The sequence below is a fragment of the Silene latifolia genome, chromosome 9 (genome assembly GCF_048544455.1).
Source record: "Silene latifolia isolate original U9 population chromosome 9, ASM4854445v1, whole genome shotgun sequence".
In the NCBI taxonomy this organism is placed as follows: domain Eukaryota; kingdom Viridiplantae; phylum Streptophyta; class Magnoliopsida; order Caryophyllales; family Caryophyllaceae; genus Silene; species Silene latifolia.
This window is the reverse complement of record NC_133534.1, coordinates 102520984-102593072: the sequence shown is the minus strand read 5'-3', so window position 1 is coordinate 102593072 and position 72089 is coordinate 102520984. Positions and strand designations below refer to the sequence as shown.

Genomic DNA, 72089 nt, shown 5'->3' with positions numbered 1-72089 from the left:
ATGTTTTAGCATTATAGGCTAATTTAAGTCACTATTTAGTGAATTTTTACTCAAAAATCTATAAATCATGCATAAGAAGTTCAATTCGTCTAAGCTTTTTACACACACTGATTAAAAATGCATGTGACAACATATAAAATTTTCATGACCACATTCGAAATTTAACTCATATTAACCTGATAAACCCTTTAAATTCAATTTAAGCTTATAAAATATATATTTCATGCAAAATAACTTATTTATTCACGAGATTTAACATGCCATCAGTAGATAATATATGTACATATCCAAAAACCACTGAAAAATTCGAAGTTTAGCTATTTTTCGTCCAAAAATAACATTTTTCTCTTAAAAATCACATTTTAATGCCAATAATATATAAAATGAACAATAAAAATCCATAAATCGTCCCATATGACTTAAAATCCATTTAGGACCAGAAACTTTTAACATGCAAAATTATTTCATGATTTATCTTCATAAATCCTAAATAACAAGTTTTATTTGTTAACAAATTAACTCGGAAAAACTAACCCAATTTTGCATGCAACAACCGTGTTGCTCTGATACCACTTGTTGGGATTCATCAATCTCAAAGTTTAGATATTGAATATGTGATAAATTAATTTAGTCATAAAATTAATTCTAGATCTTATGCATGCAAAACAAATACAAGAGTAAGGAGAAAAACGGTTCCTTACTTTGGATATTTCCGATATTTGGGCACTAGTAAGTTTACCTACCTTACTTAGTTCTTGAGCTTTCCAAATGGATGAACAAGATTCAATAGTAGAATCTTCTCCTCAAGGATTGTACCAAGGAAATCCTTCTTAATACAAATATTAATTTAGTTACTAGAAATTAATATTTGTTCCCTTTAAATTACTAATATTATGTATATACTACTTCTAGTATTGTTGAATAATATTAGAGAATTATGTGAGAGTTTATAATCTTGTTCCACAACAAAACTAGAGAGATAAGCTAATTCAAGTAGTAAATTGTTGGAAATGAATTAGTGTCAAGTAAGAAGAGAAAACCCTTCTCTTCTCTAGGGTGGCCGGATAGCTGAAGAGGGGAAGAGTGCCCAATAGTTTTTTTTGTTGCTCTTCAGAAGATTAGTAGGTACGCAACCATATAATTAGTAGGTAATCATCATGTTACGCACTAATAAAACTAATTAAAACACAAATAACCCTCTCCCCTTATACTTACACGACACACTTGTGTAATATGGATCCATTTTAACTTTGTCAATTTATTAATTTGTATTGTGTGATAAATTGGACATGTTACTAGACATGTCATTTAAATAATACATTTTTAACAAATTAAAAATCATTATATAAACAAAATAAATCACATACAAAAATTAACTAGTAATTCACAATTACCATTACTTAAAATGGGTCATATAATCATAAATCACAACTACTTGTATTTATAATAACCAATTCATTCTTATTTTAAAAGTTTCATAAACAACAAATAATCCTTAAGTAATAAAACCATTTAATTACTTAACACGAATCTTATTTAATCAAATTACAATAAGATACGTATTATCACTCACAAAATCATTTGTTCAATTTTAAGGAATTAATTAACTTGTATCATCATACAGTTAATTAATTAATCAATTAAGAATGTTTCCCTAGAGGTATGACCTTAAGGGATCAACTGATCACCACCGTCACATGACAGTAACGTCAACCTCTAGTCAGCCAATCATTACCAATTACTGTGGATCAGTTGACAATAAAATGTTACATTCCCTTATGTATTCTTAATATGAGATTTAAACATGTTGTCGAGGACACATACTCCAACATGATGGTCTTTACTGAAAGTGTGTACCACAATGGGAAGTTCAGGGAGTTTTAGAAGGTTGCCACTCATCCCCTTATGGAGGACATCATGGAGCAAGAAGAACGGTTGCCAAAGTCCTACAATCGGGCTTCTATTGGCCTACCATGTTTGAAGATGTTAGACAATTCATCCTCCATTGTGCTCCTTGCCAAAGGATCGGGAACATATCTTGGAGAAATGAGATGCCACAACGAGGTATATTGGAGGTTGAAATCTTTGATGTATGGGGAATTGATTGCCAAGGTCTCTTTGCATCATCTGAGGGCAACAAGTTCATTCTAGTTGCCGTTGATTAAGTGTCAAAGTGGTTAGAAGCAATTGGTACTCCAACCGACGATGCAAAGACGTTGACCAAGCTCTTAAAGAAATTGATCTTCCCAAGGTTTGCAGTCCCTAGAGCTATTATTACCAATGGTGGAACACACTTCCATGAAAAGAAACATGCATCTCTCTTGACAAAATATGGTGTTCAACATAGAACAGGCTTGGGATATCATCCTCAAACAAGCGGTCAAGTTGAAGTTTCCAATTGAGAGGTCAAACAAATTCTTGAGAAAGTTGTTAACAAGACTCATAAGGATTGGAGCATGAAACTGTTGGAGTAAGTGTTCCCGACAATAATGCGATCACAATTGTCGATCATATTGATCACATATTTAAATCTCATATCAAGAATACGAAAGGGATGATACATTAAATATATAGTCAATTGGTCCACACATATCGGTAATGATTGGCTGGCTAGATTTTGACATTACTGTCGTGCGACGGTGGTGATCAGTTGATCCCTTAAGGTCACACCTAAAGGACGATTCCCTTAATTGAAAAAGGTTAATTAATTGTATGTCGATACAGATTAATTAATTCCTTAAAATTGAACAAATTATCATCATAAGAGAGAAAATGACATCTTATTATAATGTGATTAAATAAGATTTTATTTAATAATTTAAGAAGTTATATTACTAAAATTAATCGGTGTTTGCAAAACACGAGAGATGAGAATGATAAGTTAGTTATAATTACAAGATGTTGTGAATTATACTAACTAATAATTAAATGACCATTTTATGTGAAAGTAATTTTGAATTACTAGTCAATTTGTTAAATGTGATTTATTTAATTTGTAAATGATATTTAATTTGTTAAATATGCATTTTAAATTAAAACATGACATAAGACATGTCACATGTCACATGACATACAATTGTGCAATTGACAAAAATAAAATGGACTCCATTTTACAACATATCAATCGAAATATTGATGGGCATTTTAGAACTTTTGTCTTATTCATTTGTCTATGACACTTGATAGTGACATGACTATGGACAAAGGCTTACACAATTTGTCTTGTGAAGACAAAAATGGAAAAAGAAAATGGGGTCCTATAGCCCTCTAACCCACCGGTTTTTGAGAGAAAATGGAGAGATTTTCTCAATTTTTTTCATTCTTCTCATGTTGTATGATAAACAATAAACTTCTCTCTCTCTTGCACTTCATAAAATCAAGTTTTATGAATCAAATTTGTTCAAATCAATCACTAATAATACTAGTAGTAGTATATGAGTATTAGTAACCGATTTTAAGGTAAACCACATTTCAAATATCTAGTATATATTATTTTGTGGGATTTTGGGATAGTCTTGGGTGCTACTTATTGGAGGGCTTCTATTTTGAAGTCATGAATGTTCATCCATTATTGGAAAGCTCAATAACTAACAAGAAGGAGATCTTGTTGGTGCCCATAAATGACCGAAATTTAGATGGTGAGAAATCGATTTTCTTATCTCTTCTTATTTAGTTTGCATGCATAAGATCAACAATTTATTTCATGTCTAAATAAATTTTAACAATATGAATATGTTAAATTAATGAGATTAATAATTACTAACAAGCCGTATCAGAGCGCCTTAGGTTGTTTGCATGCAAATCGGTTATAGTTTTTCCGAGTTATACGATTAACAAATAAAACTTATAAATTTGTGTTTATTATGATATATCTCGAAATCAATTATGCATGTTAAAGTTTCTGGTCCTAAAATGTATTTAGGATATTTTGGTTAATTTATGGATTTTTTTATTGTTCAATTTATATAATAATGGCATTAAAATGTCATTTTATGATAAAAATGTCATTTTTTGACTAAAATTAGCTAAACTTTGTTTTTTCCAGTGGTTTTTGGATATGTTTTCACATATATTATATTTTGATGACCTGTAATTGTTCATAATTTTATGAGTTCTTATGCTCGAAATATGGATTTTTCAAGATAAAATCGAATTTAAATGGAAAAATAGGTTAATATGAGTTATATTTCGAATCTGGTCATAGAAATTTAGTATGTTGTCACATGAAATTTAAAAAACGTGTGTATAATAATTGGCTATAATGAAGTATTTATGCATGATTTATGAATTTTTGATGAAAAATCACATAAATAGTGACTTTAATTAGTATAAATTGCTAAAACATACTTCATGACTAAGGAAAAATGTCACATGTTGCATTTTATCATTTATTTCAGATCTAAAATTGAAAACTTGATAAAAATAATTTTTCTCATATTTTTTATGGTAATAATTGATAAATTGGAAAAACCGCAACATTATTTTTCTCGATAAATTTCGAAATTTTTATCCTAAGTTTTGAACATTATGAGTGTCACGGTATTTTTCCAGAATGTTCATGAGTTTAAATTTCAAATTTCAAATTTATTTGAAATTTTTATGATTTATTTGAAGTTTATGTCATAATATTGTAATTTTGAGTCCATTTATGAACAATATTAAGAAATATAAGTTAATTATTGTCAAGTATTAATGGTTTCTAATTTTGAGTCCTAAGATGGTTAGGATAATTAATTTTACATAAATATGATTTTATGTAATTATTGTGATTTTAAAGGGTAAAATCACGCAAATCCGTAAAAACCGATTAATATACGATATTGGCTCCTTAAAGGCGATTTAGCATAAAATTGGGCATGTTCATACATATTATAATGCTGCATTTTATTTATGATTGTCATATTTTAATTTTATGTAATTATTGAATTATGTAATTTTACTTAGTATGGCCTTAGTTTTAATTGATATTACCTGAAATGTATGGGAATATCGATTCGGTTGTAATTTATTGTGATCTCGTATCAACGTTTTTTAATTTAATATATTTTTTTTTATTTTAATTACAAATGTATAATAGGAAATTATGTAATTTGTTATGTAATTTATTTATTCCGGAGTTCCTTGAAGACGGTGTCACTCGAGAAGGCGCTCCATTAAAGACGGTGTTGCCTTGATATGCGTGCCAAGACCGAAGTTCTAGGGACAAAAGGAGTTGGTTTCCAAATTTGTAATATTTAAATTAGATTTACTATTTTAGGAAGGCCATACGAGGATTTTTATTATGCTTTGCATTTTATTTATATGTTGCATGCATCGCTAAATCGCCATAACTAAAACATGCATTATCATTTTAATCGATTTTATCGACCGTGTCAATTATAATTATCATAGTTCACCGCTTTAGTTCACTTAAAACGTGATAGATAATAAATTGACATGACCTCTCGCTAAAAATAAACAATTGAGACTTAGCCTTACCAAAAAGTAGAAACCATGAAAACCTATTTCGTGAGGGAGTGCACTCGGCTTTACCGGGGTACAAACCTTGTTACGTAGGGGAAGTGGGTGATAAATGTCTACCCACCGAATTTATAAAGATGAGGGTTGTTTTCGGCTTTACCGATGCCCAAGTTGATGTAAATTTGGATCATGGACACATTTATTCGAAATTTGGGTTGAACTCAACGAAAGTATTCTCGACGGTTGCCGGATGTGTTTCAGGCTAAAGATAAATACTAATGTAATTTTATCGACCAAGAGTTCTAAAAGTAGAATCGATTAAAGTGTTAATCCACCGAGTTATATTGATAAGGGTTGTATTCGGCTTTACTGATGCCTAAGTTAATATGAATTTGGGTCTTGGAATCATTTATCATAGTTGGGTAGAGGTCACTATGTAAATGCTTTACTTGTTATTTACAAGTATTAATAAAACGATAAATGTTAAGTTTTCAACTATTCCGTTATCATATTATTCTATTTCTTTACCACAATTCATATACGTTATCATTTCGATTTTTAATTCAAATCTCCATTAAAACATCCTAACTAAAGACAAATATGAATTTTCTTCTAAAACCTCGAATTATCTATTGTAAGGATCTCTTGTGAAGAGTATAGATGGAAGTTATTTGTGATCAAAAGGGTTTTTGATTCTTGACTAACATATCTACTTACAATTTTTCTCATATGCTTAATTAAGTTAAGTTCTTTGAAACGTTAAATCATTTTGGTAACTAGATTTGTTGGAAATCAAAATTGACCAAAATACCGCAACCACTTCAATGAAAGTTTTAAGACTAAATGAACGAATGAAGAGTAGTCTTCATGAAATTAAATTTTGCTTCTCTAAGCAAAGACTCATTGAAATGAGTGGGAGCATTCTCTTAAACCATTAAGAAAAGGATAAGGTTCTAAGAAGTAAAATTAGAATGGAATTGATACAAGGTAATGTTAAAAGTGACATTATTGAGAATAGCAATACTAAACCTATCAGTCCCGACCGATAAAGTTTCCATTGTCTTAATTGTTGGACACCAGAAAGGAAACTACCCCAAATTATTGAAGAATCAACAAGTTAGTTGTGGACATCTAATGGGACCTTCTTCTTTAAATGTTTATTCAATTAACATAAGTTTTGCTAGTACCATTTCGTCAATATTAGAAACCGATGGTGGTTTTCATCATTGTATGCGATACATAGGATGATTAGAATATGACGACTAGCAACAATGATGTCGAGAGATAGAGTCATTGTGTAATCAATCTAGTTTTGGGTTTATAGTTGTACTTAATTGTGACTATTAAGTGCATAAACTCCAGATAAGAATATAAACGTGTTAAGATACAAAAGAGGTTTCACTTTTGTGACCCTATACACCACGATTTGATGTATGGCTAGCCCATTATCAAGGTGAATATATTCTAAACCAAACTAGAATGATACATCATGTAGATGATGCAAGACTCAAATTGGTATCCCAAGAGTAAAACTTAAATTCTGGAATAATGAACGCAAAGAGTTATCGAGTACTCTTGAAACCATTAGATTGTTAATCTTATGGTATATGCATATCTTGTATTCAAAGCAAGATATCTCGTGCCTTTTGGTTGAAATGGAGATCGAGGTTGTAAATCATTGATCCAAAATAGTTTGATCATTTTCTTATACCAATGATTTAAGTTGACGCTATTGTGTTCACTTAATAAGGTAAATAGAGAAATCTTTGAAGAAGTTCAAAGAGTTCTAGGAATCATGATTTAGTCATGATGGGATTATCAAAGTGAAGACTTTGATATAAGCCAAAGGAAATGTGATATAGTATCACAAGTTAATCTCTCTTAACACACATTATGGGATAATGTGTGTTTGGATAAAGAAATCAAACGCTATTCGATATGGTTTGGACTTCAATCAAGTGATCCTTTTGGGGATTTTATCATTTTGTCTAAATTATTTTTCCACTAAATCTAAAACGAATCATATGAGATATGAAATGGTAGGGTGCCATGTTTGTAAGTTTTAAAAAAGAAACAAATGCTAATTTTTCCTTATTATAATCACGAGTACAACGGGTTTGTGGCTCGTGAAGCTGTCTTTCTAAAATACAAGTTTATTTCTAGAAGACAGAGTGGGAGAAATTATTCAAGAGCCACAAAGAATGTTATGTCGCAAGCAACTGGTCTTTCTTGGCTACCTGAGAATTTTTGTGTAAGGCGTTGTTTCTTCAAACCTAGGAGGTTAAAGTCGTCACTTGTTGAAGATGATGAATTCATGTTACTTTTAAGACAGTAAAGAGCTTATAACTTACAAAGAAATTGTTTGATTCAGGTTGATTACTTCTGGAAAGTAATGAACATATGACTTACATGAGAGTGTTTATGTCACAACTCAATACAAGGCTTAGAGCCATGAAAATCCGAAATAAATTCCAAATGAATTGTTAGATATCAAAGCTTGATTGGTTGCAAAGGGTTTTGAACTAGTTAAAATGCTTAATTCTATTTGGATCTTCTTAGGGATTGTGTTTCATTATGATGATATACATATAGCAAGTGAATCTAAAACTGACTTCTTCAATTAGAAGGAATGTATTCAATACATGTCATGAGTTTTATAGATTCTTACAATCCTAAGATAATGTGCAACTTAAGAGATTGTCTTAAGTAGGACATCAATGAGTTGGAATAAATGTTTTGATCATGTTATAAAACTTTTCTCGATAAGTCGAGAAGTTGTGTTTATACATAGAATTTAGTGGGAGTTACGGAAATTTTAATTAGTCTTATATGTGGATGACATATTGATCATTGGGAATGATTTAAGACTTGGAGATATATATATATATATAATACATCTTTAATATCCAGATTTATGGAGATAAATCCACATGATAATTAGCGTCAAATAAGAGTTCTTATGTTGATAAGATTCATGACTAGTTCAATCGAGTTGAACATATTTGATTGATTCCATTTGCTTCCGCTGCCGAATCAATTAAATAGGAAATGATGTATAACACTTCATATACTTTAAGTATGATGAATTGTTTCAAATCGAATTTAAGTAATAGTTACCAAGTAAGCCATAAAGATTACCCTTAAGTGCTTGCAGAAGCATTAAGGATGTAATGCAAAGTGTTTTTGATGCAATTTTGTGTAACAGTGTTACATAAGTGACAATTGACAATTGAGATTGCGCATGGTTTCTGACAAAACCATAATCAAAACATATTAGGACGGTTAAGATACCATTGTGGCTATGTTATTTAAGAAATAGATTTTCTAGAATCGTTCTAGGCAATAAAGAACAATGAGAAATATTTACGATGGAAATTGAGTACACTTGCAATCATGAGATGTGCAAAAAGATGAGTCCCGCACACTGTGAAAATAATGGGAGCTATTCTAAGGCTAGAGGACCTATGTCTTGATTGGATCTCGACACGTACTCAGAAAGTTTTGTAATGCAAATGTATACATTACGAAAGGTATACAAGTATGTAGTAAGGTTGAGTAAGGTACAAGAAGTTGATAAAACCTACTAACCAAAGCCTTTTCATAGGCTTAACATGATGAGTCATGTCATTTCAATTGGATTGAGATTAATAACTACATAAAAGATCAAATTAAATTATAGAATATGAAATAGTAATTAGGTATTGACTATTCATATGTGATAATCACATTTGTCGTTCGAGTTTTTAAACTGAAAAAACTCATTTTATACTTTGTTATATCCAAACGGGTTGTAGAGACAACATTGAACCCCGTTAAAGTGATCCCGGATTAACATGGTATTCACCCATAGTCACTTGTATGAGGTGACGTCTCGAAGTGACTAGAGTGTGATGCGATTGATGGCAAGTTCAAGTGCCATAGAGTCATGTGAGATGACTAGTTGATCACATATGCAGACTGTTAGGAACACTTTGCCGGGCAGTGACCGCTTATAGAGTTCTGGCAAATTTATATAGCCTGGTCGTGGCGAGAGCTACTATAGTATTCTAATGAGTCGATTCTTTTGACTAAAGACTGTTCGCCTAAGATGGCACAGTTTCAGATTAGCTTTGATTTATGTTACTACGACCTTCGTAAATGGGGTCAAATGGGCATATTTTGGGTTATGATGGTTGTGGCTAGTCGAAGGGAATAGTGCGATAGGAATTGTCCACCCCCTTATCAGGGTTAAAACAATCTCTCAGGGCGACTCGAGGAGTAATGAACTGGAAATGCGTGGCCACACTCGGAAGGTATCTATGGTAGATATCTCCGGTCAATCAGTTATTCTCCAGATCGAGGAAACCACTCTCGATATGATCACTTGCAAGTACGACCCGAAAGACACCTTGCATTGAGTGGGAGATAGTATTAGGACAAGAGAATTGGTGATGCACACTTGTCGAGGAGAAGTGGGAGATTGTTGGAGTAAGTGTCTCCGACAATAATGCGATCACAATTGTCGATCATATTGATCACATATTTAAATTTCATATCAAGAATACGAAAGGGATGATGCATTAAATATATAGTCAACTGGTCCACACATATCGGTAATGATTGGCTGGCTAGAGTTTGACATTACTGTCGTGCGACGGTGGTGATCAGTTGATCCCTTGAGGTCACACCTAAAGGACGATTCCCTTAATTGAAAAAGGTTAATTAATTGTATGTCGATACAGATTAATTAATTCCTTAAAATTGAAAAAATTATCATCATAAGAGAGAAAATGACATCTTATTATAATGTGGTTAAATAAGATTTTATTTAGTAATTTAAGAAGTTATATTACTAAAATTAATCGGTGTTTGCGAAACACGCGAGATGAGAATGATAAGTTAGTTATAATTACAAGATGTTGTGAATTATACTAACTAATAATTAAATGACCATTTTATGTGAAAGTAATTTTGAATTACTAGTTAATTTGTTAAATGTTATTTATTTAATTTGTAAATGATATTTAATTTGTTAAATATGCATTTTAAATTAAAACATGACATAAGACTTGTCACATGTCACATGACATACAATTGTGCAATTGACAATAATAAAATGGACTCCATTTTACAACATATCAACCGAAATATTGATGGACATTTTAGAAGTTTTGTCTTATTCATTTGTCTATGACACTTGATAGTGACATGACTATGGACAAAAGACTTACACAATTTGTCTTGTGAAGACAAAAAAGGAAAAAGAAAATGGGGTCGTATAGCCCTCTAACCCACCGGTTATTGAGAGAAAAAATGGAGAGATTTTCTCAATTTTTTTCATTCTTCTCATGTTTTATGATAAACAATAAACTTCTCTCTCTTGTTCTTCATAAAATTAAGTTTTATGAATCAAATTTGTTCAAATCAATCACTAATAATACTAGTAGTTGTATATGAGTATTAGTAACCGATTTTAAGGTAAACCACATTACAAATATCTAGTACATATTATTTTGTGGGATTTTGGGATAGTCTTGGGTGCTACTTATTGGAGGGCTTCTATTTTAAAGTCATGAATGTTCATCCATTATTGGAAAGCTCAAGAACTAACAAGAAGGAGATCTTGTTGGTGCCCATAAATGACCGAAATTTAGATGGTGAGAAATCGATTTTCTTATCTCTTCTTATTTAGTTTGCATGCATAAGAACAACAATTTATTTTATGACTAAATAAATTTGAACATATATGAATATGTTAAATTAATGAGATTAATAATTACTAACAGAAACTTGATGACACTCTTTGGGCTATTAGGACGGCCTATAAGACACCTCTAGGAGCTTCACCTTACAAGTTAGTCTATGGAAAGGTTTGTCACTTGCCAATTGAGTTGGAATACAAGGCCTTTTGGGCAATCAAAGCTCTTAATCTTGATATCAAGCTAAGTGGAGAGAAGAGGATCTTGCAAAAGGAAGAGTTGGAAGAATTTCGACTTCACTCATATGAAAATGCAAAGATCTACAAAGAACGCACCAAATTGCTTCATGACAAGAGAATCAAGCAAAAAGCATTGCACCAAAGAGACAAAGTCCTTCTATTTAAATCTCGTTATCGGCTCTTCCCCGGAAAGTTGAATTAACGATGGACGGGTCCCTTTGTTATCACAAATTTTTGGAAGTATGGAGACTTTGAGATAATGTCCGAAGATGGAAATCGATTCAAAGTCAATGGTCAACGGATCAAGCCGTATTATAAAGGAATTTTTGTAGGAGAGGTTGAGGCCATACGCCTGAAGCCTCTCCCACCATGATTAAAGCATTGAAATGGAGGAGAGTTTGGTGGAGTCCTCCCTAAACCACCACTTGTAAATATACTAACTTACTTTCTTGTACTTAACTTAACTTCATTGCATTGCATTTTAATTCCTTACTTTTAGCATAATTTTTGACATGAGAGCAAGTGAGGGAGGGTTACTAATCGAATTTGATGTGTGAAGGATATAAAGTTCAAGTGTGGGGAAGCTACGCCTAGGCTAAGGGAGCCTATAGCATTCAATTGAGTGCTAGGAAACTAGAAGGAGGAAGCCATAGAAGAGCTAAAAGGAGGAGCCCCACGAGTTGGCCTCAACTCGTGGGAGTTAGAGCCAAAAAAGATTGAAAGAATTTAAGCTGAAGCAGAAACCGAGCGTCCTGGAACTGGCTCGGGAGTCCCAAGTACTCAGGTCGGGTGAACCGTCAATAGAGACGCTCATCCCCCTCTGATTGTCAAGAAGAAATTTTAAAATGTAATAAGACTCAGGCGTCCTGAAAAATGAACCGGGCGTACCGATGATCAGGACGGGCGGACCGACTTGGGGACGCTCGTCCCCCTCTGATTCTATAAAAAATTCCTGAAGCATAGGACGCCCGGCTCCCTCAACGAACCGCGCGTCTCCCTCCTGTGCTACTCTTTTATTGCTTACAAACTTTCTTTCTTTTCCTAATTTCCACCACACATATCAAGACACATCAACTTCTCTCACTTAGTCAACCCAAATCTCCCTCACAAATACATAAAATTACCCCACGTCATCTCCAAACAAACAAATCAACCTCTCTAAACTTGAGCTCACCCAAATCTAGGGTTTTCCACAAATCAAGGAAATCTAATTTAGAAGGTTTGATTCCACTTTTAAACAATCACAATAAAAGTTCTCAACTCAAATCAAAATGAAAACATAAAGAAGGTTCATGACAAAGGAGCAAAGAAGAACAAGGATCATTGGGAGTTCTTCTACCTCATATCTCAACACAAGAAGAAGGGAAAATGAGGAAATTATTGATCTTTCAAGATTGATCAGTTCTCCTACATCGAGTTTGTTAATGATGCACAAAGAGTCATCTTCCACCGACTATTGGGTAAGAACATCCTTCTCACTAACTTCGTTTGTCATGATACATTAAGAAAGCTAGGGATTTATCATCAAACCGAAGATTTGTTCGACTTGTTCGGACTCTCTACCATGTTTCATATGCATGAACTTACATATAAATCACTTGCACTTGAATTCTTAAGCTTCTTAAAAAATTTCACGCTCAACAACACGATATCCATTGAATTTCGGTTAGAAAATGTCACTCAGATGATGACATTAGTTGAATTCATGGAAGTATCGGGCTTAGATGAGTTGACCTTTCGGTCATCCATGCCTAGAAACTATAGTGTGAAACCTCTTTGGAGAGCCCTGACGGGCCGTGATATGACAAGAATTAAAGATTGTTCGGCTTCCTATATCTAAAACCCAATTATAAGACTCACATACCGTTTTCTCACGAGCATCCTACTTGCTCGACGTGACCCCGCCATTGTTAATGTGACACCCCTATATACCAAGGAGCCTTAACAAGACTTTCCCTAGCATATTAGGGCGTCACCATCTCGGTTGTCCGAGGATAGTAATAATCAAATGTCGATAAAAGAACAATTAAGTTACATTATAGTGATAAACAAAATTAAGATACATACATACATACATATATATATATATATATATATATATATATATATATATATATATATATATATATAAAAAGGTACAACTCAAACTACTGCCAGCTATGTGGACTACTTTTGTCGTGATTCGTGAAAGACTCATCCCGCCAAGCACCCACCTAACATCCAGATCACAACCTACTAAGACTGACAGCTCACCATAAGGGATCACGGCACACACAACATAAATAAACAACAAGACAAACCACACAAGGTCAGTAACTTAAGAAACACACCAATAACCACAGATACAACACAAGCACAACAGAACATATACACATCATATCTCCTCCAACCAATCTTCGTCACCGACTTTCCACTGGACCAGCCCTGCTAGTGGGGGACCACAGCCGTACAAACAATGCAATCATCTATCACTACCGCTACAAACCTACCTGGAAACAACAACAACAACAACAACAACAATGATTATGATGACGATGACATACCTACACATAGCAATCCGGCGTCAATACCGCTACCCGACTCAATCAACCCATCCCCATGGCATAAGCATCCTCAAGGACCTCAAAGGAAGGAACTATGTTGAAGGGAAGAAGAATAGACGACATCTAGGTTTAGGGAAGAGAGGCGGAAATGATTTGAGGGTTCACAAAACATGATTTATAATTTCCCACTGCAAACCCGCTACTTTATCGAGTGAGCCCTACTCGATCGAGCTCCTAAGCTACTCGATCGAGTAGTCTCCGCTAAATCGAGTAACACCCAAACTAAAGTTCACACCGTCACCAGTCAACGCTCGTCAGATTTCCGAAGGTCAAGATATAGGTCTAAGGTCAGTCAACGGGTCCCTAAAAGGGCGGGTATTACAGTTAATGAGCTTGATCTTACCTTCATGGAATCATACTTGCAAATTCAAGGTAAAAGTGGCTACCATTTTAATGCTCCTTTGGTATTAGTTGAAATATGGGCATGTTTTCGAAACGGATGTGACAATGGGATGAACCATATTGTGAACGGATGCTTAAAAACAAGAATTGAAAAGTGGTTCAACCCGAACTTCAACAATGATAACTCATATGTCCATCTTCCGGGCAACACTATGCTCAATGAAAGGCTTATCTTCCAACAACATCATTGGATAGCCTACGAAGGATATGAAAGGAAAATAAAATGGTTGACAAAGGGAAGCGCCCCATTAACCCTTCCGATGGAATGTTTGACAAGGATTTCACCCAGAAGAGGGCCCCATTCCCTACAATCTTCCTACCTAGTGCTCGGAAATACAAGACAAGAAGACCAAACCCCACCCCCTACTCAACAACAACAAGAGCATGAGCAAAAGAATGAAGGGGAAAGGATCACTATTCCTCCATACCCCTTCCCTTACCTACAACCACCCTAACTTGTTCATTCTCCTCAAGGATGACTTTGCTATGGGTCTACTTCAAGCAATGCACCGACAACAATATGATGATAGGGTGGATGCCTACTATGCTCTCTATTCTAGTTTCCATCAAATGGCCCGCCAAGGGCGGATTAATGAAGAAGGAACACTTCCCATATGGTCTCAATTTGACATACTCTTCACGAATTCGGCCCATAGGAATAATGGAGAAAGTGGCAATGGTGATGGAATGGAGAAAATCTCAAATGATGGTGACACGGTGGAAGTGAATAGTGAAGGGGATGAGTTTATGGACTTCTATGAAAGTGATGAGTCAAAGGTGAATTGGAGTGATGAGCTTGGAGGATATGATGACGATAAGTGAAGAGTTCTTTGGCTTGGCAAAGAGGGCAAGAGGCATCCACCATGGCTTATGTGAGCTTTTTCTTCCTCTCTCATCTCATTGTCAAAAAAATTTGTTTACATATTAATTTAGTTTCAATAATTGTTGTTGTTTTGGCTTTTGCCTAGTGAGTGTTCTAGTAACACCAAAGAATTTCTTCCACCTTAGCCTCATCATGGTGATGCCAAATTTTACTCCTACAAGAAAAATCCAAAACGACAATTTGCATGAGCATGCATGGTCTTGTGGCCAAACTTCCTTCAGAACCTTAACCAGTTTGGGGAAGTTTGATCACAAGCATCCCGAGTTAATATAAATTAGCTCTCCGAACAATAGAAACCATGCATCATTTATAATAGTTTAGCTTGCATCATTTTGTAATATATTCCATGTCGTATGCATTTAGTGTAGAATCTTGCATTTCGTTTAATATAATGCATTTGCACTTGCACAATTTCCCATCAATTTGTCCATTGAGGACAATGTCCACACTAGCGTAGGGATGGGGAATTCGAACATTCTAATACCTAACCATCCAACATTAATACCTAACCATCCAACATCTAACTTGTTTCAAAAAATGATAAAAATTTGTAAAATTTAAAAATCCAAAAACATGTTCTTTCCTTTGTAGTGTAGAATTGTATACTTTTGTATATATTTGTTTGTATGTCACTCTTACCAAATTGGGTCGACTGCGTCATATTCAAGGCATGAAGGAAATAGAAGACCGCATGGTATGATCTTTCCAAATCTCCTTTCTCCTTCTATATGTTAATGACAATGTGGCTATATTTTATAGATGCGGTATAAATCTTTGTGTTGCTAGGAGTTTGCATTTAGTTTAGATGGCATAGTAGTTGATAGAAGCATATGCATTAGAGTTGTATATATGAATAGTTGCATCATGTCATGTAGTTTGCATTGGTAGAAAATTTTGTGAAAATATCTATTTGGGAAGCTTGACAAGTGTATATAATACCCTTGTAGATAATTTTTCTCCTTGAGACTTTGTTTGCTAGAATACCCTCAAGACACCCTTGGATGTGTCATACTAGTATCCTTTGACCCATGGACTAAGGCCTAGTGAAGAGTGCCATGTTGTGTAATGAACTCCTTGTCTACCGGTGGTCGGTCGCTTTCTTAGCCTAGATTTCGGTTACTTGTCGTTAGGAGTACCTAGACCAAAACAATATTTATAATATTCACAAATAACTCTACTATTAGTAAAGAGGTAAGTAAAGGTTTGATCCCAAGGGACGGGTATTGATGTAGGATTTTCGATTGCAAGTAGTGGTGTCTAGGGGTGTCACAATTTGGGTTGAGATAAGAAGATCACTAAACTAATTAACAATAAAAGTAAACAAGCAAGATGATTAAAATGAGATGTAAAAAATTGATTAAAAGCACTAGGGTGTCATGGGTTCATAGGGGATTCATGGAAATTGATCATACAAACATATTCTCAAATTATAAGCAAGCAATTATTATTGTGATAGGATCGAGTTGGTTTATATCTTACAATCCTAGGAAGGTTTGGGCCCCGGAGCCGAATCGATTAGATTGTACAACACCTACAAGTCGACTTAATCCTCCTTACTCAACTATATGCATGGTCTAATGAGACTCGAGTTGGTTTATGTCTTACAAGTCTCATTAAAAAGGTAAGTGATGGGTAAAAAATGCAAGGATTCATAGGCTCGCATTTCCCCAAACATAACATGTGCATAAGTTGAGATCACAACAAGCAAGCAAATAAATTATGTGAACATATTAGATTAAGCATGAATCATCCCCCATGTTGGTTTCCCCTAATTCCCCATTAACCCTAGTTAAGGGAACTACTCACTCATTATCAAGTTTAACATGTTAACAAGGTTGTCAATCATATCAACAAAGCAAAACATGATGAATAAGTAAAGATGATTAACAATAATTAAAAAGGGATTAAGTGAATTATACCTAATGATGATTCCAAAATAATAAGCAACGAATAATAGAAGTACTTGATGGATGATTGGAAGGTTGTCAATCCTCCAAATAAACCCAAATAATCTTCAATTACCCAAAATAAAGGATGAACAATAGAGAAATTAAGGAAATGAGATTTGTATTAATACTTGATTAAAAGTTGATTACAAGATTAAAGAGAGATTAGAATAATATAGTGTTGGAATATGTGTCCTCCGACAATAATGCGATCACAACTGTTGATCATGATGATCACATGTTTAAATCTCATTTTAAGAATACATGTGGGATGTAATATTTTACAGTCAACTGGTCCACACATATCGGTAATGATTGGCTGACTAGAATTTGACATTACTGTCGTGCGACGGTGGTGATCAGTTGATCCCCTTAGGTCATACCTAAAGGGTAACACTCTTAATTGATTATTTAATTAATCGTATGTCGATACGGGTTAATTAAATTACTTAAAATTGACGGACGATTTTGGAAGTAATATTTACGTGTCTCATTGAAATTTGATTAGATAAGATACGGTCTAAGTGATCGAATTGTTTTATTGCTTAGATGAAATTATTGTTTACGGAAACAATTGAAACTGAATGAATAATTTATTATAAATACCAGACGTTGTGATTTATAATTGGTAAATCGTTTTTGGTGCAAGTAATTACGAATTACTAAGTCGATTTTGTACATGACGTATTTTGATTAATACGTTGATTTTTTAATATGTTAAAAATACATAACATTGTGACATGTCATGTAACATGTAACATATGACAAATTGACAAATGACAAAATATAAAATGGACCACCCATTTTATGAAAGTGCCGAAAATAAGGAGGGAGTATTAGGTTTAAATTATGTTAATTATGTTTAGTGGAAAGCATAATCATAAGACCTAATACATAGCCATGCACACCTAGTTGCTTTTGTGAAGAGCATCTTGGTCATGCATTGGCCCTAGCCTCTTCCCCATAACCGGTTTTCTAAGGCCATAATTAGAGAGTTTTTCTCTCTAATTTTTTATTCACAATTTCACACAATATTTCTAGAGTAAGAAATAAAATTTCCTCTAAACATCTTATGAGAAATTAGAGTGATAATAACTTCCAGAATTCCTTCTCTATACCGAAATAATAGAGACCAATATAAATATTTTGGGTCAATTTTTAGTAAGATTTATATTGTTCTAGTTAAATAATATTTATCTTTTAAGGGGTTATCTTGGATATTCATCTTTGGGAGAGATTCTAAGCTTGAATCTTTGTTCATCCATATGAGTAAAGCTCAAGAACAAGTAAGAAGGAGATCTTACTTGTGCCCTTTGATCCGAAATTTATAGTAAGGAAAACGATTTCTTCACTTATCTATTTTAGTTTGCATGCATAAGATTTGTATTTAATTTTATGACTAAATTAATTGTAACATATATGAATATGTTGTATAATGAGATTAATAATTTCCAACAAGCGGTATCATGAGCCTTAGGTTGTTTGCATGCAAATCGGTTATTGTTTTTCCGAGTTATACGATTAACATATAAAACTTATAAATTTGTGCTTATTATGGTATATCACGAAATTTATTATGCATGTTAAATTTTCTGGTCCTAAAATGTTTTTAGGATATTTTGGTTTATTTATGGATTTTATTGTTCATTTTTATTAATATTGGCATTAAAATGTGATTTTTATGATTAAAATGTCATATTTGGACTAAAAATAGCTAAACTTGGATTTTTCCAGTGCTTTTTGGATATGTTTTCACATATTTTATATACGGATGGCCTGTAAAGTTTCATAATTTTATGAGTTCTTATGCTCGAAATATGGATTTTTCATGATAAAATCGAATTTAAATGGAAAAATAGGTTAATATGAGTAATATTTCGAATCTGGTCTTAGAAATTTAGTATGTTGTCACATGCAATTTTACAAGATGTGTGTAAAATATTTTGCTATAATGAAGTCTTTATGCATGATTTATGATTTTTTGATGAAAAATCACATAAATAGTGACTTTAATTAGTAAAAATGCTAAAACATACTTCATGACTAAGGAAATATGTCACATATTGCATTTTATCATATATTTCAGTTCTAAAAGTGAAAAGTTGATAAAAATATTTTTTCTCATATTTTTATGGCAATAATTGATAAATCTGATAAAGCGTAACATTGTTTTCCTCGATAAATTTCGAAATTTTTAACCTAATTTTTTGAACATTATGAGTGTCATGATATTTTTCCAGAATGTTCATGAGTTTAAATTTCAAATTTTGAAATTATTTGAAATTTTTATGATTTAATTTGAAGTTTATGACATTTGTTTTGTATTTTAAGTCCATTTATGAACAATATTAAGAAATCTGGGTTAATTATTATCAAATGTTAGTGGAGACTAATTTTGAGTCCTAAGATCGTTAGGGTAATTAACTTATACATAAATATGAATTTATGTAATTATTGTGATTTTAAAAGGTTGAATACCGCAAATCCGTAAAAATCGATAAATATACGATATTGGCTCCTTAAAGGCGATTTAGCATAAAATTGGGCATGTTCATACATATTATAATGCTGCATTTTACTTATGATTGTAATATTTTAATTTTATGTAATTTTTGAATTATGTAGTTTTACTTAGTATGGCCGTTGTTTAAATTGATATTACCCAAAATGTATGGGAATATCGATTCGGTTGTAATTTATTGTGATCTCGTATCACCGTTTTGTAATTTAATAGATTTATTTTTATTTTAATTACAAATGTATAATAGGAAATTATGTAATTTGTTATGTAATTTATTTATTCCGGAGTTCCTTGAAGACGGTGTCACTCGAGAACGCGATCCATTAAAGAAAAGTGTTGCCTTGAAATGCGTGCCAAGACCGAACTTCAAAGGACCAAAGGAGTTGGTTTCCGAATTTGTAATAGTTTATTAGATTTACTATTTTAGGAAGGCCATACTAGGATTTTATTTATGCTTTGCATTTTATTTATATGTTGCATGCATCGCTAAATCGCCATAACTAAGCATGCACTATCTTTTTGAATCGAGTTTATCGACCGTGTCAATTATAATTATCATAGTTCACCGCTTTAGTTCACTTAAAACGTGATAGATAATAAATTGACATGACCTCTCAGTAAAAATAAACAATTGAGACGTAGCCTTACCAAAAAGTAGAAACCATGAAAACCTATTTCGTGAGGGAGTGCACACGGCTTTACCGGGGTACAAACCTTGTTACGTAGGAGAAGTGGGTGATAAATATCTACCCACCGAATTTATAAAGATGAAGCTTGTTTTCGGCTTTACCGATGCCCAAGTTGATGTAATTTTGGATCATGGACACATTTATTCAAAATTTGGGTTGAACTCAACGAAAGTATTCTCGACGGTTGCCGGATGTGTTTCGGGCTAAAGATAAATATTAATGTAATTTTATCGACCAAGAGTTCTAAAAGTAGAATCGATTAAAGAGTTAATCCACCGAGTTATATTGATGAGGGTTGTATTCGGCTTTACCGATGCCCAAGTTAATATGAATTTGGATCTTGGAATCATTTATCATAGTTGGGTAGAGGTCACTATGTAAATGCTTTACTTGTTATTTACAAGTATTAATAAAACGATAAATATTAATTTTTCCACTATTCCGTTATCATATTGTTCTATTTCTTTATCACAATTCATATACAATATCATTTCGATTTTTTTTTAGTTCAAATCTCCATTAAACCATCGTAACAAAAGACAAATATGAATTTTCTTCTAAAACCTCGAATTATCCATTGTAAGGATCTCTTGTGAAGAGTATAGATGGAACTTATTTGTGATCAAAAGGGTTTTTGATTCTTGACCAACATATCTACTTACAATTGTTTCTCACATGCTTAATTGAATTAAGTACTTTGAAACATTAAATCATTTTGGTAACTAGATTTGTTGGAAATCAAAATTGACGAAAATACCGCAACCACTTCAATGAAAGTTTTAAGACTAAACGAACGAATGAAGAGTAGTCTTTATGAAATTAATTATTTTTGCTTCTCTAAGCAAAGACTCATTGAAATGAGTGGGAACATTATCTTAAACCGTTAAGAAAAGGATAAGGTTTTTAAAGAAGTAAAATTAGAATGGAATTGATACAAGGTAATGTTAAAAGTAAAATTATTGAGAATAATGATACTAAACCTATCAATCCCGACCGATAAAGTTTCCATTGTATTTATTGTTGGACGCTAGAAAGGAAACTACCCCAAATTATTGAAGAATCAACAACTTAGTTGTGGGACATCTAATGGGACCTTCTTCTTTAAATGTTTATTCGATTAACATAAATTTTGCTAGTACTACTTCGTCAATATTAGAAACAAGTGGAGGTTTTCATCATGGTATTTGATACATAGGATGATTAGAATATGACGACTAGCAACCATGATGTTGAGAGATAGAGTCTTTGTGTATTCAATCTAGTTTTTGGAGTTTAAAGTTGTACTTAATTGTGACTATTAAGTGCATAAACTCTAAATAAGAATATAATCTTGTTAAGATACAAAAGAGGTTCACTTTTGTGACCCTATATACCATGATTTGATGTATGGCTAGCCCATTATCAAAGGTAATTATATTCTAAACCAAACTAGAAAGATATATCATGTAGATGATACAAGAATCAAATTGGTAACCAAAGATTAAACCTTAGATTCTGGAATGATGAACGCAAAGAGTTATCGAGTACTCTTGAAACCATTAGATCTTATGGTATATGCGTATCTTGTATTCAAAGCAAGATGTCTCGTGCCTTTTGGTCGAAAAGGAGATCGAGGTAGTAAATCATTGATCCATAATAGGTTGATCAATTTCTTTTACCAACGATTTAAGTTGACGCTAATGTGTTCACTTAAAAAGATAAATAGAGAAATCTTTGAAGAAGTTCAAAGAGTTCAAGGAATCACGATTTAGTCGTGATGGGATTATCTAAGTGAAGACTTTGATATAGACCAAAGGAAATGTGATATAGTATCACAAGTTAATCTCTCTTAACACACATTATGGGATAATGTGTGGTTGGATAAGAAATCAAACATTATTCGATATGGTTTGGAATTCAATCAAGTTACTTTGAGTTACTTGATCCTTTTGGGTATTTTATCATTTTGTCTAAATTATTTTTCCATTAAATCTAAAATGAATCATATGAGATATGAAATGGTAGGGTACCATGGTTGTAAATTTTCAAAAGAAACAAATGCTCATTTTTCCTTATTATAATCACGAGTACAACGGGTTTGTGGCTCGTGAAGCTGTCTTTCTAAAATACAAGTTTGTTTCTAGAAGACAGAGTGGGAGAAAATTATTCAAGAGCCACAAAGAATTTTATGTCGTAAGAAACTGGTCTTTCTTGGCTACATGAGACGTTTTGTGTAAGACGTTGTTTCTTCAAAACCTAGGAGGTTAAATTCGTCGCTTGTTGAAAATGATGAATTCATGCTACTTTTAAGAAAGTAAAGAGCTTATAGCTTATAAAGAAATTATTTGATTCAAGTTGATTACTTCTAGAAAGTCATGAACATATGACATCCATGAGAGTATTTAAGCCATGAAAATCCGAAATAAATTCCAAGTGAATTGTTAGATATCAAAGCTTGATTGGTTGCAAAGGGTTTTTGCACTAGTTGAAATGCTTAAGTCTATTTGGATTTTCTTAGGGATTGTGTTTCATTATGATGATATACATATAGCAAGTGAATCTAAAACCCACTTCTTCCATTAGAAGGAATGCATTCAATACATGTCTTGAGTGTTGTAGATTCTTGCAATCCTAAGATAATGTGAAACTTAAGAGAGAGTCTTAAGTAGGACATCAATGAGTTGGAATCAATGTTTTGATCATGTTATAAAACTTTTCTCGATAAGTCGAGAAGTTGTGTTTATACATGGAGTTTAGTGGGAGTTACGGTAATTTTAATTAGTCTTATATGTGGATGACATAGTGATCATTGCGAATGATTTTAGACTTTTGGAGAAATATAGTACATCTTTAATATCCGAATTTATGGAGATAAATATACATGATATTAATGTCAAATAAGAAGTCTTATGTTGATAAGATTCATGACTAGTTCAATCAAGTTGAACACATTTGATTGATTCCATTTTCTTCCGCTGCCGGATCAATTAAATTAATAATGATGTATAACACTTCATATACTTCGAGTATGATGAATTGTTTCAAATCGAATTTAAGTAATAGTTACCAAGTAGCCATATAGATTAATCTTAAGTGCTTGAAGAAGCATTAAGGATGGAAAGCAAAGTGTTTTTGATGCAATTTTGTGTAAGGGTGTTACACAAATGACAATTGACAATTGAGATTGCGCATGGTTTCCGACAAAACTATAATCAAAACACATCAGGATGGTTAAGATACCATTGTGGCAACGTTATTTAAGAAATAGATTTTCTAGAATCGTTCTAGGCAATAAAGAACAATGAGAAATATTTACGATGGAAACTGAGTACACTTGCAATCATGAGATGTGCAAAAAGATGAGTCCCGCACACTGTGAAAACAGTGGGAGCTATTCTAAGGCTAGAGGACCTATGTCTTGATTGGATCTCGACACGTACTCAGAAAGTTTTATAATGCAAATGTATATATTACAAAGGAAAACGAGTATGTAGTAAGAGTGAGTAAGGTACAAGAAGTTGATAAAACCTACTAACCAAAGCCTTCTCATAGGCTAAACATGATAACTCATGTCATTTCAATTAAATTGAGATGAACAGCTACATTCAAGATCAAACTGGATTATAGAATATGAAGTAGTAATCAAGTATTGACTACTCATATGATAATGACATTTATCGTTCGAGTTTTTAATCTGAAAACTCCTTTTATACTTTGTTACATCCAAACGGGTTGTAGAGACAATTGAACCCCGTTAAAGTGAACACGGATTAGCATAGTATTCGCCCATAGTCACTTGTATGAGGTGATGTCTCGAAGTGACTAGAGTGTGAAGCGATTGATGGAAAGTTCAAGTGCCATGGAGTCATGTGTGATGACTAGTCGATCATATAGGCAGACTGTTAGGAACACTTTGTCGGGCCTTATGACCGCTTATAGAGTTCTGGCAAATTTATATAGCCTGGTCGTGGCGAGAGCTACTATAGTATTCTAATGAGTCGATTCTTTTGACTAAAGACTGTTCGCCTAAGGTGGCACAGTTTCAGATTAACTTTGATTTGTGTTACTACGACCTTCGTAAATGGGGTCAAATGGGCATATTTTGGCTTATGATGGCTGTGGCTACTCGAAGGGAATAAGTGCAATAGGAATTGTCCACCCCTTGTCAGGGTTATAACAATATCTCAGGGCCACTCGAGGAGTAATGAACTGGAAATGCGTGGCCACGCTCGGAAGGTATCCATGGTGGAAAATTCCGGTCAATCAGTTATTCTCCAGATCGAGGAAACCACTCTCGATATGATCACTTGCAAGTACGACCTGAAAGACACCTTGCATTGAGTGGTACATAGTAATAGGACAAGAGAATTGGTAACGCACACTTGTCGAGGACAAGTGGGAGATTGTTGGAATATGTGTCCTCCGACAATAATGCGATCACAACTGTTGATCATGATGATCACATGTTTAAATCTCATTTTAAGAATATATGTGGGATGTAATATTTTACAGTCAACTGGTCCACACATATCGGTAATGATTGGCTGACTAGAGTTTGACATTACTGTCGTGCGACGGTGGTGATCAGTTGATCCCCTTAGGTCATACCTAAAGGGTAACACTCTTAATTGATTATTTAATTGATCGTATGTCGATACGGGTTAATTAAATTACTTAAAATTGACGGACGATTTTGGAAGTAATATTTACGTGTCTCATTGAAATTTGATTAGATAAGATACGGTCTAAGTGATCGAATTGTTTTATTGCTTAGATGAAATTATTGTTTACGGAAACAATTGAAACTGAATGAATAATTTATTATAAATACAAGACGTTGTGATTTATAATTGGTAAATCATTTTTGGTGCAAGTAATTATGAATTATTAAGTCGATTTTGTACATGACGTATTTTTATTAATACTTTGATTTTTTAATATGTTAAAAATATATTACATTGTGACATGTCATGTAACATGTAACATATGACAAATTGACAAATGACAAAATATAAACTGGACCACCCATTTTATGAAAGTGCCGAAAATAAGGAGGGAGTATTAGGTTTAAATTATGTTAATTATGTTTAGTGGAAAGCATAATCATAAGACCTAATACATAGCCATGCACACCTAGTTACTTTTGTGAAGAGCATCTTGGTCATGCATTGGCCCTAGCCTCTTCCCCATAACCGGTTTTCTAAGGCCATAATTAGAGTGTTTTTCTCTCTAATTTTTCATTCACAACTTCACACAATATTTCTAGAGTAAGAAATAAAATTTCCTCTAAACATCTTATGAGAAATTAGAGTGATAATAACTTCCAAAATTCCTTCTCTATACCGAAATAATAGAGACCAAAATAAATATTTTGGGTCAATTTTTAGTAAGATTTATATTGTTCTAGTTAAATAATATTTATCTTTTAAGGGGTTATCTTGGGTATTCATCTTTGGGAGAGATTCTAAGCTTGAATCTTTGTTCATCCATATGAGGAAAGCTCAAGAACAAGTAAGAAGGAGATCTTACTTGTGCCCTTTGATCCGAAATTTATAGTAAGGAAAACGATTTCTTCACTTATCTATTTTAGTTTGCATGCATAAGATTTGTATTTAATTTATGACTAAATTAATTGTAACATATATGAATATGTTGTATAATGAGATTAATAATTTCCAACATATAGACTACATTAAAGATTGATAAGAAAAACATGATAATCTAATTAGTATAATGGGGTATTTATAATGGGGATTAGGTGCACAAATTAGGGTTACTAAGGGCTTAAATGACGATTAAGTCCTTAAGAAAAGTTGAGGAAATGCTCCTCTCGAAGAAAGATGCGAGTCTCCTTTTTGCTAGTCTTTCGAAAATATGCGCATCGCGAGTAGAACAAGAAGAAGTCGGGCTGCATTGGAGAACAATCCGAGCGTCCAAAAGGTCGGGACGAGCGGATTGTGCAAGCGGTGGACGAGCGGCCAGGCTGATGGGACGCTCGGATCGTGGAGTTCTTGGACGAGCGGCCAGGCAGGTGGGACGCTCGGATTGTGGCTCTTGGACGAGCGTCCCGATGCTGGGACGAGCGGATTCCAGTCCAGTGAGCTTTTTCTTCTTTCCTTCTTCCAACAATCCTCAAGGATCTTGTCGGAGATGCAAGGATCTTCTTCATCATTGCCCATCTACTACATTATTTACGAAGGTCTTCTAGTCTTGTCTTCACTTTGATGCTTGGTCATTAGATTCGATCAATTTAGATCTATTTTGCCATGAAAATGCAAGGTTTGCACTCCTCTCCTACCAAGAAAACAAAACCTCAAAGAATATGCAAAACAAAGGAATAAAGATAGTAAATGACCCAAATATGCACTAAAAAGCATAGGAATGAGGCTAATTTGGGGACTAAATATGCTCAAATATTAGTCACATCAAATATCCCAAACCGAACCTTTGCTCGTCCTGAGTAAAGAGGTGACAAAACTAGGACCCTTATTTAAACTAACCTACTAATATAGCCGATATGAGATAATTAGCGGGTCTCACTCCGCCCTTTCAACTCACAAAAAGACAACCATGAGGTAGGATGCCTTCTTGCAAGGCAAGGTGGGTCTTGCCAAAATGGCGATATATCCAAGCATTAAAGCACACAAAACAAGTAATGGATGTATCTACAAAAGAATAGCCACTTTCCTCTTCTAAGTGGCGGAAATTATCTAAAGGGGAAGCAATTCAAGGGTACACACTCCTTCATAGATATGGTTTTCTTCAAACTACTAAGCCTAGAAGGATACCAATAAATCACCTCCGAATTGTGTCAAGCTAGGGTACCTTTGTCCTCAATCGTTAAATGATTTTGCCAAGAGAGACTCCCTATGGTGTTAGAAACAATAGAGGATCGCGGAATTCCCCTTCTTGCCTAGACAAGAAACGGGTTGTCCCCTCTCTACCATGCACAAAAATGGATATGATGGAAAAAGGGATCAATAGTATTTGAGTTTCATATGGGAGTTTGCTTTGTTGTTGTTTTTCCCCCCAATTTCTTGTGGCATATAACATTTGAGAACACTTTCTTTTTGCCATTTCTTTTGATGTTTGACATTTCAACACTTGACAATTTCAACTTTTTCTTGCATTTCTTTTGTAAATTTTCAAAGTCACCCCAATTAGTAACGAGGGTGCTTATATTTGAAGCTTTAGGAGTTCATTTTTGTTACTCCTCTTTTCTTTTGATGCAATTTGCAAACTTTTTTACTTTTCATTTCATTTCTTGAACTCAAATTTTTGAACAATTTTTATGCCCATTCCCTTTGATGACAAAATGTGGTGGAACATGGATGATGATTGCATGGTTTCAAGGGTCACCTTGGAATAAACGGTAGCCAAGGAGTTATCACACCACAAGGTACTTGACTAGGCCTTAATCCATGGGTCAAAGGATACTAGCATGACACATCTTAGGGTGTTTTACAAGTATTCTAACAAGCAAAGTCTTAAGAAGAAAAAGTATCTACAAGGGCCTTATATACACTTGTCAAGCTTCCCAAATAGAAGGTTTCGCAAAATTTTTCTAACATGCAACTACATGCCATGATGCAACTAACATTTATACAACCTAATGCATATGCTTCTACCAACTAGTATGCCAAAAAATCTAAATGCAAGTCTAATTTCACATTGTTTATACCGCTTCATTCAAAATAAAACCACATAGTCATTAACATAGAGAGGAAAAGGGAGATTGGAAAGATCATACCATGCGGTCTTCAATATCCTCATGTCTCGGATGTGGCGTAGTCGATCAATGTGAGAAAGGATGAACAAACACAATATATACAAAACAATATATATACAAGACTACACTACAAAGGGAAATGAACTTGTTTTTGGATTTTCAATTTTTCAATTTTTTTGGATTTTTTGAAATTTTTTTTGATTTTTTTAGATTTTGTATAAAAGTCAAGTTAGAATTTCCCATCCCCATACTAGTATGGGCATTGTCCTCAATGGCCAATACGATAGGAAATTATGCATTGAAAATGCATGATTTTTAAACTAAATGCAAATTACACTAAACTACACTACATGATGCATGTGTTTTTGTTATGGCGGAGAGCATAATTTAGATTATCTCCCAATGCATATGCATGGACTTCCCCAAACCAAAATAGACATTATTTCTAATGTCAAGAATTTCCGGGGAGTTCATGCACATGGAATGCAATGCATGAAACTAAAAATTGTCATTTTGGATTTTTCTAGTCCGGAACAATAAAAATGAACACCTTAATGATGCCAAGGTGCTAGTCCTCCAATGTTGCTAGGACTCCTCAAAATGATCAAGATAAAATAAAAACAAGAGAAGTAGACAAACCATAAGGGAGGTGTAAGAATGTAGAAGCCTCCAAAGGTTTGCTAGTCCTCACCCATCGTCTCATCATTATCATCTTCTTCCTCGCTTGAGGCATCATCAACCTCCGTAGATGTGGAATCATGTCCACTCTCACTTTCACTTTCTTGTTCTTCCTCACTTTCCTCTTCTTCTTGAACTTCTTCTTTTTCTCCTTCTTGGTCACCACACTCATCAACAACCATTTCCTCTCCACTCGGTCTACCACCACTAGAAGTGCTAGGAAATAATACTTCCCTATCCGCCCAACTAGGCAAAGGACAAGATGGATCAAGAAGTCCTTGCCTAGCTAGATGTAGGAGGGGCGGATATTGGGCCTTGTAAGCATCAACTCTATTGTTGTAAGCTTGTTTATGCATTTCCCTCATGAGTAGAGTCAAGTAATCATTTTCCGCCTTGGCATCTTTGGGGTTGAACTCGTGGTACTCAAATGGGTAAGGTGGGGTGATAATGGAGGAGGAGGGCTCGGCAATTTCGTACCCTTGGTGTTGAATGATGTACTCGGTCTCTTCGGAGAGTGGGAGAAGATAGTTCGGTCGATGAACATTCAATCGACAAATTTTGATAGGCAAAGTGAAGGATCTAATTTCATTTGTCAACCACCCAAACTTGTTGTCGAGAGTATCGTTCTTGACCCACTTAAACTTTAGAATCATAGTAGGCAAATCGATAAGATGGCCACCTTTTAGCGGTGCATAAGTGTTGTTCTTGTTGAAATCCCGCTTAAAATGCTTAGCCATATAGGTAAATAGCCCTCCATTGGCAATAAAGGCCGTGCCTTCTTTGCCAGAATCAACATTAAGCCATCGATCAACCAAAAGTCGTAGAGCATTGTATGGCTTGGTAAATTCTCTCCCAATGTTAAAAGCCGACTCAAGAAGAATAAAATCGAGTTTGGTAAGATGATTTGTGCCATTTCTAGCTATCAAAGTATTCCCAATAACCTTATGCCATACTCTAATGCCCGGATGGTGGACTAAGAGAGCACGACAATCATGAAAACGTGTGAATTTCCGTCCGGAAATTGCCATCCAAAGAGGAGCGGGGTCATACTTGGTAGGCATCTTTGTAAATTTTGCACTATCACTAAGGCCAAATATCTTACCCAATTCGTCATAAGATAAGAATCTATCAATATTTTCAAGACGAAACTCAATAATGGTTAGGGTCTCCACCTTTGTGACTTTCAAAGAGCTCAAAAACTCTAAGGTGAGGGAGGAGTATGTCAATTCTTGTATTGTAAACAATTTACTTAACCCCATAGACTCGAAAAAGGTCTTAGTTTGTTCAAGGACACCCAACTTTGACAATGCATCTTCACAAATAAACTTAGTAGGCATGGTGGTTTTCTTAGCAAAGAGAATGAATTTCTCCCTATGGGAGTCGGAAGTGAAAATTACCTCCGGATAATCGGATAATTGTTCAATGATCGGAGTTGAAGTAGTAGCTTCCATAGGGGGATTTTGTTCTTGAATCTCCGACCTTGCCTCATGGATTACAAAAGCCTTTGATACTTGTTTTGCTTGAAGAGCTAATTGCCTTTTGGAAAGTGTCTTCTTTTGGGGTGCCTTGTTTCCACCTTTTGTTCTTGCCATTCTCCTTTGCTTAATTTCACCAATGAAAGATTGAAATCTTCGATTTCTAGTAATGCCCAAATCGATTTAGGATGAATGAATGTTGCTTTGTATCCTAAAAATTGACTCAAAACTTGAAGATTTTGGTATTTGAATCACTTGTTGTTGCAAAAGGAGTGATTAATTTTTGTTGTGAGGAAGTTTGGATTTGATTTGGTTAAATTTGGTTGAAGGAATTTGTTTTTGTTGATGGAGAGGATGAGGGTTTTGGGGTTTTGGGATTTTGGGTAGTGTTTGTATTTTGAAGAAATGAGAATGAATGGGAGATGAGGGTTTAAAAAGACCCGTTAGTTTTGAATTTGCAGAGGGAGACCAGCGGACCAGGGGTCGGGACGCTCGGATTCTTCAAAATTTGAGGTTAGAAAAAGACGCCACAGGACGAGCAGACCGCAGGAAAGACGAGCAGATTCCTTGAGCTGAGACGAGCGTCTTTTGCTTAAGACGCTCAGATTCCTTTCCAGGGAGAAATCCCAGAATTTGGCAGCAAAAAGACGAGCGTCTTTTATTGATGGACGACCGTCCAGACTGAGACGAGCGTCTTTCTGGCTGGGACGCTCGGATTACCAGTCAGACCCAAATTTAAATTTCTGTAGCTTTACCAGACGAGCGTCTGATGGCTTGGACGCTCGGGTTTCTTCAGGATGAGCGGATTATCCCTCAGGCCGCTCGGATTCTTCCTTGACTACACGGATTCATGTCCATCCGTGGGTGCTTCGTAACCCGTGTCATTTCATTCTTCAATTCTTGTGTTCTTCATTGTAGGGGCACTACAAAGGCATGAATAGCCTAGGCAATTGCTATCCCCACACTAAGTCAAAGCACTACACATCAATAATTTCATAAGTCCTTCCCTCACTTCTCTCAAAATGATGAATATCTTGATCAAAGCACAAAAATGTAAATCCAAAAATGACAAAAATATAATAGAATAATTGAAATGCAAGTTAGGGAGTTAGAATATTTACAAATGGTGGCTTAGGGAGCACTCCACCAAACTCTCATCCAATGTGAGATGTCAAGGGGGCATGTTCAAGGTGTTGTTGATGTTACTCAACACCTTGAAGAAGTAGTCGAAAGCTTGCTCATTATCATGATAAAGATCCTCAATAGATCTTTGCACTTGTTGTTCTCCATGATGGTCTTGGGTCATAGCATTACCAATATAGGGATTGAATATCCCTTCAAATTCATCATCCCAAAGACCGCATACTTCGTCTACTTGCTCACTAAAAAAGTCTTGAGTTGATAAAGACAACTCTTCTTCTTTCTTGTCTTGGCCAATGAGGCCTTCTTCTTCACTTGTCATGGGTGAGCTTTTCAAGCTCTCATTGTTGCAATTTCCTTGCTCTTTCGACGGGGCATCATCCACTTTCTTTCTCCTTTGAAATTCCAACTTCTTCATATCATCCTTCCGGCTATAGTGATCAACCATAAAACATGGCTCATGCAATCGGGGAGCTCTCATAGTCTTGTCAAGATTGAAAGTGATGGTTTCATCTCCCACTTCGAGGGTGAGCTCTCCATGCTTCACATCAATCATGGCTCCCGTGGTGAGCAAGAAAGGTCTTCCTAAGATAATAGGAATGTTGGAGTCTTCTTCCATGTCAACAATAACGAAATCCACCGGGATGAAGAATTTTCCAATTCTCACGGGAACATCTTCCCATACCCCTAAAGGTGTCTTTGTTGATCTATCCGCCATTTGAAGCGTGATGTTGGTGCATTTGATTTCTCCCATTCCTAGCCTCTTGCTAACCGAATATGGCATGAAACTAACACTTGCCCCAAGGACACATAAAGCTTTGTTGATTGTAGTGTCACCAATAGTGCATGGAATGGAGAAGCTTCCCGGATCCTTGAGCTTTGGAGGTTAACTCCCTTGAAAGATGGCACTACTCACCTTAGTGAAGGCAATAGTCTCAAGCTTCCGGATTGATTTCTTCTTTGTAAGGATGTCCTTCATGTATTTTGCATAGGCCGGAACATGATTGATCAATTCCGTGAAAGGAAACGAGACTTCAAAATTCTTCACAATTTCCATGAATTTACCAAGTTGGTCATCAAACTTAGGCTTAGCTGGACGACTCGGGAATGGAAGTCTAATCACAATGGGCTCCTTCTCTTTGGCCTTTTCTTCATTTTTCTTTGAAACTTCTTGATTGGTGGGTTCTTTTTCCCTAGAGTTTTGCACAACACTTTCCTTGTCACTAGCCTCCACAAATTCATCCTCAACTTGCTTCTTTGGCCCTTCTTATCTTGTACCACTCCTCAAGTGGATGGCACTAACTATTTCATGTCTTGGGGGATTACTTTGAGGTGGTAATTGCCCCTTTTGTCTTTGAGAGTTTGAAAATGCCAGTTGGGTCATTTTTGTGTGGGCTAGGATGTTGTTGATGGTGATGTCTTTTGCTTGGCTATCTTTTTGCATTTGAGTGAAAAATTCTTGTTGATTCTTTTGCATTTGGAGGACCGCTTTTGAACATCAAAACTTTGGTCATTTTGTTGATTGTATGGAGTTTAATTTTGGTAACCTTGGTTTTGGTTGTAAAAGGGTCTTTGATTTTGGTTTCTCATTGGGGGTGGGGTGTATTTTGGTTGAGGGTTTTGAATATTTTGGCTTTTGTATGAGAGATTTGGATGGAATTTTGTGTTTTCATTGTAATAGTTGGAATAAGGGGTACCACTTTTGTATGCTTGAAAAGCATTCACTTGCTCACTTGTTCCCCTACATTCACTTTGGTCATGTCCCAAAGTTCCACAATTCTCACATATTCCATTTCGAATCGATGAAGATGCTACAATGGCATTAACATGTTGCTTTGGTGATTTTGACGCTTCTTCAAGCTTAGCCATAGCCTTTTCAAACTTCAAGTTGATGGTATCAATATAAGCACTAAGTTGAGCACCCAATTGAGTAATAGAGTCCACTTCATGGTTTCCTCCTCTAGTAGCCTTGCGAGGTCTACTATATTGTGAATTATGGACCGCCATTTCCTCAATCTTGTTCCAAGTTTGATTATCGTCAACTTCGGTGAACATACCATTTGATCCCATGTTGAGAATGTTTTGGGAGTCTTCATAAAGACCATTCCAAAATTGTTGTACCAAGAACCACTCGCTAAGTCCATGATGAGGACATGAGCGACAAGTTCTTTTGAATCGCTCCCAATCTTCATACAAAGATTCTTCGTCCCTTTGCTTAAAACCCGTGATTTGGGCACTTAGCATAATAGTCTTTTCCGGAGGGTAGAATTTTTTGTAGAAAGCTAGAGCCAACTTCTTCCAAGAGTCAATTCCAAGAGTAACCTTATCAAGGCTCTTTAACCATTGTTTCGCGGTACCAATTAGAGAAAAAGGAAATAAGACCTATCGAATTTGGTCTTGAGTCACTCCGGTTTGTGAAATCGCATCACAATAGTCGCAAAAAGTTTCCATGTGATAATGAGGGTCTTCACTAGGCATCCCCCCAAATTGGCTTCTTTCGACTAATTGTATAAATGCGGATTTTGCAATAAAATTTCCGGTTAAGTGTTGTGGTTTGGGAGTACCATTGGGTAGGTTCTCCTCGGTTGGTACGGAATGTGATGAAAACTTAGGCATTGTGGGTTGATTGTGTGGTTGATTTTGTGTTGGGTTCTCCTCACCTTCTCTTGCAAAAGGGTTGATGAACTCAATAGTATTTGAATGAATATCTACAATCTCACCAATACCTCTCAAAGTGTTTCTAGCAAGTCTTCTATTGGTTGTCAAAGTCCTTTAAATTTCGTGATCAATGGGTAACAAGTTACCTTGTGGTCTTCTAGACATGCAAAATATCAAACAACTCGAAAACAATCAGAACAAACCTTGAGGAATTTTACTTCCCCAAGGCAAAGAAAGACACAACTAATAACAATCAAAGAAAATCAAATCCAGTTAACACCGTCCCCGGCAACGGCGCCATTTTTGGTCGGTCGCTTTCTTAGCTTAGATTTTGGTTACTTGTTGTTAGGAGTAGCTAGACCAAAACAATATTTATAATCTTCACAAAAAACTCTACTATTAGTAAAGAGGTAAGTAAAGGTCGGATCCCAAGGGACGGGTATTGATGTAGGATTTTCGATTGCAAGTAGTGGTGTCTAGGGGTGTCACAATTAGAGTTGAGATAAGAAGATCACTAAACTAATTAACAAGAAAAGTAAACAAGCAAGATGATTAAAATGAGATTTAAACAATTGATTAAAAGCTCTAGGGTGTCATGGGTTCATAGGGGATTCATGGGAATTGATCATACAAACATATTCTCAAATTATAAGCAAGCAATTATTGTTGTGATAGGATCGAGTTTGGTTTATATCTTACAATCCTAGGAAAGTTTGGGTCTCGGAGCCGAATCGATTAGATTGTGCAACACCAAAAAGTCGACTTAATCCTCCCTACTCAACTATATGCATGGTCTAATGAGACTCGAGTTGGTGTATGTCTTACAAGTCTCATTGAAAAGGTAAGTGATGGATAAAAAATGTAAGGATTCATAGGCTCGCATTTCATCAAACATAACATGTGCATAAGTTGAGATCACAACAAGCAAATAAATAAATTATGTGAACATATTAGATTAAGCATGAATCATCCCCCATGTTGGTTTCCCCTAATTTCTCATTAACCCTAGTTAAGGGAACTACTCACTCATTATCAAGTTTAACATGTTAACAAGGTTGTCAATAATATCAACAAAGCAAAACATGATGAATAAGTAAAGATGATTAACAATAATTAAAAAGGGATTAAGAGAATTATACCTAATGATGATTCCAAAATAATAAGCAAAGAATAATAGAAGTACTTAATGGATGATTGGAAGGTTGTTAATCCTCCAAATAAACCCAAATAATCTTCAATTACCCAAAAATAAAGGATGAACAATAGAGAAATTAAGGAAATGAGATTTGTATTAATACGTGATTAAAAGTTGATTACATGATTAAAGAGAGATTAGAATAATATAGTCTACACTAAAGATTGATAAGAAGAACATAATAATCTAATTAGTAAAATGGGGTATTTATAATAGGGATTAGGTGCACAAATTAGGGTTACTAAGGGCTCAAATGACGATTAAGTCCTTAAGAAAAGTTGAGGAAATGCTCCTCTCGAAGAAAGATGCGAGTCTCCTTTTTGCTAGTCTTTCTAAAATATGCGCATCCCGAGTAGAACAAGAAGAAGCCGGGCAGCACTGGAGAACAATCCGAGCGTCCAAAAGGTTGGGACGAGCGGATTGTGCAAGCGGTGGACGAGCGGCCAGGCAGGTGGGATGCTCGGATCGTGGAGTTCTTGGACGAGCGGCCAGGCAGGTGGGACGCTCGGATTGTGGCTCTTGGACGAGCGTACCGATGCTGGGATGAGCGGATTCCAGTCCAGTGAGCTTTTTCTTCTTTCCTTCTTTCCTTCTTCCAACAATCCTCAGGGATCTTATCGGAGATGCAAGGATCTTCTTCATCATTGCCCATCAACTACATTATTTACAAAGGTCTTCTAGTCTTGTCTTCACTTTGATGCTTGGTCATTAGATTCGATCAATTTAGCTCTATTTTGCCATAAAAATGCAAGGTTTGCACTCCTCTCCTACCAAGGAAACAAAACATCAAAGAATATGCAAAACAAAGGAGTAAAGATAGTAAATGACCCAAATATGCACTAAAAATCATAGGAACAAGGCTAATTCGGGGACTAAATATGCTCAAATATTGGTCACATCAACCGTTTATTCCAAGGTGACCCTTGATGCCGTGCAACCGTCCTTACCCTTCTTTCATCATATTTTGTCAACAAAAAGGGAATGGGTAAAAAAATGTCAAATTGACTTCAAGTTATCAAATGTCAAATGTTTGCAATTGCATCAATGAAATGAGGAGGAAAAATAGACTCCTATGCTTTAATAGAAGTACCCTTGCTACAAATGGGTTTACATTCAAAGTGTTTAAAGAAATGCAAAAGTTGAAAATGCCAAACATCAAAAAAAATGGCATAATGTTCTTAATCGTCAAATGCTACAGATAATGGGAGGGGGGTAGAATAAACCCAACAGCAAACCACCATCATGAAACTCTTACACTTTGAATCCGTTTCGTCCTTGATGAAATCCTATCTTTATTGCATGGTGGAGAAGGGACTACCCTTCTTATTTTCTAGGCAAGAAGGGGAATTCCGCGATCTTACAATACTTTCTAATACTATAGGGAATATGCTCTTGACAAAAGCATTTAGCAATTGTAGACGAAGGTAACCTAGTTTAACATAACTTGGCGGTGACTTTGAATCCGTTTAGTCGTTTCTATCTTATGCTTCCTACTTTGTATATTCTATGAGGTTTTGTGTCCTTAGTAGGGAAGGAGCACTAGCCTTGCGTGTATAGAGCAAAACGGAGCTAAAGTGTTCGCATCTAACGACCAAGCATCGAAGAGGAGACCAATATTGAAGGCCTAAAATGATAGAAGAAGTATTTGGGTAATGATGAAGGACCCTCACTGCTCCTCAATGATCCCTACGGATCATGAGGCAGCCAAATCAAGAAGAAAAAAATCTGCAAGGAAGGACGAGCGACCCAAATCGGACCGGGCATCCCATTATGAAGGACAGGCGTCCCACAACATAGCCCGGGCATCCCGAAGGCTGGTCGAGCGTCCTTTGATGCAGCATGAGCGAACAATGGCAGCAGGTCGAGCGTCCCGAGCTGAAACTTGCAAGGCATTAAACTCATTTAAGGGGCCTGATCGTCATTTAAGCCCTTAGTTAACCTAATATTTGTACTTAGTATAAATACTCCCTTGTAAGAGGAGAATAGCATCAAGTCATTAGAGTAGATTAGACATTAATTAACTTAATTACATATTAATCCTTCCTAATTATTGTTCAAGAACTCTTGATCTAGTTGGGTAATTTGGAGATTATTTTGGGGATTATTGGAGAATTGACAACTCCTCATCATCAATCAAGTTTTCTTCTATTATCCTTTGTACTTTATTTTGATCATTCTAAGTTGGTACAATTTCCGTACACTTTACTTACTCATTGATTATTATTTTACTCTTTCATCATGTTTAGGCTTGTTAATATGATTGACACCATTGTTAGCATGTCCACCATGATAATGAGTGAGTAGTTACTAAACTAGGGCTAATGGGGAATTAGGGGAGTTAATCATTGGAGATATATTTACTTAATAAGTTCATATGATTGCTTGCTTGTTGTAGTTTCAACTTATGCGCATGTTATGCTTGATGAAATGCTTGATTGACAATCTAGCATGAATCTCTTATCCTTTAAACAAGACTTGTAAAACATGAACTAACTCAAGTCTTGTTAGACCTTGCATACAGTTGAATAGGAAAAAATTAAGCCGTCTTTATGGTGTTGTAAAGTCTTGACCGACTCGGCTCCGAGACCCAAATCTTCCTAGGAATTGTAAGATATAAACTAACTCGATTCCACTATAAAAATAAATTGCTTGTATCTATGAAACTCATTATGTGATCTCATCATGATTCTCTTATGAATCCATGACACCCTAGTGCCTTTTATGAATTATTTACACTCTTATTTACTTATATTGCTTTGTTTTCCACTTGTTTACTTTTACTTTGTCTAGTAGTTTAGATAACCATTTTAAACCAAACCAAATCGTGACTTAAAGGTATAACTACTTGGAATCGATAGCTTAATCTAATACCCGTCCCTAGAGATCCACCTTTACTTACCGCTCTACTAAGGGTAGTTTGTTTAGACTATAAATATTGTTTGAGAGCGTACAACGACATGTTTATCAGAACGGCTGCGGTCCCCCACTGGCGGTGTGGATTACTAGTTGCGGCCATAATCTGGCAGGACTAGACCTTCAGGCTAGTCAGGCTATTGGTGATGTGACGGTGTTGGAGAATTGTGTGTATTATTGTTATTGTATTATCTTATATTGTGTATGCAGTAACTGATCCCGTTTAATTGTTTAAAAAACTGTGGTGATCTATTCGGGGATGGTGAGCAGTTATTGAGCAAGCATAATTTGGATGCACGAGGGGTAGATGGGCATGTGTCTCCAAGAGTCTATTAGAAGTGTTCCGCTATTATGCCGAACCCTATTTTTGCTTTAGCTGTTTTTTGGATTTGGAACAATTGTATCATACTTTACAGTCTTTGGATTTTGATGTATTCACTTAAACAATTTATTTAAAGTACGGTATTTTATGGTCCTTTTGATATTCATTGCCTTGGGTAACCGAGATGGTAGCACTCTCATGCATTAGGTGGTCTTGTTAAGGCACCTTGGTGTATGGAGGTGTTACAATATGCGGTGGGATAACATATAAAGTTTTGAGAATGAGTATTAAAAGTCTTATATTTAGGTTAGAAATTTTGAGGATGTTATTACATTGAGGTTATAAGCTTCGTTGTTATATGACCACAGGTGACAAGATTATATGGTGATATTATTATGTGTTGATGGAAATACAATCTCGATGGCAAGTGTGTTGTAGTTTAATAGGTACTGGCTTAATTAAAGGTGTATGGTTCTTTGGGTGCTTAGGAATGTCATGATCGGAAGTGTTCAAAGGAAATGATTGGATCTTGTGTGTGCGACTAATCATTTTGTCATGAGTTTTAGGTTACATAAGAATTATGACTGTTATAATCATAGTTGGTGGTTGGTAATTGATGACTTGGGATATTAAATGTACATCGAGAACCATTGATATTTTACATTAAGGGGGCATTTTGTTGAAGGTCTATAAGAAAAAGGGAAAGGAAAAAAAAGTTATTGATTTCCTTTATTGGTGTTTGTTTGACACAAACAAAGAGAATGAAATTCCCTTCCTTACCCCTCAATCCATCTAATTCCTTACCCCCCCCCCTAAGGTATGAGAGATTTCATTACCCTTATTACCCTTTAACCACCTTATTTACCTACTACCACACTTGCGACTCCCACCACACCAGTCCCCATCAAGATGCCATCGCCACCACCACCACTAAAACAACCACCACAGCCACCCCGTATAAACCACCACCACAACGCCACCGCCACAACCAGCATGACGCAACCACCACCATCACCACAACCACCACAGCCACCCCACTCCCACCACAACCACCATGCCACCACCATGACCACGAACACCATCACCACCACCACCATAACCACCCCACCTAAACCACCACCCGCACACCAAAACAAACCACAACCCACCACACTTCATTTTCTTGATGTAACCAAACAACTAATTAAGTTTTAGGTAATCCCTTACCTTTCCCCCTCTTTTCGTTTATCTAACCAAACGGCCCCTAAAATCTTTGAGCTTAAGAGTTGTATATGCTAGGGAGCGCTACCAACTTTGAGAAAATTATAGTAGCAATAATTATAATAGCATTCATAAACTTATGAGTTTTCTCATTCTAAATATTCCTTTTGCTTAGAGATTGTCTGTTTGGAGCTTGGGCCAATGTAATATCTTGTGGTGAATATTAAACTAGAATTAAAGTGTTGTTTAAAGTTATGGGCTTGAATTAATAGTAATAAGCTCTCCTGAAGTAGGAGAGAGCATATATGTTTTTGAATGATGGTTAATATTGGTAGATGGGTGTTTAAATATGAGGACTATAAGTTATTTGGTCAGAACGAGTCTAATTAAGGGCCAATTACCCGTGTCATACACACGGTTCAACACCACAAACCACAACAAAAACACCAATAACAGTCGCCTTACCGCCGGTCAGTGATGGTCCAAAAGTAGGTTCGGTCAACCCGTGGTGGTCCACGGCCAAGGCCACGGCATAGTTAGGTTACAGGGTGGTTTAAATCGCAAGTTATATTGAATAATAAAATACATATTAAATTATGAGACACTTTCTTACCTTGAGGCGACAAAAAGATAAATTCTCCTTTTTTTTCCCTTTTCTTTTAAATCTCCCTCTCTCTATCTCTCTCTTTATGTGTGATGTGTGTAAATTATATGTGAAATAGAGACCAATGAGGTGCTTAGATATCTTATATAGTAGTAAGGTAGGATAAATTAGGAAACTGCCTTATAATATAATATGTCTTATTATATTTATTATTAGTCTTTATTATTTACATATTACTCATCATAAATTACTCCTTGCTAGACTTACAGTTTCATGCCTAACACAGTCAATCCCGACTCATTTTATATTTTATTATTTATTCCCGTCTAACAATCTAATCTCATAATTATAATAAATATAATTTATAAACACATTTGACATTTTCACCATTAACTAACTAATGACCAAGCCTTAAAATAAAGGGTATTACAGTCTTCACTCCTTTAAAATAACTTCGTCCCGAAGTTCACCCACACTTAAAGGTAGATCCCCGTATCTATGGTAACTAATGAAGACACTATAGCGTATTATTTCAATACTAACACAGTAAGATATCCAAGTTCAAAGACTATGATAATACTCAGCACAAACGTTCATTTAGCACTTTGTAAAACAATTTAATCGTATTAATATAAATCACAACACAGTTAATAATCCAACGTGTACCTAAATTCCCAGTTATATGTACAAAACTAAACTCTGAAATTGGTATACTAAACTTATTAATACCGCTACATACATCCCTAACCACAAATCATGATTTAACTTCTAATTAACTTTGAGAAAGATAAACACATCACATGAAACAATAATAACAGTAGTAATTGCATCTCTTATTACATCGTTACAGTTTACAACAATTCTAGTATTATATCTTACTCATTAACAATATTGTCACTTGTTTTATAACACATGTTACCCCTAACATTCTAATCATAAGATCCCATAAGCTAATCATTAAATTCATATTATCATATTGATGTGTCCATTTTATATATGAATTTACTCCCATGTTAGCTATATTTTTAAATGTCATTTGCACTAATATTAGTGATTATGCGAGCTAATTTCGTGTTCTAGTTGTATTTGCTTGTTTTCATTGTGTTTTGTAGGAAATTAAGCTTTTAGTAGCTTTTTCCCGTCAAATAGCAAGCATACTAGTTCACGAGGCTAACAAGACTAAGCATGACCGTGGAAGGGTGTTTTGGTAATTTCCAAGCTCGGGTAAGAAGCATGGAGTTTGGTTTGATGGAGAAATGAAGAAATGAATTTGGCCCAAGCAAAAGTCCAAGCCAAGCAAATGGAAAGATCAAGCTTGGAGATGCTCTGAGGATGCCCAAATGTGCCTTTAACCGGGTGTATTAAGGATCATTAAACATGATAATTGGATCCCTTTAGGCATTTAATCAAGAATTAACACCAAATGGCCGGATTCACTCGACCCCGGTCAGGGTGACCTGTCCCCGATCCGGGTTACCTTGCTCCATGAGTTTTACGTTAAGCCCCTATTATACTATAAATAGGGGCCTTAATCCATCATTGTAGGATACTTTTTTACACTCTCTTACACTTTCATATAGCCTTAAGCAACAATTCTCTCTAGTTTTCATTAGTATACATATTGTTATGCATTTGGTTCTTTGTTAAACAATTTACATTAAGCTTGTGGTTCTTCATAATACAATATTTCCTTTGAAGTTATATTTGGGTTTCATTTGTGTTCTTCCATTCAAGTTCCAAGTTCTTGTTTCGGTAATTTCGTTTCTAGTTATTGCATTTTCCAATATCGTTGTTTTACAATTTACATTTTAGTTATTAGCATTTCATTTTTTTAGTTTATTATCACATTTTATTATCAACTTATCATCACTAGCTTATCATTAGCTTTTCATATACACTTTTCATCATTAGCATTTCACTAATTCATATGTTACTTATATTTAGTTTATTAATAATTCTTATAATTTCATTTAGTTATATTTACATTATTATCATATTTATTATTCCGTATAATATTAGTTTTATTTCCAATATGAGTGAGTAACTTCATTTGTCTAGGGAATAGGGAAGCCATGCATGATTAAAATTTGTAAATTTTAAATGAGGTTGATGTAATATTGTTTAATTATTTCTATCACATATTTGCATCGTCTTGATTAATCTTTGTTTAGTGGCCATATTCATCGATTAAGTTTGTTAATTAGTTATATAAGTCGAGAGTCACGGAATCGAATTAGACTAAGCATGTGTTAGTATGACGACCTAGTCATAACGAGAGTTCTCTATGACCTGGTCTATGGTTGACAATAAGACCGAGAGGTGTTGTCTTTAAGCCTAAACAATTAACAATGTTATTTATTTCGAGTTTAACATGAGCATCTATATACAATTGCACGTGTGACCCGACTCCCCTAGACTCCTTTATCATGTATTTTTACATCATATAATTTACAAGTTATCAAACCAACCAACCAAATTAATCGTAATCGACCTTGATGGAAGTCTATTCATAGCTTTTCATACGCAATTCACGTCTTCTTGTGTTTGACCCCTCGTACTATATTCATTTGTGTCTAGGAAAATTTATCTTTTATTAGGAGTGCGACAAAGCCTATCAAATTTTGGTGTCGTTGCCGGGAGCACTGTTTTATTGCGTTTAGAATTGTTGATTTCTACCTTGTTTTTTTTTTGTCTTGAGGAACACTTGTTCCTTGAGACCGTTACTTATGAATTTCTTGAGATTGTTGTCTTATGCCCAGGTCTTCTCCCATTGGAGAATTGCTATCACCGGATTCCAAGCCCGAGAAACCCCTGCGTAGAAGACTATGTTTTTTTGAAGGAAATTAAAGAGGCCGCTTCTCCCGTGAAAATTGAAAGTGCAATAATGTCTTACTTAGACGATCTTAAAGCTTTTGAAGAGGAGGAGATTTCTAGTTCATCATCTCCACCACCACCACCATCCTCAACTAAAACGATGGTGAAACTTTCCGATCATTCCAAGCCCACCGCGGCTATGCTCCCGGCGGGTATCACTACTATCCAAATTACCGCCCCGGAGTTCGAGATCAAATTGGCTTTCATTAGCCTTGTGGAGAGGAAGAAATTTGGGGGAAGTCCTTTTGAGGATCCCAATTTTCATGTTCAAAACTTTTGAGACTATTGCTCCATGATTCAGCAAACGGGAGTCAATCAAGTTCAAATTAGGGAAATACTTTTCCTTTCTCTTTGAAGGACAAGGCAACACTATGGATCAATAGCCTTGATCGCACCGCCATGGGAATCACCAATTGGGAAACATTGGCTCTTGCTTTCTATCAAAAGTTTTTTCCACGGGAAAAACCTCAAACTTTGAGGAGCCATATCACGGGATTCCGTCGACAAGCTCTTTAGAGCTTATATGAAGCTTGGGAGAGGTACAAGAAGTTGCAAAGGCAATGCCCACATCATCGGTTGGATGCTTGGTTCCTAGCTATAACATTCCACAATGGATGTTGTGCCGAGTCTCGAAGAATTCTTGATTCTGCCTATAATAGGCGGTTTGAACATTTACCTCCTCAATAGTAGCTTGGTAATGAGCGGTGTAATGACCCGCACCTCCGTAACCTTCGCAAACAACAATTTAACTAGTAGAAATGATCCTCCAGAGTTGGATGAGGAAGATAAAGAAATTAAAGGCACCAATGATGAACAAGGACGTCCTTCGAATGATAAACGAAATAGAACCGAGAGTATAGTTTATGATACTATAATCCCTTCTCAATCCAAGCATTTGGAAACTGAAGTTATAACTGATGATGATATAACATTAAATCCAAATCAAAGTACAGAATTTAGAGTTATACCTGATTCTGTTATAACCCCAGGAATGATTCAGGGGGAACGATGCTTGGACCTCAATCATTCGAAGAAGACGAACTAAGTTCAGATGATAATGTGCCTCCAGTCTCTAAGAAATGGAGATATAAGGATTCTCACCCAATGGAGACTATTCTTGGTAGTTTGAATGAAGGAGTTCGAACTCGTAGAAAGCTAAACAACTTTTGTTCATTCTAATATTTTCTATCTACTATTGAGCCAACAAATATCAAAGAAGCGCTTGCCAAAACCAAATTGGATTATTGCGATGCAAGAGGAGCTTCAACAGTTCGAACGGAACAAAGTTTGGCACTTGGTTCCGAGACCAAAAGGAGAACTGTTATTGGTACGAGATGGGTGTTCAGAAACATGTTGGACGACACGGGAGTTATTGTACGAAACAAAACCAGATTGGTTACAGGGCTACTATCAACAAGAAGGAATTGACTATGATGAGGCCTTCGCTCCCGTGGCCACGCTTTAGGCTATTAGACTGTTAATAGCCTTTACAGCTGACACAGGAATGAAACTATTTCAAATGGGCGTTAAGACAGCTTTTCTTAATGGTTCTTTAAATGAACAAGTCTTTATGGAGCAACCCCAGGGTTGCTGGATAGCCAGTTTCAAAACCATGTCTATAAATTAGACAAAGCTTTATATGATTTGAAACAAGCTCCCAGGGCTTGGTACGACAGATTATCAAAATTCTTACTTGAAAGTGATTTTAAAAGAGGATCTGTCGGCAAGACCTTATTCTTAAAATCCGAGGGTTCCGACTTATTAGTTGTTCAAATTTATGTTGACGATATCATTTTTGGTTCAACTAATAATCGTATGTGCACGTATTTTTCAGAATTAATGGCCTCTGAATTTGAGATGAGCATGATGGGAGAACTTAAGTTATTCCGAGGACTTCAAATCCAACAGACTAGTGAAGGGATCACGATACACCAACAAAAATACATCAAGGAATTACTTAGGAAATTTGGAATGGAGAATTCTCATTCTACGCCCACTCCGATGCCTACAGAAAAGAAGTTGACATTTGACGAAGATGGTAAGTCTGTCGATGAGACAATTTATCGAGGTATGATTGGTTCACTTCTTTATTTAACTGCAAGTCGTCCTGATATTTTGTTTAGTGTGTGCGTATGTGCTCGATTTCAATCGTGCCCTAAAGAATCACATGTGGAAACGGTTAAAAGAATATTAAGGTATTTAATTGGTACATCAAAATTATATTTATGGTATCCTCTTGAGTATAATTTTGATCTCATAGGGTATTTAGATGCAGATTATGCAGGTTGTTCACTTGATAAAAAAAGTACTTTCGGCATAGCCACGGTCGTTGGACCATGTATTATAACATGGGATAAAATAAGAAAAATTTTGTTGCATTACCTACAGCTGAAGCTGAATACATTGCTGCTGGATTAGTATGTTCACAACTTTTATGGCTTAAGCAACAACTATGTGATTATGGTATTAATGTTGGGTGTATTCCCATTTTATGTGATAATACGAGTGCTATAATTGTTGCTAAGAACCGAGCACAAAACTCTCGTACTAAGCATATAGACATTAGACAACATTTTCTGTGTGACCATGTATATAAGGGCAACATAAGAATAAAATTTTGTAGCACAGAAAAACAATGGGCAGACATTTTTACCAAAGCACCGGCTAGAGAACGTTTTCAGATTTTGCGGTTGGAAATTGGTTTAATTGGTGGCAACTAAACTTGTCACAAATATTTTACTATCCTTATGACTGAATAGACTTGACGAGATTGTATGACTGTGTCTGTATTTCTCATTTCAAATATATTTATGTTAATTGTCATATTATATTACGAGAATATTCCGTTTGCTAGTCATATATGTTTTGTGTCTTATTACGAACCATCTTTTCGGTCATAGTTTTCCTTATAATCTTTTATTTGACCGAAATTCCTATCAAATTTATCCACCAAAATCTTTACCATATCTTACCCATGTGAACTACCTACCTAAAAGATTTCCCCCAAATTATGTATATAAAAAAAAAATAGGGAATCTTTTGTTTACCCACTTCCACACGCCGCCTACCCACAATCCCCTACTTACCATATTTCAAAAATTTACTTCTTTAAATACACTCCACCTCCCTCACGTCACAATCACTATAATTACCTCTCCATATTTATCTTCTCCTCAAATTTCTCAAACACTCAACCTCTCACACCTTCATCGCCATGACCCTCAAACCAAAAACCCGTTTTCATACACCCAAAACTCGGTCATACCATAAGACCGAGAGCTCAAAACCCACATACAATCCCTCCGATCAACCCAAAAACACTCCTTCACCACCATCAAACCCAAAACCGACAAATACCAAACATAAAGAGGAGGAAACGAGAGTCGTAAGTTCAATAAAGGAAAGAAAAAGATGGTAGTGGAAGAGGAGTCGGTGGAGGAAGTGGAAGTAGTGATAAGTCAAGACGGTCATCAAAGAACCTTGTTTAAGGAACATATGCCGAATGTTACGGCAGTTGGGTTGGACAAGATTTGTCTCATAAAGCTTGAGAGACAACAAATTAATAGTGTCTCTTGATGTCACATTCATGGAGGACAATCCTACCCACCGGCTTGGTACGAAAAAATCGAGGCTTTAAGTTTCTTCAAGGATTTCATGAAATTTCAACAATGGAGCAAGATATGTGCATTGACCGGCCCGATATATCTGATTGAGGTAATTCAGTTTCTTGGTTCAGTTTCTTTTAAGAAGGGTGTGCTGGATGCGGTTGTTAATGGGTCGGAGATGACAATCTCCGTTGATGATTTCTGTACTCTGTTTTCGGTCCCTGATAATGGGATTGAAATTAATCTGAGTGCGGAATAGGGAGATGTGTCAGGTGGGGATAAGCTAGTGATCAAGAAGTCGTTTGATGATGGTGTTACCGGCACTAGTAACATGCTTGCGGGATATTTCTCGCCAAAAATTAAATTTTTATTTAATTTTATGTGGAATACGGTGGTTCCTCGCCGTGGAGGTCATGCCAAGCTTTCAAGCTATGAGATGGTGCTCGTGTATAGGTGGTTGGAAGGACAAAAGATGAATCTCTCTATGCTTGTTTTTCATCGTATTATTCAAACGAGTATCCAAGTTACCGAGGACAAGTTCTACACTACTTTGGACTTGCCCTATGGTGTTTGGATATCTCGGTTATTAGAGCATAAGGGAGTTGTTAGTCGGGAAAGCTATGGTGTTTCGGTCAAGGATGGGATGAATGATTTCGTTTTACGAATGATGAAAGTAGGCGCAATAGGGCTTGATTTGGTGTTCTTGTCAAAAGGGGCTGTGTTGGATAAATCATCCGATGTTGTTATGGCTTTGGAGAAAAAGGTGGACTCGTATATGGCGAGTATGGATGCCACGATGGATGCTCAAACCAAGTTGTTAGAACAATTGGATTTGGGTATGGCTAAGGAATGGGTTGCGGCTTCTATGGATTTGGGCCGTTGATGTGACCAATATTTGAGCATATTTAGTCCCCAAATTAGCCTCATCCTATGCTTTTTAGTGCATATTTCTGTCATTTACTATCTTTAGTCCTTTGTTTTGCATATTCTTTGAGGTTTTGTTCCCTTGGTAGGAGAGGAGTGCATACCTTGCATTTTCATGGCAAAATAGAGCTAAATTGATCGAATCTAATGACCAAGCATCAAAGTGAAGACAAGACTAGAAGGAATTTGTAAATAATGAAGTAGATGGGCAATGATGAAGAAGATCCTTGCATCTCGGACAAGATACCGGAGGATTGTTGGAAGAAGAAAAGAAGGAAAGAAGAAAAAGCTCATTGGACTGGAATCCGCTCGTCCCAGCATCGGGACGCTCATCCAAGAGTCACAATCCGAGCGTTCCACCTGCCTGGCCGCTCGTCCACCGCTTGCACAATCCACTCGTCCCGACCTTTTGGACGCTCAGATTGTTCTCCAGTGCAGCTCGGCTTCTTCTTATTCTACTCGGGATGCGCATATTTTCGAAAGACTAGCAAAAAGGAGAATCGCATCTTTCTTCGAGAGGAGCATTTCCTCAACTTTTCTTAAGGAGTTAATCGTCATTTAAGCCCTTAGTAACCCTAATTTGTGCACCTAATCCCCATTATAAATACCCCATTATACTAATTAGATTATCATGTTCTTCTTATCAATCTTTAGTGTAGTTTATATTATTCTAATCTCTCTTTAATCTTGTAATCAACCTTTAATCAAGTATTAATACAAATCTCATTTCCTTAATTTCTCTTTTGTTCATCCTTTATTTTGGGTAATTGAAGATTATTTGGGTTTATTTGGAGGATTGACAACCTTCCAATCATTCATCAAGTACTTCTATTATTCTTTGCTTATTATTTTGGAATCATCATTAGGTATAATTCTCTTAATCCCTTTTTAATTATTGTTAATCATCTTTACTTATTCATCATGTTTTGCTTTGTTGATATGACTGGCAACCTTGTTAACATGTTGAACTTGATAATGAGTGAGTAGTTCCCTTAACTAGGGTTAATGGGGAATAAGGGGAAACCAACATGAGGGATGATTCATGCTTAATCTAATATGTTCACATAATTTATTTGCTTGCTTGTTGTGATCTCAACTTATGCACATGTTATGTTTGATAAAATGCGAGACTATGAATCCTTGCATTTTTTACCCATCACTTACCTTTTCAATGAGACTTGTAATACACAAACCAACTCGAGTCTCATTAGACCATGCATATAGTTGAATAGGGAGGATTAAGTCGACTTGTAGGTGTTGTACAATCTAATCGATTCGGCTCCGGGACCCAAACCTTCCTAGGATTGTAAGATATAAACCAACTCAATCCTATCACAATAATAATTGCTTGCTTATAATTTAAGAATATGTTTGTATGATCAATTTCCATGAATCCCCTATGAACCCATGACACCCTAGTGCTTTTAATCAATTGTTTACACCTCTTTTTAATCATCTTGTTTGCTTACTTTTATTGTTATTTAGTTTAGTGATCTTCTTATCTCAACCCAAATTGTGACACCCCGAGACACCACTACTTGCAATCGAAGATCTTACATCAATACCCGTCCCTTGGGATCCGACCTTTACTTGCCTCTTTACTAATCTAAGCTCAAAGCGGACCGACCAAAAATGGCGCCGTTACCGGGGACGGTGTTAACTTGATTTGATTTTCTTTGATTGTTATTAGTTGTGTCTTTTTTTGCCTTGGGGAAGTAAAACTCCACAAGGTTTGTTCTAATTGTTTTCGAGTTGTTTGATACTTTGCATGTCTAGAAGATCACAAGGTAACTTGTTACCCATTGATCACAAAATTGAAAGGACTTTGACAACCAATTGAAGACTTGCTAGAAATACTTTTAGAGGTATTGGTGAGGTTGTAGATATTCAACCAAATACTCTTGAGTTCATCAACCCTTTTGGAAGAGAAGGTGAGGAGAACCCAACACAAAATCAACCACACAATCAACCCACAATGCCTAAGTTTTCATCACATTTCGTACCAACCGAGGAGAACCTACCCAATGGTACTCCCACACCACAACACTTAACCGGAAATTTTATTGCAAAATCCGCATTTATCCAATTAGTTGAAAGAAGACAATTTGGGGGGATGCCTAGTGAAGACCCTCATTCTCACATGGAGACTTTTTGTGACTATTGTGATGCGATTTCACAAACCGGAGTGACTCAAGACCAAATTCGATGGGTCTTATTTCCTTTTTCTCTAATTGGTACAGCTAAACAATGGTTAAAGAGCCTTGATAAGGCTAATCTTGGAATTGACTCTTGGAAGAAGTTGGCTCTAGCTTTCTACAAAAAGTTCTACCCTCCGGAAAAGACTAACATGATAAGAGCCCAAATCACGGGTTTTAAGCAAAGGGACAAAGAATCTTTTTATGAAGCTTGGGAGCGATTCAAAGGAACTTGTCGCTCATGTCCTCATCATGGACTTAGCGAGTGGTTCTTGGTACAACAATTTTGGAATGGTCTTTATGAGGACTCCCGAAATATTCTCAACATGGGATCAAACGATATGTTCACCGAAGTTGACGATAATCAAACTTGGAACAAGATTGAGGAAATGGCGGTCCATAATTCACAATATAGTAGACCTCGCAAGGCTACTAGAGGAGAAAAGCATGAAGTGACTCTATTACTCAATTGGGTGCTCAACTTAGTGCTCATAATGATACCATCAACTTGAAGTTTGAAAAGGCTATGGCTAAGCTTGAAGAAGCCTCAAATGCCATGGTAGCATCTTCATCGATTCCAAATGGAGTATGTGAGAATTGTGGAACTTTGGGACATGACCAAAGTGAATGTAGGGGAATAAATGAGCAAGTGAATGCTTTTTAAGCATACAAAAGTGGTACCCCTTATTCCAACTATTACAATGAAAACACCAAATTCCATCCAAATCTCTCATACAAAAGCCAAAATGTTCAAAACCCTCAACCAACATACACCCCAACCCCAATTTGAAACCAAAATCGAAGACCCATTTACAACTAAAACCAATGTTATTAAAATCAAACTCCATACAATCAACAAAATGACCAAGGTTTTGATGTTCAAAAAGCGGTTCTCCAAATGCAAAAAAATCAACAAGAATTTTTCACTCAAATGCAAAAAGATAGCCAAGCAAAAGACATCACCATCAACAACATCCTAGCCCACACAAAAATCTTAGAAACTCAAATGATCCAACTAGCATCTTCAAGCTCTCTAAGACAAAACGAGCAATTACCACCTCAAAGTAATCCCCTAAGACATGAAATGGTTAGTGCCATCCACTTGTGGAGTGGTAAAAGGTATGAAGGGCTAAAGAAGCAAGTTGAGGATGAAGTTGTGGAGGCTAGTGACAAGGAAAGAGTTGTGCAAAACTCTAGGGAAGAAGAACCCACCAATTAAGAAGTTTCAAAGAAAACTGAAGAGAAGGTCAAAGAGAAGAAGCCCATTGTGATTAGACATCCATTCCCGAGTCGTCAAGCTTAGCCTAAGTTTGATCACCAACTTGGAAAATTCATGGAAATTATGAAGAATTTAGAAGTCTCGATTCCTTTCACGGAATTGATCAATCACGTTCCGGCCTATGAAAAATACATGAAGGACATCCTTACAAAGAAGAAATCAATCCGGAAGCGTGAGACAATTGCCTTCACTAAGGTGAGTAGTGCCATCCTTCAAGGAAGTTCACCTCCAAAGCTCAAGGATCCGGGAAACTTCTCCATTCCATGCACTATTGGTGACACTACAATCAACAAAGCTTTATGTGACCTTGGGGCAAGTGTTAGTGTCATGCCATATTCGGTTAGCAAGAGGCTAGGAATGGGAGAACTCAAATGCACCAACATCACGCTTCAAATGGTGGATAGATCGACAAAGACACCTTTAGGGGTATGGGAAGATGTTCCCGTGAGAATTGGAAAATTCTTCATCCCGGTGGATTTCGTTATTGTTGACATGGAAGAACACTCCAACATTCCTATTATCTTAGGAAGACTTTTCTTACACACCGCGGGAGCGGTGATCGATGTGAAGCATGGAGAGCTCACCCTTGAAATGGGAGATGAAACCATCACTTTCAATCTAGACAAGACTATGAGAGCTCCCCGATTGCATGAGCCATATTTTATGGTTGATCACTATAGCCGGAAGGATGATAGGAAGAAGTTTGAATTTCAATGGAAAAAGAAAGTGGATGATGCCTCATCAAAAGAGCAAGGAAATTGCAACAATGAGAGCTTGAAAGGCTCACCCATGACAAGTGAAGAGAAAGGCCTCATTGGCCAAGACAAGAAAGAAGGAGAGTTGTCTTTATCAACTCAAGACTTTTTTAGTGAGCAAGTAGACGAAGTATGCGGTCTTTGGGATGATGAGTTTGTAGGGATATTCAATCCCTATATTGGTAATGCAATGACCCAAGACCAGCATGGAGAACAACAATTGCAAAGATCTATTGAGGATCTTTATCATGATAATTAGCAAGCTTTCGACTACTTCTTCAAGGTTATGATTAACATCAACAACACCTTGAACATGCCCCCTTGACATCTCACATTGGATGAGAGTTTGGTGGAGTCCTCCCTAAACCACCATTTGTAAATATTCTAACTCCCTAACTTGGATTTCAATTATTCTATTACATTTTTGTCATTTTTGGATTTACATTTTTCTGCCTTGATCAAGACATTTATCATTTTGAGAGAAGTGAGGGAGGGACTTATGAATTTATTGATGTGTAGTGATTTGTCTTAGTGTGGGAGCAATTGCCTAGGCTATTCATGCCTTTGTAGTGCCCCTACAATGAAGAACACAAAAATTGAAGAATGAAATGACACGGGTTACGAAGCACCCACGGATGGATCTGAATCCGTGAGGTCAAGGAAGAATCCGAGCGGCCTGAGGGATAATCCGCTCGTCCTATATAAACCCGAGCGTCCAAGCCATCAGACGCTCGTCTGGTGAAGCTGCAAAAATTAAAATTTGGGTCTGACTGTTAATCCGAGCGTCCCAACCAGAAAGACGCTCGTCTTTTTGCTGCCAAATTCCGGGATTTCTCCCTGGAAAGGAATCCGAGCGTCCTAAGCAGAAGAAGCTCGTCTTAGCTGAAGGAATCCACTCGTCTTTCCTGCGGTCCGCTCGTCCTGTGGCGTCTTTTCCTGAACCATTTTTTGAAGTATACGAGCGTCCCGACCCCTGGTCCACTCGTCTCCCTCTGCAGATTCAAAACTAACGGGTCTTTTTAAACCCTCCTCTCCCATTCATTCTCATTTGTTCAAAATACAAACACTATCCAAAATCCCAAAACCCTCATCCCCTCTATCAACAAAAACAAATTCCCTCAACCAAATTCAACCAAATCAAATCCCTAGTTCCTCACAACAAAAATTAATCACTCTTTTTCCAACAACAAGTGATTCAAACACCAAAATATTCAAGGTTTTGAGTCATTTTTTAGGATACATAGCAACATTCATTCATCCTAAATCGATTTGAGCATTACTAGAAATTGAAGATTTCAATCTTTCATTGGTGAAATTAAGCAAAGGAGAATGGTAAGAACAAAAGGTGGAAACAAGCCACCCCAAAAGAAGACACTTTCCAAAAGGCATTTAGCTCTTCAAGCAAAACAAGTATCAAAGGCATTGGTAGTCCATGAGGCAAGGTTGGAGGTTCAAGAACAAAATCCCCCTATGGAACCTACTACTTCAACTCCGGTAATTGAACAATTATCCGATTACCCAGAGGTAATTTTTACTTCCGAATCCCATAGGGAGAAATTCATTCTCTTTGCTAAGAAAACCATCATGCCTACTAAGTTTATTTGTGAAGATGCATTGTCAAAGTTGGGTGTTCTTGAGCAAACTAAAACCTTTTTCGAGTCTATGGGGTTAAGTAAATTGTTCTTGAAAATGTTGATAGATGCTTATCTTATGACGAATTGGGTAAGATATTTGGCCTTAGTGATAGTGCAAAATTTACAAAGATGCCTACCAAGTTTGACCCAGCTCCTCTTTGGATGGCAATTTCCGGAAGGAAATTCACACGTTTTCATGATTGTCGTGCTATCTTAGTCCACCATCCGGGCATTAGAGTATGGCATAAGGTCATTGGGAATACTTTGATAGCTAGAAATGGCACAAATCATCTTACCAAACTCAATTTTATTCTTCTTGAGTCGACTTTGAACATTGGGAGAGAATTTACCAAGCCATACAATGCTCTACGACTTTTGGTTGATCGATGGCTTAATGTTGATTGTGGCAAAGAAGGCACGGCCTTTATTGCCAATGGAGGATTAGTTACCTATTTGGCTAAACATTTTTACCGGGATTTCAACAAGAACAACACTTATGCACCGGTAAAAGGTGGCCATCTTATCGATTTGCCCACCATGATTCTAAAGTTTAAGTGGGTCAAGAACGATACTCTTGACAACAAGTTTGGGTGGTTGACAAATGAAGCTAGATCCTTCACTTTGCCTAGCAAAATTTGCCGATTGAATGTTCACCGACCGAACTACCTTCTCCGACACTCTGAAGAGACCGAGTACATCATTCAACACCAAGGGGACAAAATTACCGAGCCCTCCTCCTCCATTATCACCCCACCTTACCCATTTGAGTACCACGAGTTTAACCCCAAAGATGCCAAGGCGGGAAATGATTACTTGACTCTACTCATGAGGGAAATGCATAAACAGGCTTATAATGATAGAGTTGATGCTTACAAGGCCCAATATCCGCCCCTCCTACATCTAGCTAGGCAAGGACTTCTTGATCCATCTTGTCCTTTGCCTAGTTGGGCGGATAGGGAAGTATTCTTTCCTAGCACTTCTAGTGGTGGAAGACCGGGTGGAGAGGAAATGGTTGTTGATGAGAGTGGTGACAAAGAAGGAGAAGAAGAAGAAGTTCAAGAAGAAGAGGAAAGTGAGGAAGAACAAGAAAGTGAAAGCAAGAGTGGACATGATTCCACATCTATGGAGGTTGATGATGCCTCGAGCGAGGAAGATGATGATAAATGATGATACGATTGGTGAGGACTAGCAAACTTTTGGAGGCTCCTACATTCTTACACCTCCCTTATGGTTTGTCTATTTCTCTTGTTTTTATTTTATCTTGATCAATTTGAGGAGTCCTAGCAACATTGGAGGACTAACACCTTGGCATCATTAAGGTGTTCATTTTTATTGTTCCCGACTTGAAAAATCCAAAATGACAATTTTTAGTTTCATGCATTGCATTCTATGTGCATGAACTCCCCCAAAATTGTTGACATTAGAAATAATGTCTATTTTGGTTTGGGGAAGTCCATGCATATGCATTGGGAGCTAATCTAAATTATTCTCTCCGCCATAACAAAAACACATGCATCATGTAGTGTAGTTTAGTGTAGTTTGCATTTAGTTTAAAAATCATGCATTTTCATTGCATAATTTCCTATCGTATTGGCCATTGAGGAAAATGGCCATACTAGTGTGGGGATGGGAAATTCTAACTTGACTTTTATACAAAATCCAAAAAAATCAAAAAGATTTCGAAAAAAAAAAATTGAAAATCCAAAAACAAGTTCATTTCCCTTTGTAGTGTAGTCTTGTATATATATTATTTTGTATATATTATGTTTGTTCATTCTTGTTCACATTGACTGACTACGCCATATCCGAGACATGAGGATATTGAAGACCGCATGGTATGATCTTTCCAATCTCCTTTTTCCTCCTTATGTTAATGACTAGGTGGCTTTATTTTGATTGATGCGGTATAAACAATGTGAATTTAGGATTGCATTAGATTATTTGGCATACTAGTTGGTAGAAGCATATCCATTAGGTTGTATAAATGTTAGTTGCATCATGACATGTAGTCTGCATGGTTAAAAAATTTTGTGAAACCGTCTATTTGGGAAGCTTGACAAGTGTACATAGGCCCTAGTAGATACTTTTTCTTCTTAAGACTTTGCTTGTTAGAATACTTGTAAAATACCCTAGGATGTGTTATGCTAGTATGTCATTTGACCCATGGATTAAGGCCTAGTCAAGAGTACCTTGTGGTGTGATAACTCCTTGGCTACCGTTTATTCCAAGATGACCCTTGAAACTATGCAACCATCCATCATCCATGTTTTGCCACATTTTGTCATCAAAAAGAGAATGGGCACAAAAATTGTTCAAAATTTGAGTTCAACAAATGAAATGAAAAGTTAAAAAGTTTGCAAATTGCATCAAAAGAAAAGAGGAGTAACAAAAATAAAAACTTCTATGCTTCAAATATAAGGCACCCTCGTTACTAATTGGGCTGACTTTGAAAATGTTCAAAAGAAAATGCAAAAGTTGAAAGTTGTCAAGTATTGAAATGCCAAACATCAAAAGAAATGGCAAAAAGAAAGTGTTCTCAAATATTATATGCCATGAGAAATTGGGGGGAAAAACAACAACAACAAAAGCAAACTCCCAAATGAAACTCACATCCTATTGATCCTTTTGTCCTTCATATATTTTTGTGCATGGTAGAGAGGGGATGACCCTTCTTCTTGTCTAGGCAAGAGGGGGAATTCCGCGATCCTCCAGTGTTTCTAACACCATAGGGAGCCTATTCTTGGCAAAAGCATTTAATGATTGAGGACAAAGGTATCCTAGCTTGACACAACTTGGAGGTGATTTATTGGTATCCTTCTAGGCTTAGTAGTTTGAAGAAACCATATCTATGAAGGAGTGTGTACCCTTGAATGGCTTCCCCTCTAGATAATTTCCGCCACTTAGATGAGGAAAGTGGCTATTCCTTTTGTAGATGCATCCATTGCCTGATTTTGTCTGCTTTAATGATTGGATGTGTCGCCATTTTAGCAAGACCCACCTTGCCTTGCAAGAAGGCATCCTACCTCATGGTTGTCTTGTTGTGAGTTGAAGGGGCATAGTGGGACCCGATAATTGTCTCATATCGGCTATATTAGTAGGTTAGTTTAAATAAGGGTCCTAGTTTTGTCAGCCGTAGTAATGACGAGGTGCTAGCTCAATTAAAGGAGTTAGAGGAGCGTCTCACGGTTGTGGCTAGGGTTGCTTATTCGTGCATGCATGAGGCTATACGCTAATCAAGCTCGGTGGCTAATTTAGTTAGTCAAGGAGGAGCGGTGACGCTAGCAGGACGAGCCATGAGAGCCGAGATGGGGCAAATCTTTGAGGCTACTAGCTAAAGCATTATCTATGAAAGTGATTCACTTTGATCGTTATCTCACCCCTCAAGCGGCTCATGTTAGCTCTTGTCTTGATCGTCTTTCCTAGGTTGAGTTTCGTACCCGTCCCGGTTATGTGAACCCCCACCGTGTCAACCACAACATTTCCTAGACCGTTCTTATCCTTGTCTTATTTTTCATTTTGCTCATTAGACATTTATTTTGAATAATTGTCTAATTCGGCCCATTTTGGCACTTTCTCTTTATTTGGCCCATTGGCATTAACTATCTTCATTCGGCCCATTGGCATAAAACTTCTCGGTTTGTATTAGACATATCTTATGATGCATGCTTATCGTAGATTTCCTTCTTGTTTTATAATATGCGTTTTCATGCTTATTTCTTGTCTCGGTCTATATCACCCTAGCCGTTTATGTTTGTTCTCGTCTTTTCGATGATGTCAAGAGGGGAATTTGATGCTTAAGTATTTGCCTAAGCTTGCTCCTTGTCAAGACTTTTAATCTCTTAAGGTCCTTAGATGCTATACTTTGTATATAAGTTGATTGTTCTTGCGTTCAACTGACTACGAATTCTATAGTATTATGTTGAGGGAAACTTACACTTAGTCACAAATCCGTAAGAGACTTGTCATCATCAAAAATGGGGAATTTGGTGGACCATATAGTTATATGTTTTGTTTTGATAATGACAAGTGTGCCTTATAATGTATTTACTCTTTCCGCGTAATCGTTTGTTAGTCTTTGTTAGATTTAATAAAGGTTACAATTATAGCAAGCAATGTTATAGCGTCTATGGCTATAACCTTGAAGATTTGTGAAGCATCATTCAAGTAATGTTATAGCTGCTTGAGCTATAACATTGAAAATTCCTAAACCATCATTGTGACTAGTCCATTCACAAGTATGTTGATCACTCAAGCAAAAGACATGGTCAAGTCTATATGAAGCTCAAGATGAAGAGCTTATGGTTAAGATGAAGAGATGATCCTACTACTAAAGATCTCCAGGAAGATTAGCTAGTATAGGACGTCATCTAATAACAGTATCTGTGGAAATAATATTGGGAAGGTAAAGCTATAGTTACTTCACCTATAACTTTACTTAACCAAGCTTAATGTTATAGTCTTTTGCACTATAACTTTAGGTTGCAGTTTCAAGGCACAATTTTAAGGTTTTAAAATCAATTTTCGAAAAGCTCAAATTCTTTATATATTTTTGAAAATATGTGTACGTATGATAGAGATGAGATACGGGTTTAATTAGATTGAATAATTTCTGTTTATCCTATTAGTTAGTAAAACGACTTAAGATTCGTCATGCTACCTAGGGTTTACTAAGTTATCTAACCCTAAACCCTAATCCACTTCTATATTTCAGCTAGGGTTCGACCGTGTGGGCTTATGAGCCGTGTTCAGGTCGATCTCTCTTTGCACAAGTAATATATTGTGATAAATCTAAAATATATTGACATAAGATATTTTTATATCTTAAACAATTATTTTAGGTTAGCTTAGTTTACTTAATTGAAATATTTGTGGATTAAAATAAGAAAATAAGATTTGTTTCTTTTGAAGCAATACAAAGTGCCTCACGGCACATCTAAGGTTTTCGTCCAACCCTAGTTCTCCCCTCTATTATATATACACATGTGGTTCATTATTTCAAAATAACTTTTCGCAATATTAAAAATTCTTTTGCAAACAAATCGAGTCAAAATTCTTTATCAAGTATTTTATTTGCATTTGCAATTCGAAACTCTTACGAAAAGTCGTGCTTCAATTTGCTTATTATTTTCGTCAGATTACGTTATTAGATCATAGTACTTTATATTGTTTCTTATACGTTCAATTGTATGAACACTTAGAAGAACAATCAAGTGCTTTCTTATTAACGTAAGTAAGACAAGTCAGAGTATTTAACGGTACTTGAATTTGAGTTACAACTAGAGTTAGTTATACGAGTGGGTTAGTAATTTTGTAATCCGGAGAAAGGTACTAAAATTATTAATCGAGAATAGTGGACGTAGGTTTCGACTTGTGAAACTGAACCACTTCAAAATCACGTGTGCCATTTCCTTACGTTCTTTATTTACGTTTTTCATCGTGTAGTTAGTAGTTAAAGTTTAATCGTTAAACTTTAAGTAATTAATTGTTTAATCACGCTTATATAAGATACTCGAAAAAGTGGGCTATATTTTTAATACTCAATTCACCCCCCCCCCCTCAAGTATTTCGGATCGATAGACTCTACACTCACAATGCCGCAATCAAAAAGCTAGAGCAACAAATGGCTCAACTAGCCGCTTCTATCTCTCAAAGAAAGACAGGCCAACTACCACCCCAAGGTTAGAAACCCCAAGAGACGGTAAATGCCATTCAATTAAGGAGTGGTATGAGTTATGATGAGCCATCCCTGACTTTGGATAATGAGGTGGTAAGTAAAGGGACCAAGCTTGGGGGAAATGACAAAAAGAAGGCTAGTGAAGATCCTCCTATTATGGTTCGTGTGCCATTTCCTCACCGCTTATTAATTCTTAAGAAAAAGAGTAAGCTTGGTAATAAGGATGATAAGCCCCCTATGCCTAAAGGAAGTGAAGAGGTGCTTGTTGGGAAGGAGATCGCTCCTAATGCTAAGGAAGATGATGTCGTTTCAAAAAAGGTGGATGATCATATTATGGTCAAGAAAGAGAAAGATGTGGAGGATGCTCCTCCAAAGGAAGTTGTTGACAATCAAGTGTTGTTTGCCCACCGTCTAGCAAAGAACAAGAAGGAGAGTAAGTTTGGTAAGTTCTCGGAAGTTGTTAAGAATTAACAAGTTACCGTACCATTTATTGAATTGCTTACCCAAGTCCCTTCTTACTCAAAATTCATGAAAGAAATCCTCTCAAAGAAGCGATCCTTCAATGAGGTTGAGACAATTGCTTTCACCAAAGAGTGTAGTGCACTCTTACAAAAAAAGTCTCCCCCGAAACTTAAAGACCCCGGTAGCTATTCTATTCCTTGCACTATAGGCACATGTACCATTGATAAGGCCCTTTGCCACCAAGGTGCTAGTGTAAGCGTCATGCCCTATTCCATTTATGAAAAACTTAACATGGGTGCTCTAAAGTGCACTAATATCAATTTACAAATGGCGGACCGTTCTTTAAAACAACCTTTAGGTGTCTTAGAAGATGTGCCATCAAAGTTGGCAAGTTTTTCATACTCGTTGTCTTCCTCATACTTGATATGGCCGAGGACTCACAAACCTCAATTATATTGGGTAGGCCATTTTTGCACACCGCGGGCGCGTTGATTGATTTGAAAAATGGTAAGTTGACCATAGAAGTGGGCAATGTCCGGGTTACCTTTAGCAAGAACAATACTATTAGGAGCCCAATGTTACAAGAGTCTTTTTATTTAATTAACACTGTGGGCTCTCCTATTGCTCCTTTTATACCTCGATCCTTACTGACGGATCCGTTCGAGGAAGATATTGGTATTGATTGTTTTGCAGGTGAGGATTCTAAAGGCACTAATGCTAAGAGTGCTAAAAGGAAGAGGGAATTTTCTTGGAAAAGCTTAAAATGGTTGAGGAAAGTGAAAGAATCCATGAAAGAGAGCTCAGAAGGTGGGAAGCTCAAGGACGGAAATTGATCAAATGAGCTTCTTACGTCGTGTGGGACGTTAAACCAGCGCTTCTTGGGAGGCAACCCAAGCTTTTATTTGTTTTTGTTTTAATTTTTCGCAATTTAATGTTTTCATAGATTTAGAAATAAAGTTACTAGACTCGACGGTAATTTGTTTTGAGATTTATAGGTGAAGAAAGAAGAAAACAAGGCTCAAGGAGGATATTCACGCTTCCCCATGCAAAAAATTCCTTTCGGGGACGTAACTTTCAAAAACGGGATAGAATTAAGAAATATAGAGGAAAAGTCAAAACGCGGCTAAAACTGGTCAACCCCGATCGGGGTGGCCAGGCCCCGATCGGGGTCCTATGTTTTTATTTTTTGTGGCTTTATTTGATAACACGGGTAAAGCACACTCATTCATATTCTTCAGCTCAAACCCGACGGTACTTTTCTTCCTTTCTCTCTCATTTTTTCTCAAATTTCTTCACTTAAAGCACAAGGAAACACCATTTCCATCACCACTTTGCAAGATTTGATCATCCATTAAAATCACCAAATAAGTATTCATCTCATTTCTCTTTGATTTCATCCATTTTAATCAATTTAATCAACTTTCTCAAACCCTAACTCAAATTGGGGGAATTCGATTTTGTGCTTGTTTATGCTAGAAATTGATTAAATTGCGTTCTATTAATGTTCATAGGATGAATTAGTTCACTAATTTGTTCTATTATACTTGTTTGGATGGATTTTTGTTTGTCTTAAGATGAATTTTTATCTTGAAATTTCAGAAATGGCACCTAGAAAAGCTACTACTCAAGGTGCTCCAAAGAGAAGGAGAGGTGATGCGGAGTCCTCCCGAGCTGTGGAGGATATAGAAATGCAAGACACACTGGAATGGCATGATCCAACATTTCCCCAAGTCATCTTCAATAGTAAAAAACAATGGGATAATTGGGTCATCTTGAGAGCCAAAGTATGAAGGCTATTAAATTTATCAATAAAGCTTCTTTGAAAAACATTTGTATTGAGAAAAATGTTAAGACCTTGTTTAAAAATCTTGATATGAAAGCTTGTTACACCATGTTTTATAAGACCTTACCCGAACTCACCCTTGAGTTCTTGAGTTCTTTTGAGTTTCATAAATCTAAAAAGAAGGATTTTATATATGGTGTAAGTTTCCGGTTGTTCAATAATGACTATCGATTCAATTTAGCGGAATTTGCCGAAATATTTCAATTGAAACATGAAGGCTTGCATATTGAATCACCAGAATATTACAACTCCAAAATAACTTGGCAATCCATTTCTCACCACCCCTTTGTCGGTTGGGATCATGTCCCTCACCAATATATTTACTACCCCGAAATTCGCATTTGGCAAAGGTTTATGAGATGGACTTTCTTGGGTAGAAATGAGCCTCACTCGGTGAGGAGAACGGAGGTTAAAATTCTTGGTGCTTTTCTAAATGTTAATGGGGATAAAAAAATTGGGGATAAATATCCCCTACCACTTGACCAAACAATGTAAGACGAAAAATAGAGCTATTGTCATGGGTGGGTTGGTTACTAAAATTGCTCATCATTTATGTCGTTTTAACCAAGAGACCACCGACATGCGACCTTTGGATGCTACTAGGGAAAAGGGGGATGGACTTGCCTATGAATACTTTCGATCTTGCAATTGGTTTAGAAACTCTCATCCACACATGATTTGGAAAATTGGTGGTAATGATTCTATTCGTCTACCGGATGAGAAAAATGAACTAAAAGCATTAGTGCATACCAAACCCCGTCATGTAGATACCCCCTTTACACCCACCACTTATCTCTTGCCTCTAAGAGAATAGACACCCTCCACCATTAAGCGGCGTGTAAGAGGTCAACCCTCTCAAGGATGCCATTCCACCTCTAGCATGGACATGATGGATATGATGTGAGACCTTAGTCCTAATGTTAATGCCATTCGTGATGATCAAAGACTTGCATTGCATCCTATTTATGACCATTTTGCTAGACAAGGAGTAATCCGACCCAAGGGACCAGACCCATCATTTAATAACTATCCCCCAGGTGGATTCCCTTCTTCTTCTAACTATAATGCAGGTATGCTCCGGGTCCGGATTTTTGTGGTTCGGATTATGGAATTGCGGCATTCAATGGAGGATATGGTGGCTATGGTGGATATGGTGGTTATGGAGGGTATAGTAGCTATTGATAAGGACTTGGTAGTGGATAAAATATTGGTGAATATGTCACTCCTCTCCAAAGGGATGAACCAAGTGGTAGTGGTCACCAAGATGATACATCCGGAAGTGGTAGTGGTAAAGCAAAGAAAGGTAGGAAGTGCTTCAATTTTTGGCCCTTTTCTTGAATGAATGATGATTGTAAGAGTCCCTCGTATACATACTATATTGGGGAGAAGCTAGCTAGCTAGTCTAGTATGTGTTCTTTCCTTTGCATTTTAGTTTAATTTCTCGCAACCAATTAAATATAACCTCTTGTCTTTCTTATTTATGTGCTTTGAGCCATTTTTATGGTTTGGTTGGATGCTTTGTATATTGGCACATTAAGGACAATGTTGTATTGGGGGGTGCATTTGCATTGTAGTGTCGTTTCCATTTAGGAAAACCTTAAAAAATTTGAGAGAATTGTGTTGCTTTTTGCTTCTTATGCTCCATTTAGCCTACAATTGTCATGAAAATTGTGCTTATTTGATGGATAATTGCTACATAGGGATGTCTTGACATAGTAGGTGGAAGATGAAAATTGAACCATTAAGATTGATTTGAGTTTTGGCAAGCTACAATATGGTAAGGTAGAACCTCCTAGGCCGGTGCATTCCATTTTTCATCTGAAGGTGAGTGTAGGTCTCCTTATTATGTGTGTTACATTAATAACACACAAGTATAGTCTTGATTTCATCTCTTTATAAGCATTGCATTCATTTGTTGTTAGCATTTTGGAGCCATTCACATGATTATAATTGCCTTTTTAAACCCCTTCACAAAATTTATCCTTAGATACATATAAAAATTTGCCTGCCTTGTTGAGCTATTAGCTTTGATTAGTTGTGTTTGGGTGCTCATTTGGATTTGGTTCATCTTTAAATATCATTGTGAGCTTGGTCTTAATGCTCTGGGAAAAAGAAGTGAAAGAGAAAATGAATTGAAAAAAATGAAAGAAAAAAATGATGAATGAAAAAATGATGGAAGAAAAAAAAGTGAAAAAAAAGAAGCATGAAAAGAGAAATGAAAAAAAAAGCATGGTTTGTATTGAAAAAAAAGAAGAAGAACTTGACTCATGTGACTCATATTTACACACATTTAGTCCCCAAACTAGCCTCGTTCCTATGCTTTCTTGCATGCATTAGGGCCGTTTCTTATCTTTAGTTTCCTACTTTGCATATTCTTTGAGGTTTTGTGTCCTTGGTTGGAGAGGAATGCTAACCTTGCATATATGGAGCAAAACGGAGCTAAATGGATCGCATCTAACGACCAAGAAACAAAGAGGAGACGAATACTAAAGGCCTAAGTTAATAAAACATGTATTTGGTCAATGATGAAGGACCCTCAAGGCTCCTCAACAATCCCCACAGATCACGAGGAAGCCAATTGAAGAAGGAGATAAACTGACCCTTGAGACGGGCATCCCATGTTTGGCCCGAGCGTCCTAAATTATAAGACGGGCGTCCCAAGACACAGCCCGAGCATCCCACAAGCAGGACGGGCATTTTCCCTTACAGCATGGGCGTCCAACAGGAGTAGTTTGAGCGTCTCCATGGAGGACTGGTAAGTCGTTAATCTTCATTTTAGAGACTTGATCGTCATTTAAGCCCTTAGTTACACTAATACTGGTACTTAGTATAAATACTCCATTGTATTAGGAGATTATTATCAAGTTTTAGTAGAGTTTATTACCAAGTTTTAATCAAGTTTAACACAATCCAATCTTACTTACATCTTAATCTTTCCATAATTATTCAAGTGTTCTTAGATTTAGTTGGGTAATTTGAAGACTATTTGGGTTTATTGAAGAATTGACAACTCTTCATCATTCATCAAGTTTTCATCTATTATTCTTTAATTTATATTGGATCATCTTAAGTTGGTATAATTCCTTTTACCCTTTGTTTAATTCCTTGTTTATTATTTCACTCATCCATCATGTTTAGACTTGTTAATGTGATTGACACCCCAATTAGCATGTTTCCCATGATCATGAGTGAGTAGTCTCCTAGCTAGGGTTAATGGGGGATTAGGGGAATTAATCATGGGGTAGATCTTTACTTAATAAGTTCATATGATTGCTTGCTTGTTGTAGTTTCAACTTATGCAAATGTTATGCTTGATGAAATGCTTGATTGACAACCTAGCATGAATCTCTTATCCATTCAACAAGACTTGTAAAAAAATAAACTAACTCAAGCCTTGTTAGACCATGTATATAGTTGAATAGAAAGAAATTAAGTCAACTTGTATGCGTTGTAAAGTCTTGACCGACTCGGCTCCGAGACCTAAATCTTCCTAGGAATTGTAAGATGTAAACTAACTCGATTCCACTACAACAATAAATTGCTTGCATCTATGAATCTTGTTTATTTGATCTCACCATGATTCCCTTATGAACCCATGATACCCTAGTGCCTTAATCAATTATTTACAACCCCATTTGATTGCTTTGCTTTCATTTATTTACATTTCCTTTGTTAAGTAGTTTAGATTGCAAACCTCAAACGCAACTCAAATTGTCATACCCTAAGACATAGCTTTCTACAATCGATAAATCAATACAATACCCGTACCTTGGGATCCGACCTTTACTTACCACTATACTAAATGTAGTTTGTTGAGATTATAAATAGTGTTTGATTGGGAGAATAGACGACGTTTCAAACCCTCATCAAAATGGCGCCATTGTCGGGGACAGTGTTTAATTGAATTGTTATCATTTATTGTTTTTAGTTGTGTCTTTATTAACCTTGGGAAAGTTAAACTCCTCAAGGTAGTTTTCATTGTTTTCTAGTTGTTTAAATTTTTCATGTCTAGGAGATCACATGGAGAACCTTTGCCTATTGATCCCGAGATTGAAAGAACTTTGACAAATATTCGAAGAATCGTTAGAGGTACTTCAACAATTGTGGGTATTGGAGAACTTGTGGACATTGGTATTGTCTAAACGGATAGTGTTGAGTTTACCAACCCTTTTGCAAGACAAGGAGAGGAAAACCCAATTCCAAACCAACCACAAAATTAACCTACAATGCCTAAATTTTCCTCTCTTTCCGTACCAACCGAGTAGAACCTACCTAATGGTACTCCAACACCACACCACTTAACCGGTAATCTCATTGCCAAATCCGCATTCATAAAATTAGTTGAGAGAAGTCAATTTGGAGGGATGCCTAGTGAGGATCCTCATCTAGACATGGAGACTTTTTGTGACTATTGTGATGCCATTTCCCAAATGGGGGTAACTCAAGACCAAATTCGATGGGTATTGTTTCCTTTTTCCTTGATCGGAACCGCAAAACAATGGTTGAAGAGCCTAGATAAGGCCACTCTTGGTATTGATTCATGGAAGAAGTTAGCACTTGCCTTTTACAAGAAGTTCTATCCTCCGGAGAAGACCAACATGCTAAGAGCCCAAATCATCGGGTTCAAGCAATGAGATGAAGAGTCTGTATATGAGGCATGGGAAAAATTCAAGGATACATATCGCTTTTGCCCTCATCATGGACTAAGCGAATGGTTTCTAGTCCAACAATTTTAGAATGGGTTGTATGACGATGCAAGGAATGTGCTCAACATGGGTTCTAATGGAAGATTCACCGAGGTAGATGACAACCAAACATGGGCAAAGAGAGAGGAGTGTTAGGTTCATATACCTATTATTAGACTTTTATAATGGTGAACTAATTAACATTTTAATATGAGTTCTTAAGATCTAGTGCATGCATAACTAAAGTAGAGATAAAAGAAGAAAACAATGGTTCTTACATTGTTGTTGGTTCGAAATAATGGGCACAAATAAGGACACCTTCCTTATTTGTTCTTGAGCTTAAATATTATGGATGATCCTCAAACCTCAAGTATAGAGATACTCCTTAAAAATTGCACCCAAGACTTTCCCTTAAAACTAATATATTAATAAACTAGATTAATATACTAGCTACCCTTAAAATGATTCTAATAATATATATACATTACTACACTAGTAATTTTGTATTGTAATATTAGAATTTAGATGAACAATTTTTAGAGATTCTAAAACTATTTTAGAGAGATGAGAAAGAAAACTACACCATCAATATTGTATGAATGAATCATCATAAAAATAAGAGGCAAACCCATAATGTATATGGAGGGTGCCGGTTTTGGAGGGTCAAGAGAAGGCTAATGCATGCCCTCTTCTTTTTCTTTTGTTCTTCACAAGAAACTAGATGTAAGGCTACTTACAAATAGGTTATGATGGTGTTTTATTTACAATTAAATAAAACATCCACTATCCTATAATCCCTCTATTTTTCGGTCCACTTATAAAATGGACTTCCATTTTATTTTGTCAATTTGTCATTTGTCGCACAATATGTCTCATGTAGCATGTAACATGTTATTAATTAATTTAATGCATATTTAACAATTAAATATCATCATATACATTAATTAAATTACATATAACAAATTGTCTAGTAGTTCATAATTACATGGTATAAAATGAGACATGTTAATATAATTCACAACATTTTGTAATTATAATTAACCATTCATTCTTATCTCAATTGTGTCATAAACAATAATTGCATGTGTTCCGGGCTATAGATAATTATTAGAGTAATATTATCGACCAAGAGTTCTAAACGTAGAATCGATTAAACGTTAATCCACCGAGTTATATTGATAAAGGTTTCATCGGCCATACCGTGCCTAGTCGATATGAATTTGGGTCTTGGAATCATTTATCATAGTTGGGTAGAGGTCACTATGTAAATGCTATACTTGTTTTTCAAGTATTAATAAAACGATAAATGTTAAGTTTTCCACTATTCCGTTTTTATATTGTTCTATTTCTTTACCACAATTCATATACGATATCATTTCGATTTTGATACGAATCTCCATTAAAACATCGTAACTAAAGACAAAAATTTGAATTTGCTTCTAAAACCTCAAATGAACCATTGCTAAGGATCTCTTGTAAAGAGTATAGATTAAAGCTAGTCATTATCAAACAGGTTTTTGATTCTAGACTAACATATCTACTTACAATGGATTGTTTTTCATGTACTTAAATGAATTAAGTACCTTGAAGCGATAAATTGTTTTGGTAATTAGTTTTGTCCAGAATTCGTAATTGACCAAAATAACGCAACCACTTCAATGAAAGTTTTAAGACTAAAACGAACAAATGAAGAGTGATCTTCGTAAATTCAATTTGCTTCTCAAAGCAAATACTCATTGAAATAAGTGGGAGCATTCTCTTAAACTGTTAAGATGAGGACGAGGTTCAAGAAGTAAATGAAATTGATACAAGGTAATGTTAAAGGTAAAGTTGTTGAGAATGACGATACTAAACCTCTCAATCCCGACCGATAAAGTTTCCATTGTCTTAAATGTTGGACACGAGAAAGGAAACTACCCCAAATTATTGAAGAATCAACAAGTTAGTTGTGGGACATCTAATGGGACCTTCTTCGTTAAATGTTTATTTGATTAAACACAAATTTTGCTAGTATTACTTCGTCAATATTAGAAACCGGTGGTGGATTTCATCATTATGTTTGATACATAGGATGATTAGAATATGACGACTAGCAACAATGAAGTCAAGAGATAGAGTCATTGTGTACTAAATCTAGTTTTCGGGTTTGGAGTTGTACTTAATTGTGACTATTAAGTACATAAACTCTAAATAAGAATACAATTTGTTATAGATACAAAAGAGGTTTCACTTTTGTGACCCTATACACCATGATTTGATGTATGGCTAGCCCATCATCAAGGTGATTATATTCTAAACCAAACTAGAATAATATATCATGAAGATGATGCAAGACTCAAATTGGTAACCCAAGATTAAACCTTAAAATTTTGGAATAATGAACGCAAAGAGTTAACGAGTACTCTTGAAACCATTAGATTGTTAATGGTATATGCGTATCTTGTATTCAAAGCAAGATGTCTCGTGCCTTTTGGTTGAAAAGGAGATCGAGGTTATAAATCATTGATCCATAATAGGTTAATCATTCTCTTTTACCAACGATTTAAGTTGACGCTAGTGTGTTCACTTAATAAGGTAAATAGAGAAATCTTTGAAGAAGTTCAAGAGTTCAAGGAATCACGATTTAGTCGTGATGGGATTATCAAAGTGCAGACTTTGATATAAGCCAAAGGAAATGTGATATAGTATCACAAGTTAATCTCTCTTAGCACGCATTATGAAATAATGTGTGGATGGATAAGAAATCAAACGCTATTCGATATGGTTTGGACTTCAATCAAGTTACTTTGAGTTACTTGATCCTTTTGGGGATTTTATCATTTTTGTCTAAATTATTTTTCCACTAAATCGAATCATATGAGATATGAAATGGTAAGGGTACCATGGTTGTAAGTTTTTCACAAGAAACAAATGCTCATTTTTCCCTTGCAATTATCATGAGCACGACGGGTTTGCGGCTCATGAAGCTGTCTTTCTAAAATACAAGTTTATTTTTAGAAGACAGAGTGGGAAAAATTATTCAAGAGCCACAAAGAATGCCACAGAGAATGTTATGTCGCAAGAAACTGGTCTTTCTTGGCTACATGAGACGTTTTGTGTAAGACATTATACATTGTTTCTTTAAAACCTAGGAGGTTAAATTCGTCACTTGTTAAAGATGATGAATTCATGCTACTCTTAAGAAAGTAAAGAGCTTATAACTTACAAAAGAAATTGTTTGATTTAAGTTGATTACATCTAGAAAGTAATGAACATATGACTTACATAAGAGTGTTTAAAGTCACAACTCAATACAAGGCTTAGAGCCATGAAAATTCGAAACGAAAGGGCTTGATTAGTGACAAAGGGTTTTGCACTAATAAAGAGATATTTCAAAGCAAGATTGGTTGCAAAGGGTTTTGCACCAATTGAAATGATTAAGTCTATTTGGATCTTCTTAGGGATTGTGTTTTATTATGAGGATATGCATACAGCAAGTGAATCTAAAACCCACTTCTTCAATAGAAGGAATGTATTCAATACATGTCATGAGTTTTATAGATTCTTGCAATCCTAAGATAATGTGAAACTTAAGAGAGAATCTTAAGTAGGACATCAATGAGTTGGAATCAACATTTTGATCATGTGATAAAACATTTCTCGATAAGTCGAGAAGTTGTGTTTATACATGGAGTTTAGTGGGAGTTACGGATTTTTTTTAGTCCGATATGTGGATGACATATTGATCATTGAGAATGAGTTAAGACTTTTGGAGTATTATAATACATCTTGAATATCCGGATTTATGAAGATAAATCCACATGATATTAGCGTCAGTAAGAAGTCTTATGTTGATAAGATTCATGACTAGTTCAATTAAATTGAACATATTTGATTGATTTCATCTGCTTCCACTGCCGAATCAATTAAAAAGAAATGATGTATAACACTTCATATGCTTTGAGTATGATGAATTGTTTTCAAAAATCGAATTTAAGTAATCTTTACCAAGTAAGCTATAAAGATTACCCTTAAGTGCTTGTAGAAGCATTAAGGAAGTAAAGCAAAGTGTTTATGATGCAATATTGTGTAAGGGTGTTACACAAGTGACAATTGACAATTGAGATTGCGCATGGTTTCCGACAAAACCATAATCAAAACACATTAGGATGGTTAAGATACCATTGTGGCAATGTTAATTAAGAAGTAGATTTTCTAGAATCGTTCTAGGCAATGAAGAACAATGAGAGATATTTATAACGGAAATTGAGTACACTAGCGATCATGAGATGTGCAAGAAAGATAAGTCCCGCACACTGCGAAAACAGTGGGAGCTATTCTTAGGCTAGAGGACCTATGTCTTGATTGGATCTCGACACGTACTCAGAAAAGTTTTGTGATGCAAATGTATACATTACAAAGGAAAACGAATATGTAGTAAGGTTGAGTAAGGTACAAGAAGTTGATAAAACCTACTAACCAAAGCCTTCTCATAGGCTTAACATGATGAGTCATGTCATTTCAATTGAATTGAAATGAGCAACTACATACAAGATCAAATTAGATTATAGAACGTGAAATAGTAATCAGGCATTGACTATTCATATGTGATAATCGCATTTGTCGTTCGAGTTTTTACTTTAAAACTCTTTTATTATACTTTGTTACATCCAAACGGGTTGTAAAGACAATTGAACCCCGTTAAAGTGAACACGGATTAGCATTGTATTCGCCCATAGTCACTTGTATGAGGTGACGTCTCGAAGTGACTAGAGTGTGATGCGATTGATGGCAAGTTCAAGTGCCATACAGTCATGCGAGATGTCTAGTCGATCACATAGGCAGATTGTTAGGAACACTTTGTCGGGCCTTATGACCGCTTATAGAGTTCTGGCAAATTTATATAGCCTGGTCGTGGCGAGAGCTGCTATAGTATTCAAATGAGTCGATTCTTTTGACTAAAGACTATTCGCCTAAGATGGCACAGATTTCATTAACTTTGATTTGTGTTACTACGACCTTCGTAAATGGGGTCAAATGGGCATATTTTGGGTTATGATGGTTGTGGCTAGTCGAAGGGAATGAGTGCGATAGGAATTGTCCATCCCCTTGTCGTGGTTAAAACAATATCTCGGGGCCACTCGAGGAGTAATGAATCGAAATGCGTGGCCACGCTCGGAAAGTATCCAGTGGATAAATCCGGTCAATCAGTTATTCTCTAGATCGAGGAAACCACTCTCGATATGATCACTTGCAAGTACGACCTGAAAGACACCTTGCATTGAGTGGGAGATAGTAATAGGACAAGAGAATTGGTGACGCACACTTGTCGAGGACAAGTGGGAGATTGTTGAGAAATGTGTCCTCAACAATAGTGCGATCACATGATTTAAATATCATTATTAAATCTCATTTTAAAGAATACAATTGGGAAGTATTTTTTTCAAACTGGTCAACATATATCGGTAATGATTGGTGACTAGAGTTTGACATTACTTTATTCGTATGACGGTGGTGATCGATTGACCCCTAGGTCATACCTATAGGGCAACACTCTTAATTGATCATTTAATTAATCGTATAACGTTACGAGTTAATTAAATTACTTGAAAATTGACGGACGATTTTGGAAGTAAAATTTACGTATCATATTAAAATGTGATTAAATGAGATACGGTCTGAGTAATCGAATTGTATCATTACTCGGATGAAATTATTGTTTACAGAAACAATTGAAATTGAATGAATTGTTATAAATACAATCTGTTGTGATTTATAAATGGTAAAAGATTTTGGTACAAGTAATTATGAATTACTAAGTCGATTTTGTTTGTGACGTATTTTTAATGATACGTTGATTTTTAAT

The 72089-nt window shown here is 35.9% G+C and overlaps 4 non-coding genes across 4 annotated transcripts; 1 reads left to right on the top strand and 3 right to left on the bottom strand.

Moving 5' to 3' along the window:
- The first annotated feature begins 33559 nt into the window (after window positions 1-33559).
- Window positions 33560-33666, top strand: LOC141603458 (small nucleolar RNA R71). Its single transcript, XR_012525333.1, has one exon. It is a non-coding gene; the product is annotated as a small nucleolar RNA R71 (small nucleolar RNA).
- A 9993-nt stretch (window positions 33667-43659) lies between these two features.
- On the bottom strand, window positions 43660-43766 carry LOC141603377 (small nucleolar RNA R71). The gene has a single exon (XR_012525257.1). It is a non-coding gene; the product is annotated as a small nucleolar RNA R71 (small nucleolar RNA).
- A 6298-nt stretch (window positions 43767-50064) lies between these two features.
- Window positions 50065-50171, bottom strand: LOC141603282 (small nucleolar RNA R71). The gene has a single exon (XR_012525169.1). It is a non-coding gene; the product is annotated as a small nucleolar RNA R71 (small nucleolar RNA).
- A 15986-nt stretch (window positions 50172-66157) lies between these two features.
- Window positions 66158-66264, bottom strand: LOC141603448 (small nucleolar RNA R71). The gene has a single exon (XR_012525324.1). It is a non-coding gene; the product is annotated as a small nucleolar RNA R71 (small nucleolar RNA).
- Between the last annotated feature and the right edge of the window lie 5825 nt (window positions 66265-72089).